The 72,089-nt window shown below is 35.1% G+C and overlaps 3 protein-coding genes across 3 annotated transcripts in view; 1 reads left to right on the forward strand and 2 right to left on the reverse strand.

Annotated features, from left to right (window-relative positions):
- Positions 1–18,679: 18,679 nt before the first annotated feature.
- On the reverse strand, positions 18,680–19,950 carry LOC123659639. Its single transcript, XM_045594842.1, has one exon. It carries the CDS (start codon positions 19,460–19,462, stop codon positions 18,680–18,682), a length of 783 nt encoding a protein of 260 aa, XP_045450798.1. The 5' UTR covers positions 19,463–19,950.
- Positions 19,951–44,938: 24,988 nt separating this feature from the next.
- Positions 44,939–45,989, reverse strand: LOC123666938. Its single transcript, XM_045600954.1, has one exon. The coding sequence runs from the start codon at positions 45,987–45,989 to the stop codon at positions 44,997–44,999; it is 993 nt and encodes a 330-aa protein (XP_045456910.1). The 3' UTR covers positions 44,939–44,996.
- A 23,360-nt stretch (positions 45,990–69,349) lies between these two features.
- Positions 69,350–72,089, forward strand: part of LOC123666956 — a 3,699-nt gene continuing 959 nt past the window's right edge. Inside the window, exon 1 of the mRNA XM_045600972.1 lies at positions 69,350–72,089. This exon is cut by the window's right edge and continues 959 nt beyond it. Within this exon, the coding sequence (XP_045456928.1) occupies positions 69,350–72,089 (2,740 nt within the window).

A 72,089-nucleotide genomic window follows, 5' to 3' on the forward strand; every position in this document is an offset into this window, starting at 1 on the left:
AATTAAAATTTTAATTCGTAAAGATTCGAAGGTGCTTTTGAAGCCTATCCGAATAGAGCTTTAGAGTTATAAGCGGTACTGTAGCTTTTAATATTTTATAAATATGCTGACTCAAGAGCTGTTTAACTGCTCTCTTTGCATTATCGTTAGACGTTTTGAAGTTTTCCAATTTTATGTGAAAATCTCTCAATTTTTTACTCTGTAAGGACTTTCTACAAAGTATTAAAATAACTTTACAGAAATAAAATCAGCCGAATTGGTTTAGCTTTCGAAATTTGCGCTTTAGCATACTCTCAGTGATTTATATTTATTTTATCTATATATATATAAAAATTTCGTGTCACGATGTATGTTCCAGATAAACTTCGATACTGCTGAACCAATTTTTATCAAATTTTGTAAACATCTGTAATTTGGTCCAACTTGGGAGATAGGGTAGTTTTTATCTCAATTTGACCTGGTAGGTGGCGCTGCTATCGGGATGTAAGCAATCAAATTTGGTAGCTAATTTCCGAGCAGGACAACGTCTACCCGGTCCGCTACGACATACTATATCTATATCTTTACAGGATTGATAATGCATGTTTCTAGTATTTTTGCATGTCGTCTGTCTAAAACCTCTTTGAACTAAAAACTTTTTTCTGAACTTAGATTGTTTGAGGACTTTATTCTCTAGCGGTTTTTATTGTACACGAAAAGTAACTTAAAATTACGTCTGAAATAAAACGTGAAAATTATAATATTCAAAATCTAAAAAGACTATGTAACAAAATGAATATTACATCGTGAATAACTCTGAAATAGCATAGACTCTAAAACTCGAAGCAGCAGAAAGATTTTTACGTTTAAAATTTAACTTTTAAAAACATATTTTATAAATGCACGATAGTGTTAAAATTTTCTATCCGGGATTAAATATTCGAGAGGTTAAAATAATGCATATTTAAAGCCGTTCGTTTTATGAGAACACGTGTGTATAAATTATTTAAACTATATATATTGTATTTTTATATTACTTCGATCCATCTCTGTCGCTGGTGAAGCTTTCACCTCACTTTCTTTATACTCACAGTATATTTACTACTAGAATATAAGTATCCTATTATAATTTTGACTTTAGGCTTATTCTGTAATGTTGTTAAATTTTGGATATATATAAGATATCAAAAAAAAACATCAAATCTAATATATAAAATTCTCGTGTCACGGTGTTTGTAGTTAAACTCCTCCAAAACGGCTTGATTCACTAGTTCGCTGATACTAGTCTGGTGTTGTTTGTCGATTCTCTCATTCGGTTCTCGTTCATATAATATCTTTGCATTTAAACAAATATATGTTTCTGGTATGGGCTGGCGTAAAGCTTTTTGTTCCGGTTGCTACAGACAACTCTGTTAGCACCATTAACGGTAGATTAAACTCGAAAGCTTCTTTTATATGGAGAAGAGCCTAGTAATGGGGTGTTTACAACCTGATTCAGTTCACTTTAGTTCATTGGAGCGTACAAATGTTTCAGAACTTTAAAAAAAATTACCATGTCATAAACAGACAAGGAAGAATGGAGGCTGTTTCTTGTCGAGCTCGCTCCATCTTCGACCTCGCCTCTACTCTAGAGCTGCTGGCGTCAAGAGTGAGCCCATAATATAATCAATAAAAAATAAAAAAGAGACACGATTCTTTAAGCAAATTTAGTTACCAACTAAATTTAATTTATTATAAATTTTCGATCTTTCCAAAAAGATACAGAATAAACTATTTTCAGTAAATTTGATATTTTAATTGACTCTAAAAAAAATTAGGTAGGCTCCTTATAAGACGTAGACATCCGCTAAGAACGGATTTTACGAAACTCGACCCCTAAAGGGGTAAAACGGGGGTTGCAAGTTTGTAAGAAAGTCCTATGTTTTTGAAGTAAGATGCTTGATATTTAAAATGTATGCTCTATAAATATATAAATGATGAGAAGGTGTTCAAATAATGTATATTTAGAAATCAACTCCCTTTTTGGGTTAAAATGGGGGATGGTAGGCTGACCCACTAATCACGAAATCTCCGAAACTATAACACCTAGAAACTTGAAATTTGGCAGGTAGGTTTCTTATAGAGCGTAGATATCCACTAAGAACGGATTTTACGAAACTCAACCCCTAAGGGGGTAAAACGGGGGTTGGAAGTTTGTATGAAAGTTCTATGTTTTTGAATATCTATAATCTATAATATATATAAACGCGAAAGGTCATTCATCACGAAATCTCCGAAACTATAACACCTACAAACTTGAAATTTGGCAGGTAGGCTCCTTATAGGAAGTGGACATCCGCTAAGAACGGATTTTACGAAACTCAACCCCTAAGGGGGTAAAACGGGGGTTGGAAGTTTGTATGAGAGTCCCATGTTTTTGACGTAAGAGACTTGAAATTTAAAATGTATGCTCTATAAATATATAAATGATGAGAAGGTGTTCAAATAATGTATATTTAGAAATCAACTCCCTTTTTGGGTTAAAATGAGGGATGGTAGGTTGACCCACTAATCACGAAATTTCCGAAACTATAACACCTAGAAACTTGAAATTTGGCAGATAGGTTTCTTATAGAGCGTAGACATCCACTAAGAACGGATTTTACGAAACTCGACCCCTAAGGGGGTAAAACGGGGGTTGGAAGTTTGTATGAAAGTTCTATGTTTTTGAAGTAAGATGCTTGATATTTAAAATGTATGCTCTATAAATGATGAGAAGGTGTTCAATTAATGTATATTTAGAAATCAACTCCCTTTTTGGGTTAAAACGGGGATGGTAGTTTGACTCATTCACCACGAAATCTCCGAAACTATAACACCTACAAGCTTAAAATTTGGCAGATAGGCTCCTTATAGGGTGTAAACAGCTGCTAAGAATGGATTTTACAAATTTCGACTCCTAAGGGGGTAAAACGGGGGTTGGTGGTTTGTAGAAAAGTTCTATGTTTTTAAAGTAAGAGACTTGAGATTTAAAATGTATGCTCTATAGATGGCGACAAGGTGTCCAAATAATGTATCTGTAGAAATCAACTCCCTTTTGGGGTTAAAACGGGGGATGGTAGGTTCACTCACTCATCACGAAATCTCCGAAACTATAATAGCCACAAACTTGAAGTTTGGCAGGTAGGTTCCTTATAGGGTGTAAACATCTGTTAAGACCGGCTTTTACGAAACTTGACCCTTAAGGGGATAAAACGGGGGTTGGAAGTTTATATGAAAGTCCTATGTTTTTGAGTAAGAGACTTGAAATTTAAAATGTATGCTCTATAGATGGTTAGGAGGTGTCCAAATAATGTATCGTAATCTATATATATAAAAGAGAAAGGTCACTGACTCACTCATCACGAGAACTCAAAAGCCGCTGGGACCATCCGGTTGTTTTTAATCCATCCAGGATGGACAAAGATGAAATTTGGTAGGTACGTAGATTATAGTAAGTAGACGTCCGCTAAGAACGGATTTTGCGATATTCCACCTCTAAGAGGGTTTAATTGGGGATTATAGTTTGTATGAAACATAAACAGCAGCTATAAGTTCGCCTGATAGGTTATTTATACTGCTGCCTGAAAATAAAGCTAAAAATGTGGTGTATAGAGAGGTTTTATAAAAATAACTATTAAATTATACTAAATTGTGCCTTTTAAAAAGTTACTCAGTGTGATAAGCATTTCAAGTGACTGAAATAAAAAAAAGTTTGCGTTAAACATCTTAATAGTAATGCGTATCTTCATAACCACACGAACGTAGTCGCGGGCAACAGTTAGTGTATTATAAAAAAAAGTCCCCAAAAGCGTATGTGGTCGATTCCCTCAAAATCTATTGAACGGATTTTTATGCGGCTTCACCAATGGAGAGAGTGCTTCAAGAGGAAGGTTTACGGAATGACTAAGCCGATTTTGATGAAAGTTTCACTGGAAGTTTGCTGGTAAAACTTTGTGAAACACTGATTTCAACGCGGGCGAAGCCGCGGGCACAGCTACTATTACATATTGTATTCAAAAGCTGGTCCTTTTCATGTTCGCATATTTAAACTTGAACAACACCTGGCGATACTTGTCGTTTGTTTCAGAAAAAAATATATTACTTTAATGTCATGTGTTCGCAAATTCTATTAAAATAAACAAGCAGACAAAATCACTAGGAATTGTCGTATTCGAAATCCTTAAAAATACGAAACAAAGCCCATAGCATCCAAGTGTTATCACAACGAACCATCAAGGAACAAAAGCTCTGTAATTCAATTAAAAGTAACAATTTCGTTTCATACTCACTCGTTTATTTAAACGAATAAACTTTAAGGATAATGCGCTGTTCTTAGCGACGTGACGTGACGTGACGCAATAAAACACGACTTGGTACAACATGATGTGACAAATACTTCTCGTGACGCAAATTAATGTGACAAGACAGGACCGGTACAATGACTGACTAATGTTTGTATGAGGTCACTTCACGATACAAAACGTGGCTTTTTTATACGCCCGATGGGTAAGTGGTCACTGTAGTCTGTGAGCATTTGCAAACCAGGAGACTTGTAAATGCATTTTCGAACTTACCGCTGACCCTCCCCAGTTCTGGCTACCTTACTCACCACAGAAACACAACAGTGCTTTCACTATTTGCCTGTGATTTCCTGTAACTTCCAGGTTGATTTTGATCAAGATATTTCCTACCTTAATATAGTTTTTATAAAAACAAGTGAAACTGGGCAACTTATTTAGTCAATAAAGTTTACAAAAGTGTAATATCAAATCTTTAATTTACTCACGAGGATATCATTTTCATTCAAATAGCAAAAATTAAACATTTACACTACCATATAAATAATTATATCCTAAAGTTTTGTCTCTAAGTATCTGTCAATCGAAAATAGAATATAACACAGGTTAGATAAAGTTCATTTTCGAATACAAGTGATATTGTATTACTAACACTAATTGGTATTGTGCTATTAAGATGCAATCCACAGAACACTGACCACGTTGCGTAAACCGTTTTGCGTTGTACCGTACTAATATTTTCGCATTAAGCAACTGCATGAAATTTTACATTTATTTTTATCTATCTACTAGCTGCCCGTACAGACTTCGTTCTTTATCTATAATCTATAATCTATAATATATATAAACGCGAAAGGTCATTCATCACGAAATCTCCGAAACTATAACACCTACAAACTTGAAATTTGGCAGGTAGGCTCCTTATAAGACGTAGGCATCCGCTAAGAACGGCTTTTCGAAACTCGACCCCTAAGGGGGTGAAATGGGGGTTGCAAGTTTGTATGAACGTCCTATGATTTTGAAGTAAGAGACTTGATATTTAAAATGTATGCTCTATAGATGATAAGAAGGTGGTCAAATAATATATCTTTAGAAATCAACTCCCTTTTGGGGTTGAATCGGGGGATGGTAGGTTGACTCACTCATCACGAAATCTCCGAAACTATAACAGCTACAAATTTGACATTTGGCAGGTTGGTTTCTTATAGGGCGTAGACACCCCCTAAGAACGGATTTTACGAAACTCGACCCCTAAGGGGATAAAACGGGGGTTGGAATTTTGTATGAAAGTCCTATGTTTTTGAAGTAAACGACTTGAAGTTTAAAATGTATGCTCTATAGATGGTGAGGAGGTGTCCAAACAATGTATCTTTAGAAATCAACTCCTTTTTGGGGTTAACACGGGGGATGGTAGATTGACTCATTCATCACGAAATCTCCGAAACTATAACAGCTACAAATTTGGCATTTGATAGGTAGGTTTCTTATAGGGCTTAAACATCTGCTAAGAACAAATTTTACGAAACTCGACCCCTAAGGGGGGGAAAATGGGGGTTGCAAGTTTGTATGAACGTACTATGATTTTGAAGTAAGAGACTTGAAATTTAAAATGTATGCTCCATAGATGGTGAAGAGGTCTCTAAACAATGTATCTTTAGAAATCAACTCCCTTTCGGGGTTAAAACGGGGGATGGTACATTGACTCATTCATCACGAAATCCCCGAAACTATAACAGCTACAAATTTGATATTTGATAGGTAGGTTCATTATAGAGCGTAAACATCCGCTATGAACAAATTTTACGAAACTCGACCCCTAAGGTGATAAAACGGGGGTTGGAAATTTGTATGAAAGTTCTATGTCTTTGAAGTAAGAGACTTGAAATTTAAAATATATGCTCTATAGATGGTGAGGAGGTGTCCAAATAATACATCGTAATCTATATATATAAAAGAGAAAGGTCACTGAGTCACTCATCACGAGAACCTAAAAACAGGTCCATCCATCTAGGATGGATAAAGATGAAATTTGGCAGGGAGGTAGATTATAGTTAGTAGATAATTTATTTTTTTTTTTTTTTTTCACACAATACACACACGGTCGTCTGTTCCTAAAGTAAGCAACTTAATGCTTGTGTTATAGGTTACAGCCGACTGGTATATAGCTACATATTTTTTTTTCGATAAACATACTTATAAATAATACATATATAAATAAATATTTATATTACACCCAGACTCGGGGTGGGAATCGAACCCATAACCCTCGGAGCAGAAAGCAGGGTCACTACAAACTGCGCCAACGGGCTAGTCGAATAATATTAGTAGAGTAGAGAGATTTAGCGATATTCCACCACTAAGGGGGTTTAATTGGGGTTGATAGTTTGTATGAAACATATACAGCAGTTATATAAATTCGTCGATAGGTTATTTATACTGCAGCCTGAAAATAAAACTAAAAATGTGGTGTATAGAGAGGTTTTATAAAAACAAGTATTAAATTATACTAAATTGTGCCTTTTAAAAAGTTACTCAGTGTGATAAGCATTTCAAGTGACTGAAATAAAAAAAAATGCGTTAAACATCTTAATAGTAATGCATATCTTCATAACCACGCGGATGTAGTCGCGGGCAACAGTTAGTGTATTATAAAACAAAGTCCCCAAAAGTGTATGTGATCGATTTCCTCAAAATCTACTGAACGGATTTTCATGCGGTTCAAGAGGAAGGTTTACGGAACGGCTAAGCCGATTATAATGAGAGTTTAACTGGAAGTGTGCCGGGAAAACTTTGTGACACACTGATTTCAACGCGGGCGAAGCCGTGGGCACAGCTAGTATAGATATAAAAATAAAAATGAATGTTGCTAAGTCCATAACTAGAAAATGGCTCGACAAATTCGGCTAATTCATTTTTTGTATGTTCCTTAAGATCCACGGAAGATTGTAATACTACAAAAAAAATACTATTAACTTTTGACAGAATGAAGTCTGTCCAGTCAGTTTGTTATGTAATAAATTTAATTTAACACAGTTTTTTTACTTCAATTTTATTCTAATGATCGAGCATTGTCGAGGATTATTCTAGTGTTTGGATATATTTTTAATTGAGAGTTTATCTCAGAATACTCACAATTTATTTAATACCATAGTAAAACTGTTTCAAATTACCATTAGGAAGTTTTTAACCTTAGATCTGACATTGTCGAATGATTGCAGAATTATGGCCCAGAAAATGTCAATCCGATTTCCAATAAACTTTTTGTGTTAGTCAACCAGTTTTGAAGAGAAAATTATGAATCACCAATTAAACGTTCTACTTCTGAGCGAAGACTTCTCTGTATAGAAAAATATAATTGTAATTGCTCGCAAACGAAAAAAAAAAACTGATTTCATTTATATCGACAGGTAACAACGTAGGTTGACGGAAAAATAGTCAAGAAAATACGCGTATCTTTAAGATTACTCAAAAAGTAGTCATCAAATCTCGATTAAATTTAAATGAAACTATAAAACAAGTATCAGCTTTTGATTAAAGCAAAAATTGTCAAAATAGGTATACTCGGTAAAAGATTATGAGGTATAATACAACGTAAGGCGACGAAAAAATAGTCTCTTAGTAAAACCGGGAGAGATGCCGCAGTGGGATAGATGCCTCGTGTTCTAAAAACCTAACATCCCGAACTCACAAATAAAAATTAATCGCATAAGTAGGAGTCGAAATCACCCTGTACCTCAGATACCCACAGATATTCGTGTGGCAAGGACGCGTTTGGCTCGTGTGTGTAATTTTCTCCGTGTCAAAATTTACAAACACGTCAAAGTTTTAAAGGTTAGTATTTAAGGTTGTATAATTTTATAAATAGTAAGTAATTCCGTTATATTTTTTATCACGTCAATATACTGGGTCATTGAGTCTGCTTATAGTTGTAAATAGATGCTATTTTGTTTATAATTTATTTAAAAAATACGTGGGCATCTATCCCAATCACAAAGGATAGTTGCCCTGATTTTTTGAGGTATAGGTGCCCTTACTCATCTATCCCTTCATTCACCATATACAGAGTAAGTTTATATGTTTAAATTTTTTTTGTGTCTGTTATATTTTTTATGTATTTCCGTATATTTATGTTTGGATGTTTTACTGATTCTAGCAGAGCTATGCCACGAAAATATAAAAGAAAGGAAGGAATGCGAGCTCGAATATATTCTTGGACTATAGAAAACCTACAGTCAGCTTTCAATGAGAAAGTATGATTGTGCAATGTGCATGTTGAGACATGTTGAGATTTATACTTTTGTTGAATAAATGCTTGTAAAATTTATATATATATATATATATATATCATACTCATGTTGAAACTTAAAAATTTATATTTTAGTTAAACAAAAGTTTTAAAAATTTAATAAGGTATAGTAATCTGTGTGATATAAAAATTATGTTCTAATTATAACAATTAAAAGATATAAAAAAAACACAACAAAAAAATGTTTTTCATTACTATGGCCTATGTTTCTTGGAGACAATCGATGTATTAGGAGTAGAACTACCTAATATTTGGTTTGGGTTTTTCGTTTACACGGTTTAAAGGGCATCTATCCTACTCACTATTTTCATGATGGGGCAACTATCCATATAGGTAGGCATCTATCCTCAAAAAAAGGGGTTCACGAAAAGCTAATTTCTGCTTAATCTGCATTGGGTAGGTTAAAAAAGAATACTAATAATTCAAGATAAAGGACCGAGCTAGCTACATTAATAAAAATTATTCGTATAAAAATCATATTTTTAAAATTAGGTGGCTATTTCAAAAAGTGAGGCATCTATCCCGGTTTTACCCTAAATAATAAAAGATCTCAATTAAATTTGAATGGGACCATATGACACGCACCACCTTTCGAATTTTTTTTAATCGAAATTAGTCCAACCAGACAAAACCCTGAGGTAACACTGTGGATTGGCGGCTTATTTCTCTATAATGGGTTACAAATTGCTACCAGGTGCCTACAATATAAGCCGGGCACTCGGACAAGAGTTAAACCCATGTCTATATGTACAAGGTGGTAATTAATTCCCATTAATACACTGGAACAGTCATCGGGGAAAAACCTTAAACATAAAATTTGCAATAATTATCATCAGCGGATTTTACTGAGAATATATGCCTACATTATGTTTAATGTCTTGTGAACCATAAACCTCTTATTTTCCAATAAAGAAATTGAAATACATCAAAGCCTGCAAAATGAGCATAGCTAAATTATAATTATATTTGTTTCTGTATTATTTATACCTAAGATATCCCCTTAGAAAGTGGCAAACTTAACATTAAATGGTATGAAAATCAAATAAAAACAACGCAAATTGAAAAACTGTTAACAAAACTGTTTTAAAAGATCTCCATAAGTGTCTCTGAATGTAACCGAAATGGTCAGACAGAAGTAGTTTAATTCTAATGCGAAGAACGCCGCGAATCAGCGGCGTTAATTAAAACTTTCAGTGGAAATGCTCTCGAACGTTCTCGTGGAATGTTTTCAATTAGATTTTTTTCATAGTCAAGTGCAGCTCCAATTGAATTGAATGTAAAACACTTCGTTGAGAAGAATTAGCTTGAAGTATGTTGATTTCTGAATACTTTCCAGTTTCACGAGATCCGCAAATGGTTAAAGGAGAATGAACAAAGAATGTTGGAATTCTTTGCGCGTCTAATGACCATGTAGTAAAGAAATTAAACCATTAGAGTGTACCAAGCTTAATATTGCCAATCCGCATTGGAGCAGCGTGGTGGATTAAACTTTGATCCTTCTCTTACATGGGGTAAGAGGCCTATGCCCAGTAGCTGCATATTATAAGCTGAGGCGTAAGCTTAATATTGACTAATTCATATATACTAGTCGCCAAGTGGTCGAAATTCGACCATAAGTAATTTAAATTATAAATTTGAACATTATTAAGGTTGTATTTTCAAAGACTATTCTTCTATCATAATGTGGCAGTATGTGAAATATTTTTTGTTTTTATTGATTTAATGTATTGTTTATGCATAATTTAAAAAATATTAGCATTCTGAAATACCTTCCCTATATAAACTATAAGTGTGCGAAATTTCATATTCCTACGTCCGCGCAATTTTCGTAAAAAGGGGTACAAAGTTTTTCCTTCACGTATTAATATACAGATATTTATAGTATACGCGTTGAAACAAAATTTACGTCAAAAAATAAATAATTTACGTGTACATTGACAGAACATCCATGATGTCATAAAATTTAATATCAATTAATTAATAATAAATGGTAGCATGGATAAACCAAAAGTGCTTCAGACGCTATTTAGTAGATTATGAATTATTATTTCTGTGTACAAATTTTCAACAGCACAACCTCCACCGAACATCAGCTACAGGGCGTTTCAAATAAAAAAATTTCTTCTAAATTGGAAACCTTAGAAGTTAATTATACTTTTGTCCTTAATTGTTCATTGATGAACCTTCCGAATCAAATTAGTTATGTACAAAACCGCTTAATTTATTTTTAACTAAATTTGCTGTAAGTTTCTTTAAAATCTACTACTACTTTACGTTCTTACGTACGTTCGTACTTTAAGTTCGCACGTCTATCACCCCCCTTATACTCATTAACTTTTTAAGAATACATTAAAAACTATTGCGGAACAAAACAGAACAAATCGACAATATTTACTCGTATTATGGATTTATGATCAAAGGAAAACGGAAATATAGGAAGGAAATTACTTTCGGTCGATAGGAACGTAATAGAGAGATTTAGTATTCACTTTGAACTAACGTCTATTGTGGTTTCGCTCGCTGTTTCGACGTTTACCACATTAATTCAGATTTTGTAACTTCTTATATAATGAAATGGTTATTTAATATAACAAGTGGTCGCCCAGTTGTCAAAATTCGATAATAATTAATTTAAATTATAAGTTTGAAAATTAAGGTTCTGTTTTCAAAAAATATACTTTTATAATAATAAACAAAAGAGTATGTACGCATATTCGTGTGTGTGTGTCAACTACATGGTAGGGTGTGCAATGTTTTTTTTAAATTGATTTAATGAATATTTTATGCATAATTAAAATAATTGTGTTTGCAGACAAACGAAAAAAAAACCGACTTCAATTACATCGACAAGTAATACACCGTAGATCGACGAAAAAATAGTCAAGTAACTACGCGTTATCAAAGATTACTCAAAAAGTAGTTATCAGATCTCGATAAAATTTAAATGTAACCACATGATGAACATCAGCTTTTCATTAAATTAAAAATTATCAAAATCGAAACACCCAGTAAAAATTTATTGCGGATTTTCGAGAGTTTCCCTCGATTTCTCTGGGATCGCATCATCAGATCCTGGTTTCCTTATCGTGGTACTAAACTAGAGATATCCCCTTTCTAACAAAAAAAGAATTATCCAAATCGGTATATCCAGTAGAAAGTTATGTGGTATAATACAACGTAGGTCGACGAAAAAAGCGTCAAGTAAAAACGCATTATTAGATATAACTCGAAAAGTAGTTGTTAGATCTCAAATAAATTTAAATGGGACCAATTGGCAAACACCACCTTTCGATTAAAATAAAATTTGTCGAAATCGGTTTACCTGGTCAAAAGTTCTGATGTAACATACATAAAAAAAAAATACCTCCTCCTTTTTTGGAAGTCGGTTAAAAAATATTAGCTTTCTGCATTCCTTCTCTATGTAAACTATAAGTGTGCCATTTCATACTCCTTCGTCCGCGCAATTTTCGTAAAAAGGAGTACAAAATTTTTACTTCACGTTTTAATTTACAATCAAATCAAATCAAAATATTTTAATTCAAAATGGCTTCAAAAGTATCTTCGAATTATTGTTTATTAGTGTTAAAAGTGAAGCTACCGTGGATTCGGAGTGTAGATTCTACAAAGAAGAACTGCCAAGAAGCTCTATCCTTCAGCTCATATTGGTCGTAGCGTGATGTTTTATAGCCTATAGCCTTCCTCGATTAATAGACTACCCAAAACCAAATCGAACCAGTAGTTCCTGAGTTTAGCGCGTTTAAAACGTATTGATATATTGATTATTTAGATAATGGTATAAGTAAATATGCATTAAGCGAGACACCAAAAGAAAGTAAGTAAAATTTACATAAATATTGTTGCAAAATTAATTTGAGTTAATTCGCTCACTTTATAATAAATAATAATAATAATATTAATAATACTTTATTTCAGACTAAACTTTAAGTCTATATTTAAAATTTATGTCCATGTTGGGTTAGTACAACAAAAACAAATTTTAAAATGAAACAAACCAAAATTAAATTAAAAAATCAATAAGTAAAAATAAAAATAAATAAAGTAAAATTAAAATCAAAAATCAAAAAATTCAAAAAATTCAAAAATGGTGTTAGTAGACAAAAAACAGAAAATTACACACACGAGAGTGGGCTGTCGAGTCTGTACGCCAAAATTTATAACCTACATCTACACATATAATAAAACTGTAACAGGTCTAATGTAAAGGATGATATTGAAACAATAAAAATGATATTATTTATCTACCTGTCATTCTGTATGATGATCGCCCATCGAGACAAAAGTTCTGGTAAAATTTAAATACGTATGTGCTTGATTTAAATTTAGAATACGAGCTAAGATAATTTTAATTTAATCTATTTTTGATATTGCAGATATACTTTTGGTGTTAAGAATAACTTCGAAATTTGAAATTTACATAACATAAGCTTGCATCCTAAGTTCGTGTAAATACTTTATCTTATAAACTCTATTCTTTAAGTGTTCTGTTATTATATGTACGTATACATATGTATGATGTATGTATACAGGTGTACGTTAAAATAAATAGAATGACTAATAGAAATATATTGGTGTATAACTAAATGCTAGGTGATTGCTTCTATCTATATTATAAATCTGAAGAATTTGAAAAATTTGATGAAACCGCAAGGTACCCACAGCTACTCAAGTGGCACTTAATCTTTTCATTAAACAAAAAAATAAATAGACCCATTTCCGTGGTATAAAACTCAACATCTGTGAGAGTTTTTCATACTCTATAACTATATCTATGTATATATGTATGTAAGTTTGAATCTGTTTATGTATGTTTATATTTTTATGGTATATATATACATATATATGAATTTATTTGCTCATGTATATACTAAGCCACTAACGTTACTTTATATTTGTTCCCTTTTTTTCTTCTTTATCTGAAATTTTCTAATACTCAATTTTGCACACCTACAAACGTCTGCTCTTGTACGTCCTAAGGTTGGCTGGCAGAGAATGCTTTTAGCATTAAGCCCGCCATTTGTACAATCTTTAATGTATTGTGAAATAAAGTATTAATAAATAAATAAATAAATAAATAAATAAATAAATAAATAAATAAATAAATAAATAAATAAATAAATAAATAAATAAATAAATAAATAAATAAATAAATAAATAAATAAAAGTTAAACAAATGAATATTTAAATTTGTTCGGGTGCTTTCCACGCTTATTTTTTTGTTGAGGTCCCTATATTTCGGCGATGTTTCTATAGCCATGATCACGGGAGACAGTCTCGTCACGGTGATGTGTTAAGCACTCGAACGAGTATAAATTTAAATATGAAAAGTGATCGCGTTAGCTTACAACAATAAAACAAAACGAATGTAAAATACATTTTAATAATTAAACTCATCTTCACCAAACGTGACCCAGATTAATGTCACGTTCGTGTAAGTCGCCTGAACAGGGACAAATTCCATTTTGGGATTAAGGGAAATGCACATTGTAGGTACAATTTAAATTCGATTGTTTACAGAGACATACCTCATGTAAAATTTTATAAACACGTCAAACGGTATGAAGATACTATGTTTTAATTCATCATTACAGCCTATACAGTCCACTGCTGAACATAGGCCTCCACAAGTTTACGCCAAAAATAACGTGAACTCATGTGTTTTGCCCATAGTCACCACGCTGGGCAGGCGGGTTGGTGACCGCAGTATTGGCTTTGTCGCACCGAAGACGCTGCTGCCCGTCTCCGGCCTGTGTATTTCAAAGCCAGCAGTTGGATGGTTATCCCGCCATCGGTCGGCTTCTTAAGTTCCAAGATGGTTGTGGAACCTTATTATCCCTTAGTCGCCTCTTACGACACCCACGGGAAGACTAAATTCTTTAGTGCCGTAGCCACACAGCACATGTTTTAATTAATGGCAAAATTTTTAAATTAATACAGATAGGGTAAGCACTTGGCAAAAAAGAGGTAAAACGCTCGAAAGTATTTGTTACAAATATGATATTTTATATTGGTATATAGTAGCAACTGGTAACCAAAGCTATGTCATTTATTCTAAGTTGTTTACTTACCTATATAAATATTTAAAAAAAAAAAACAATTTATTATCTACTTGTCTTGTAGTATTTTGATACTTCTTAAAAAAACGCCCTGTCCTTAGATTACAAATTTAAATAATACTGGTAAGAAAAGGCATAGAAATGCGTCTATCCTTAAAAGTGACAAGTATCCCCTTTTAGTGTCTAAAAAAACAGAATTTACTTCAAACTAATATTTAAAGAATCGGGATATTATAGAAGATCAATGAATGACCTATGTTTTGATATAGATTTGAATACAAAAATAATAAGTAAAAATGTTTAATAACACAGCGTTTATAAAAAGTGGCGTAACTATCCGGCTTTCACACTTTACGTATAGCTATTCTATATAATAATTATTATTTACTAAATATTATCAAAATATTTATTGGTTCAGAGTTATAAAAAAAATCTGAAATGAAAGTAGCGTAAGTTACTCCTTATTACATCAGCTATCTGCCTGTGATGGTCCTGTCAAAATCGGTCCAGCCGTTTCAGATATTAGCGGGAACAAACAGACAGACAGACAAAAATTGTCAAAAATATTATTTCGGTGTATGTACCGTGTATATATAACAGACACTCCAATTTTATTTATTTGTATAGATATCTGAAATTTTCTAAGCTAACACCAAAGTATGTTTCACTTTAACCATCTCATTGGTAATACATACGACCGCTTAACGTCTGCGATCTCCGACCAGTTTATCACTTGACACAGTGTTGAGCTTAAGTGTTTAAGTACATTCGCGGTAGGTGAGAGGAATGAAAGATGCCTGGCCTCGTTGCATACTTGGTATATATATCTCTAGCTGCCGCCCAAGATCTCCACTTAAACACATACTACATGCTTTTTAAACGGTTTTATTTAGCTCACCCCGTTTGTTTTATTTTTTATTTATTATTTATTCTTGGGTCAAATTTAGTAATTCAAATTTCACCCTCTTCCTGTCAACCGATTAATCTGAAATTTTGTATACACTTTGGATTTTGGTGACAATACAATTATGTTTATTCATTATCATTATAAATTCAAGATGGCCGCCGCTACAAAATGGCGGATAATTTATGTTTTATTAATCCCATCAATATGGGTATCAAATGAAAGGGCTCAACAAGCAGAATACAATATACTATAAAAAATTGAAATCCAAGATGGCGGCCGCTACAAAATGGCGGATAACGTAGGTTTTATCAATCCCATCAATATGGGTATCAAATGAAAGGGCTCAACAAGCAGAATACAATATACTATAAAAAATTTAAATACAAGATGGCGGCCGCTACAAAATGGCGGATAACGTAGGTTTTATCGATCCCATCAATATGGGTATCAAATGAAAGTGCTCAACCAGTATAATCAATGTACTATATAAAATTAAAATCCAAGATGGCGGCCTCTACAAAATGGCGGATAACTTAGGTTTTATCAATCCCATCAACATGGGTATCAAATGAAAGGTCTCAACAAGTAGAATACAATTTACTATGCAAAATTGAAATCTAAGCTGGCCGCCGCTACCAAATGTCTGATAACAATTTTTTATCAATCCCACCAATATGGGTATCAAATAAAAGGGCTTGACAAGAAGAATACAGTGCACTATACAACCTCAATATTTAAGATGGGCCTTGCAATAATGAAGCACTAAATGAATTAAACAGAATGCGAAATAAAAACTAAAAACTAGAAAATAAAAATAGGTAAAAAAACTTTTTAAGTTAAACGGTTTTATGTTAAACATACATTGCAATGTTTAAGATAAATGTACTAAAAACCAAAAAATAATAAAATAGATACAGTCGTGGGAATTATAAACACATGCATAGACTAGACTAAAATAAAACCGTGGGGCACGTCAATTGTCTACAAATTATCGACTTAATGTGCGATAGAAGAATCGTTTAATTCGTCGTTAAAATAGGCAGTTGGCCCGCAGACGGTGAGGAAATTACTTACTATTTTCTTGCTCATGGAAATTCCAATAGTTATACACTCCATGTAAATAAAAGAGATGTTTCAACTAGTTTATCGTTGGACATTCACACTGCTGGCTGGCGAGGAATCGTTTCACTGCTCGTAGTTTGTCTTTAATCGACAAAACATATGATAAAAGTACTACTCGCTCACCACTATGAAACCCTAAAACTCGCTTATAATCGAGCTTGCTAGCTTGTTTCCACATTCTAGCCCTACTTATCACACGTCCATCTTTGTCGGTTGAACAACTGCCTAATTATAGTGTAACATTACAAAACAAACATTTTAATCAACGATTGTAGACAATTGACGTGCCCCACGGTTTTATTTTAGTCTAGTCTATGCATGTGTTTATAATTCCCACGACTGTATCTATTTTATTATTTTTTGGTTTTTAGTACATTTATCTTAAACATTGCAATGTATGTTTAACATAAAACCGTTTAACTTAAAAAGTTTTTTTACCTATTTTTATTATCAGTTTCATCAAAATGCATCTTATCATCAAACATTTTATTTTATTTGTTTATTTTGTTTCAGAAATAGTTTATATCTTAATGTTGGTATTACAAAAACAACTTACATCCAATGTTGGTAAATCAATATAAATATATATAGAAGCAAATAAAAATATTAAATAACAAATAAAATCAATAAAAAAGCAATGTAATAGCTTTCTGGACACGACCCTCGTCAGTCAGTATGTATTTTGACATTGATCGAATTTAAAGCTGAATTTAAAATTGGCTCTTTCGTTTGATGTGTGCGGTAAAACTAATGGAAGTTTTAATTTTCTGATTTTACTCATAGGTTTTAAAATCGTCTTATGATAAGTAAATAACAAATAGGTATTCAAAATTTACATATTGACGTAATATGACCCCGGCCGGTCATGTAGGTATTAAATATATTTGAAATAAATCGATTGTGATAGACCTGTACCCGGGGACTCGAACGGTATTACAAGGATTGAGGACTCCTTCTACCACACATAATCATTATGTGTTTGTGTATTTATTTATTTATTTATTTGTTTATTATTTATATAAATTATATTATTAGATTGTAAGATTAACTTTGTTTTGCCTTTTTGATGACCCTACTCTGTTATGTTCTAAAGTCCTCTACCCCAAGGTTGTCTGGAAGAAATCGCTTACCTAGCGATAAGACCGCCTTTGTGCATATTCTTATTTTGTGAGTTTTTTTATTTTTCAAAATACCTATGTACTTTAACTTTTATGCACAATAATAGTATATTTCTTCTTCTTCTGCTTCTATGTTACAAAAGCGCTTATAGAATCAAATACATTGACCTAATTATTTAAAACAATTTGTGTAAAATTTAAATCAGTTAAATAATCGTCTATGGACAGAAACTCAATAGCTCTCGAGGCATGTATAACACCACTTATGCACACTATCTAGCCTTTCTGCCCTGCTTATTCGTTGCTTTACTATAAATAAATAAAATAAAATAAAAATAAAAAGCCTTTTATTCCATGCAAAAAGTAAAATACATACATAGTTTAAGAAAAAAAGAATAAGACAAGAAAAATAATGATGTTATTTACACATATTTCACTTATTTTAGAAAACTGTTTAAATCTAGATATAATATAGAAGTTTGTCTTGCATGAACCCCTCCTCAAGTGAGGGTGAAGGCCTCCTCTAAAGAGCTAAGTTCAATTAAGCGTTCATAAGTTGATAAAGTTCCGACGTTGTAAGTACTATATGACGAGCTGATCTTTCTTCTTTTTCGTTAAGTATTTCTTGGGTTTGTGTCTCTTTTCTTATTATACAAGAGGTCTGAGATGGCTTCTTTAGAGGGTTTTGGTCTTAATCTTCCACGGTGACCAGCCGGATTGGAAGATGGTTTTCGTTGCTTAGTTGAAATTGATTGAATGTTGCATCTTTGAGGGAGGGGGGGGGGGGTATTGGTTGCTATGAATCTAAGTTAATAGTGGTATTGTCGTTGGTTTGTTTATACGCTTTGTTGACGCTATTTGTTTATTAAGTAGCTTAGAATGCTTGGTTTTAGAACTCCTTCTGAGACACTGTTTGATCTGGGTATAGATGGGTTTGACTGTTTTATTTTGTTTTTCTTGTTAGGTCTGGTTGTACTATTAATTACTAGTGCTTGAGAATTGGAATCTGACTCCGGTGAAGTCATCAGTGTTCTTTTGTTGTTTGATTTGAATATAACAAGTTTATCGTATTTTATCGTGACTTTGTTTCCTTTCTCGCGCTCTCTATTTGCTTCTTCCTGTAGTTCTTTCCTTTTTTCTAATATGTACTTAGGGTAATCTTCGTTAAAATAATATTGGGTGTCTTTAAGTAATCTTTTTTGCTTAAGAATGCTGATCTTTGAACCAAGGGTAGAAAAAGTTACAATTACTGGTCGTGGTTTCTCACCTTTTTTCCCCACTCTCTTTATTTCCTGAATATCTCTACAATCCAATTTTAAGGACAGTTTTTCCCTTATGAATTGCAATATATTGTTCTGCAAGTTATGGTAGGATGTCTCGTTCTCTTCAATTCCGAAGAAAATTATGTTTCTTTGTCTTGCTTGTTTTTCCATAAATTGGATTCTTCTTTCTTGTTGTTCAACATTTTCTTTCAAGGTTTGATGTTTTTCTTCCAATATTGTAAATTTCTCTTCTAATTTGTTAGTTATGTTGAGTGTTACTTGTTCTGTCACCTTTTCGCCACTTTTCTGAATTTCTAATTTTTGAACTTTCAATTCTTTTTGAATATTTTGTAAGGCTATCATAATTTCCTCCATAGTGTCTGCTTTGTTTTGGTACTCGTTGCGCCCTCTAGTAGAATCGGATACTATTGTTTCTTATTGTGCGTAAGTCCAAAGTAGTGTGCTTATTTTCTAATAGATGGCGCTGTTTCACAGTTTCTTTTACTATAAAATTGCACTTGTTAAGATGTGAGGTTATGCTTTTCCAAAGAAAGGATATCTTCGCGATTTTTCATTTATTTGCACTCCGGCACCTTCATAGATTAACACTAGTTCAATTTAAGTTCCTGGATTCGCGAGTATAGACTTGAAAAAAAAAATATAGATTGTTGTTTGCTTACACTTCACTTATTTAGGTTGTTTTTTTTTTTATTATTCGTTAACTTAGCACCTTGTCTTCACTATATAGTCATATACACTAGTTTATTGTTACTTGTACGATTTTTCATCACTAAATTCACTTAAAATACATTTTTAAATAACTTTTTATACGGACTATGTTGTTACCGCGTCTCAGTACCGCCTACCCTAGTTGCTTTACTATATCAAACATTAAATGCTACTAGCGAAGCACTATTTTATTTTCATCTCGTCCACGAACAAGCAAGAACCAATCATATTATAACGTCCTAAATTTCAGTTTACAATGCACTAACAAAATTAGCGTAACACGTAGCTTAACTGATCTCTCATCGAGGAACTTTAGATGTTCATGTCTAGCGACACAGTCTCTTTTGAGATGCATGCATTGAATTCCGTTCCCTAATTGGCCTTTTACTACTAAGACGTGATCTATAGGCTATTAACCCAGATTCGGCGGCATTTCACACTTCCAGGGCATGACAAAATCAAAATCAAAAATAGCTTTATTCAAATAGGCTTCAAAAGCACTTCCGAATCGTGATTTTACAATTTAAAATTCGAATTACTTTTAAAAGTCAAGCTACCACCGCACCGATTCGAAACATAGATTCTGCTGAGAAGGACCGGGAAAAAACTCCGCAGTTACTCTTATAAAATAATTGTGTTTGCTCGCAAAACGAAAAAAAAACCGACTTCAATTACATCGACGAGTAGTACAACGTAGATCGACGAAAAAATAGTCAAGTAACTGCGCGTTATCAAAGATTACTCAAAAAGTAGTTATCAGATCTCAATAAAATTTATATGTGACCACATGACAAACATCAGCTTTCGATTAAATTAAAAATTATTAAAATCGGTACACCCAGTAAAAAGTTATTGCGGATTTTCAAGAAGTTCCCTCGATTTATCTGGGATCCCATTATCAGATACTGGTTTACTTATCATGGTACTAAACTAAGGATATTTTCTTTCCAATAAAAAAAGAATTAACAAAATCTGTACACGCAATAAAAAGTTATTGCGGATTTTCAAGAATTTCCATCAATTTCTCTAGGATCCCATCATCAGATCCTGGTTTCCTTATCATGGTACTAAACTTGGGATATCTCCTTTTCAACAAAAAAAGAATTATCAAAATCGGTACATCCAGTAGAAAGTTATGTGGTATAATACAACGTAGGTCGACGAAAAAAGCGTCAAGTAAAAACGCATTATTAGATATAGCTCGAAAAGTAGTTGTTAGATCTCAAATAAATTTAAATGGGACCAATTGGCACACACCACCTTTCGATTAAAAGAAAATTTGTCGAAATCGCTCCACCTAGTCAAAAGTTCTGATGTAACATACATAAAAAAAAAATACAGTCAAATTGGTAACCTTCTCCTTTTTTGGAAGTCGGTTAAAAATGTATAAATTGTGTTTAAATATATATAATTATAATCTATTGGTATCATAACAATCATAAACGGTTCTAAAGTGTATTTTGATATGTATGTTTTCCAGAATCTAGAAAATATTTCTACATCTGATCCACTCTGATGATACAGGCGCTCGACTATATACCAACGTTGTATTACATGTTGATACAAATTTAAATTTGTTTATTTCTTTATTATTTTGTTTATTAATTTGGTGTTCGTTATTCGTGCGTTTTCTTTTTTGTTTGCGAGCAAACATAATTATATGATCAAGTTCAAAAAGTTTCTGAGAAATTTGAACACGAAATGAGATTTGATCAATTGCGTAGCCTTGAAGTTGTTTACAACGGATGACCTTGTTATTGTTTATTTAGAACATCAATGAAAATCAAGACATAACGGAAATATTTACCATAATCCAAAACAATTGCTCGCTATCAACCAAATCTCAATAATATATGATTGAATGACAGTTAAGTGAAGTTACCCTTGACATATTGACAGAATAATAAAGGAAGTTGATTTGTTTTTACCCTGTTTGATAAAACCCTTGCAAGAAATTCCTTGATTCAATTGACAAAACAAGTCAGTATAATAAAACAATTATGTAGTCCGTACATATACTAATAAGTAAAATTAAATACATGTAACTTGAAAAATATTTGTTTAGAAAAATAGTCATCATAGTACAAAAATATTTCAAAATGATATTATCAGTAATGTACATTTGTTCATCCCCGTTATGCTTTCGAGTAGTAAAGAGCTGCCATAGTTCTCAGGGAGGTGCTGTATTGACATCAGCGTTACCTTAAGGTTGTCAACGTGTACAATTATGCGTCTGGTATTTCAAGCGTGCTGTATAGTTACGGCAGTAAAGAATACCTCTTCTCTTCCTGTGGGTTTCGTAAGAGACGAATAAGGGATAACAGTTCCACTTGGAACTTAAAAAGCCGACCGATGGCGAGATAACCATCCAACTGATGGCTTTCAAATACACAGACCGAAGACGGGCAGCGGCGTCTTCGGTGCGACAAAGCTAGCCCTGCGGTCACCAACCCGCCTGACAAGCGTAGTGACTATGGGCAAAACACACGATTTCGTGCCATTTTTGGCGCGAACTTGAGGCCTTTGTCCAGCAGTGGACTGTATTAGGCTGAAGTGATGCGCTTGATTATCGCTTTAGTGGGATAAAAAAGTTCTCATAAATTCTATTCCAAAGAGATCTGTTACGAATAATACGGACAGCTAATATTTTTTTTTAATAAAACGATAAAGATTTCAATTAAAATGCTTCAACTAGCATTATAAATCGAAGCGGTTGATTAAAAGTTTTATTCACTAGAACTAACTTGAAGCAGTGTTTGCAATGGAACGTGTTCATTTAGACTTTTTTTACTGTCAAGTGCAACTTCCTCGGCAATTTAAATCAAAGTATCTGGATGATTTTTTTTTTCATCGAATCTGTTAGACCCAACTTTGCTGTTCGCCAAAAGTTTGCTACATTTTTCCACTTGTAATTAACGTTGAAATATTTCATTTTCTTTTTACACTCATTCGAAATCAGCTAAGCGTTAATTTGATTTGATGTTGGAATTATTAATGATATTTAATAGTCATAGTCAGTTTAGAAATAGTGCAAATGTTTCTCTTGCTCTTATTTATTAGAATTGTTTAATTTAATTCTTTTCTTTTTTTAATTATTTTATGTATTAGAATTTACGGTTATTTACGTATGATATTATGTAGAATGGAGAGGACACGGTCAATTATTCTTACATATTGTGTTGTTATTTTAAGATGAGTACTTTCGTGATATTATATAGGTGGTCATGAGTGATCAAAAGAGCTTTCATAGGGTCGGTGTTACCTCGTTAATTATCTTTTACCAACAACAAGGTTCACACAACTACCATTTTAATTTTGACGTCACAAAAATTTTAAAAATCCTTGACATTTACTTCTGTAAAAGATTTAATGGTATCAAAATTCAAGACAAGTGTGCATTTCATTGAATCAATTGTACCTAAAACACCGACAGTTTGTGGGTTCGATTCCCGCTCGGGATATTTCTATTTGTACAAATATTCCTTTCCGGTTTGGATGTCTGTATTTGTGGGTCTTCCAACCGTACCTAGGAAAATACCTTAAGCCGTCGGTCCTGGTTGTTCTCATAAATACCTGAAAGCGATCTGTTATGAACAAATATCATATAAATAAAATGCAACATATGCAGTATGTTAAGCCTGGAAATTTTACACAAAACTGTTAAGTCAGCGATAAACCCCGTCGCTTCCACTTTTATTATTATTAAAAAGACCGTTCAGTCAGTTCGAGTCCGACTTTGTTTAAGAAAAGTTGTCAATAATTAAATTAATTTGCAGCAGTAAATAAAGTGTTTTTTTTTAAAGGACCAACGGAAAGCCATCCTAACAGATCGTCACTTACAGTAGGAAACATATCTCCCAATCCACAGTGGAGCAGCGTGGTGGATAAAGCTCCAATTCCTCTCCTACATGTAGAAAGAGGCCTTTGACCACCAGTGGGATGTTACAGATGTGTGTTTTGAATTGTATTATTTTAGTTTATATTGTATTATTAAAAAAAATATTTGGTCACTTATATTACTAAACTTATCAACTTATACTTATATTGAAATATTTGTGACTAATCATTAAACCAAAATTGTTTCCTACATTTACTGTATGTATTTTAAGAAAGCAAACAGTTTATCAAATGACTTGTATTTTTTATCTTCACCCTTATTTTGTATTTATTTCAACCTTCCGTGAATCCGAAAAGAACGGTCGTCGTCCCATCGCTTCTACCCTTCGACTTTTCAAGTATACATTTTTACAAATGTAGCCTTTCATTAATTTTATGTCAAATACTTACACAATAATATTGTGTTTGCTCGGAATCGACAAAGAACTGACTTCAATTATATTGACATAACGTAGGTATACAAAAATTAAAAAGAATGTCAGATCTCTTCTTTAGGATTAATGGCTTCCAATAGTGCCAAATGTCCAGATTATTTCGCTAAAATCACGTCGAATTGAGCTCGTCAACCACCACCACTCAAGCAGCAGCTGTCAATAAAAAAAATCTCTAAAATCGGTCTACCCAGTAAAAAAATCTGACACATATAAAAAAGTTAAAAATGGAACACATTTTCGTTCAAAATTATCCTAATCCTAAATTAAACTAAATAATGTTTTTGTTCTTTTAAATTGTAGATAAATTGAGTTTCAGGATTTATCAGGAACGTAGTAATTTAGATTAAGCCACAGTTAAATAGAATCGTTTACCGGCGTGCTGGGTTCACTAACTGTACTTAACTGCGTTTTAACCGATTTCATTAAGTATTTCAATTGTTTATCTTAGGATAAAAAGATTTATTTTTGAAACTTCATTTGTTCCAGTTAGTTAATTTTGAGATGGTTCAGAAAATTATACGATCTTAATTAATATATATATATTTCGTTGTACATATATTGATGGAAAATGCATTTTCGTAATATTTCTTAAGACATACGAGTATTAATTTGACTATCTAATACATAAAATTCTCATGTCGCGGTGTTTGTTACCAAATTCCTCCGAATTAGCTGGACCAATTTCTATGAAATTTTGTGTACATATCGGGTAGATCTGAGAATCCACCAACATCTATTTTTCATACCCCTAAATGATAAGGTTGACCCATGCCTAAATATTTCTTTTACGTTTTTTTTATTTTTATTTTATTTTATTGTGATTTGGTATTGAAAGATACAAAAATCATAAATTTTCACCCTTCTCTAAACAACCCCTATTTTTAATAGCGTTTAGCGGCAAGACAACGTTTGCCGGGTCAGCAATAACTAAGACAAAATTTAAAAATATATAAAAGCCTTCAATAGTTCAAGTATAATGATAATTAACGTATGTCGATATAATATTCTCGTATTTTAAGCATTTCCTATAATATAAAATGACAATGAAACTTTAAATAATCAAAAGGATTTTCAACGCAAAATTAAAATAATACAGAAATGGTTTTTCTTAGGATTCATTTAGTTTTAATTTATACGCCTTTTCTTTAACAAAACTACGTTGGTATTCCATTTAGAATAAAGAGAAATTGTATGTAATCGTCTAATTTTGCGCAACTAATCGTATTTTCTTTTAATTTCTAACTTTAAAATTTAAATACCATTTCTTTTACTTTATTTTTGAAATTATTTATATATTAATACGTGAAGAAAAAACTTTGTATCCCTTTTTACGAAAATTACGCGGACGGAGGAGTATGAAATTTCGCGCACTTATAGTTTATATAGAGAAGGAGTGCAGTATGCTAATATATTTTTAAAATTATGCATAAAAAGTACATTAAATCAATAAAAAAAAATACACTATTGACACGTATTTGACACACACATGCATATTGTACAGTTTTGTTGTTTGTCAGTCTGTAGTCAAATTAAATAATAAAAAAAATGGTTCTTTATTTTCATTACTTTTTGTTTTTTTTTTTTTTTTTTGTTCATAATTATGGTCGAATTTCGACCTCTGGGCGACCACTAGTTTTAGTAAAACCATTTATTTGTTTATTTTAGACTCACCAAGAATAATTACATTTTAAACATTATAATCCATCCATCCATCCCTCTGCCTTTATAAGTCTACTGCTGGACGTAGGCCACCCCTAATGATCGCCATTTCATCGGTCCTCTCTCTAAATCCAGCGACTTCCTGCTGTTTTCTTTATGTAAAATTATCATACGAACTACTCATAACTAAATGCTTTACTTATTTAGGTGAACCACATGCAATAGCATAATCAAAGATAATGTAAAAAAATTAACATACTAGACACTATTACACATAGGTCCACACTCAAAATCGATAACACGAATCACACACAAAAAAGAAAATAAAAATTATTTTTGAAGTAAAACTTCTTCACGCACGCTTGACTCGGGGAGTAAGCTGGTGAATGCGTGACGTGAGCATAACGATAATATAATCGGGCGATGCGAACGGAATTCGATAGGGAGATATAAGTTAGTGAAGATAGAAGGAGAAAGTGTTACTTTTAATGTTATTATATACTTTACTGCACTCAAAAAAATAGATATAAAACATACAATAATAGAAAGGTTTATGGCAAAGGTGGACTTATCTCTGAAAGAGATTTCTTCCAGTCAACCTATGATCATGAGTAAGTGTTTCATATAGCGAGGCAAACAGTGCAAAAAGTATTCATTCAGAGGAAAATAAAAAATAAATAATAAATATAAAAAAAAAACACCAAAGAAAAAATAAATAAATAAAAAGAATAAAATTTATATATATATACAAAAATGTAACATACACTAATACTATACTACTATACTTTTACGTAAATTTTACTTTATTCGTCAGTTAAGTTCAAGTTTTTAAGACTTTTTTATGTTTTCAATACTTTATTAGATAAGTCAAATCTATACTATTATAAAGCTGAAGAGTTTGTTTGTTTATTTGAACGCGCTAATCTCAGCGACTACTGGTCCGATTCGAAAAATTGTTTTAGTGTAAGATAGCCCATTTATCGAGGAAGGCTATAGGCTATATATCATAACACTATGAGCAATAGAAGCGGAGCACCAATGAAGAATGTTCCAAAATCGGGTTTGTTTTTCCTTTTAAAAGCTTCCGCTGCGTGCCCTGCGTAAACAGTAAAAGTTTTGCAAAAAATAATGTATGACAGAATTGTTCTTATTCCACGCGGACGAAATCGCAGTCAAAATCTAGTATTCTCTAAAAATTGATCCCCATATGTACGCAAACTTCCAAACGACCGCATCAAATTGAGTAATTCTTTTTCTTTGTATTGTTTAGTCAGGACAAGGTTAGTACAAAAGAAAATTTATAAATAAAAACACATGGCGATACAAAATTTGCGGTGTCAACTAGTACATTAAAATAAGGTATTATTACTATACTGATAATACCCATGCGAATAATTCGCACTAAACAATTAAAAATTTACCGACCGTCAATCGCGTTGACGTTGTTTCATAATTAAAACCGTATATACATGTATGACGGCTTGAACTATATAATTTTAATTATTAATTAATTTACAAAAACAAAATCAATGACATATTATTTAGTTTTTGATGCCGATACACTAAACTATTATCTATAAAATGAAAAGTAACATCTTAACTTTAGCGTTTTAATATATATGATTATTAATGTAAATTATAATAAAATATAATTGAGTATAAAATAGACGGGATGGATATTTATTTGTATTTGTAGAAATATTTCTTTCCGGTTTGGATGAATGATTGAATGAATTTTGTTGATGATGATTTTTTCCTATTTTTTAACACAGAGCACTGTTAAACTGTTCATTGTTTTTGCTGCATTGTTTATAACATAAATTGTATCTTTTTTCTGTAAATCTATAATATAAAAATGAGTCGCTGAATGTGAACTCGAGAACGGTTGGACCGATTTCGCTAATTCTTTTTTTAAAATATTCCTTGAAGTACGAGGATGGTTCTTAAGGAGAGAAAAATTTAAAAAAAAAATTAAATTTCCTGAAAAAGTCTAAAAACAACACTTTTCTATACTCCCATACAAAAGATTTGTGATAATACTTAAAAGTCAATTTAAACTTTAATACCATACGATAAAGTTTGTGTTAGGCGATACGAAGTTCGCCGGGTCAGCTAGTAGCTAAATAAATAAATAATGTGTGTCCTTGTGGGTCTCCCCGCTGTGCCTCAGAGGGTGTGTTGAGCCATCGATCCAGATTGCTATCATAAATACTTGGCTTAGCGAGCTTAAGCGATGGTTGCTCATCGTAGGGAACATACCCGCCAACCGAATGACCAGCACGGTGAATTATGTTCCAATCTTTCAACGAATTAAGCAAGAGAAAGAGGCTGAATACGATAAACATTGCCAAGAGACACTCTTTAAATATTATTTCCCCAGCTCGTACCAATACTTGAGGCAGCATTTAAACAGTAATTCTAATCGAAATAACTCCATCAGACGCTGCTATTTCAAAAACAATCATATTTCCACTTAAAAACGAATCAAATTCGAACGTAACTAATCCAATGTATTTCCCAAGAGCCGCGAGTGTGAACTTTATTACCATCGACTTAGAACTCGTTCGGACGTGACGTAAAAATGTACAACCAGGACGCAATCTCGACGAAGAGTTAAATTCAATCTTTCGTATTTGAGTCAGGATTAATTTCAGATTGGATTCCAAGTCTAAATATAGAATCAGGTCAAAGCAGGAATCACTAATTGTCGTATACATAAGCATGTGAGCGTTTGGAGCGTAAAAACATGGATTGTTGAGTCACGAGTTATAGTGGTAATTTGTTCTCGTTAGTGATGTTACTGTAACGTATGTTTTACGTGTTTACCTGAAATTGCTCTAGACTTGAATCGCAGACTAAATTTTAGATAAAAAATCTAGAAGTACCATCTTGCACAGTTTAAAATATTGTTTGTTCAGACGGGACATTTGTACATTTAATTGTTCTTGGCTTAATCTAAATTTAAAGAATTGAAAAATAAGTAGTAGATTTTGAATTTTTTTTTAATATATTACATACACATACATCAGCCTATCGCAGTACACAGCTGGACTTAGGCCTCCACAAGTTCGCGCCAAAAATGGCGTGAACTCATGGTCAGGTATTTGTGTGTTTAATTTATATATCTTCTTATAATATAAAAATGAGTCGCTGAATGTGTTGCTAAGCGCAAAACTCGAGAACGGTTGGACCGATTTCGCTAATTCTTTTTTTTAAATATTCCTTGAAGTACGAGGATGGTTCTTACGGAGAGAAAAATTCTAAAAAAAAATTAATAAAATTAAAGAATCGACTGTTAGGCGATACGAAGTTCGCCGGGTCAGCTAGTATGTAAATATTTTTATTCACTAAAGTTTCACTTCCATCGTGGTTTCATTAAACCGCACATTTTTTTTTTGTTTTGTTTATAATATTACTTTTTTCATTATATTTAATTTTCCAAATTATTAATATTCTAATTAATTACGTTCCTGTGTTTTGAGTTTTATTTACTCCTTGGATATTAAATTCATTGCAAATTAAACGATTGTAATACAGGGAGAAGGTTATGAATTATGAATAATGAATATATTTATGAAAGTTTACGAATATAATTGTATGTACGATTTTATTTTTGTGTACCCACACATTAGGAATTCTAAACATTTTTGAATATCATATCAAAAATTGACCGCTCCAGCGGGATTCGAACCCGCGTCTCCGACTGACCGTGTCGGCGCTTTAGCCAATTAAGCTATGGAACGATGTACCCGCTAGAGCGAAATTTTCGATATGATGATTTTTATTTTCGGTTTAAGCGAACCGTGGCGCCGTCTATAGTGAGTTCTTTACAGAGACCCGTAGAATAAAATAGAAAAAAATATCATCTAATATACGTTTGACGACGTAAATTGCAAAGCACTGGCTTGTGGATGTTGTGCTGGCAAACTTTTGTGTTAAGGAGCGCCTAATATTTTCTAATAGCAACACTACAACAGCTCGTATCGTACATTCGTTCCTTATCCGTCGGTGTTATATCAGTTAACATGTAAAGTTGGTTGCAAAAATTTACTATAAAACCCCGCCATATTGTGAACCCTACCCTTTTTCTCTCTTTATTCGACATTCGTCTTGCTTGGACTTTTGCAAATTGTAATTAAATATTGTAATAGATACATTTTTTTAAACAGCAAATCGTCCTTTACGAGACGAAACATTGAAGACAAAACAGTGGACCGTGACAGGACATACAATACAATAGCAAATCATATTAAGAAAGCAAGTTCCGCTTGAAATTCAAAAATAATTATTGTTCGGTTCGCAGAGTTACTATATAAATAAATTTATAAAATAACAGTAGCCTATGTTAATCCTTATTACATCAGCTATCTGCCAGTAATGCGACGTCGATCTCTTGCTGTCGGCTTTGATTGGGGCTATGGTCAATAGTGAAGGGAAATGGATCGCAGTTTCCTCCTTCTACAAATCCATAATGCTACAGAAGTGAGCGAGAACAAGACCCAAACTCGCTCCCGATTCATCGCGGAAGGCGCGGTCGACGACGCAGGACCTACCTGGCCAATCTACCGCCGTAACGCCGGACCAGAGGGTGATAAATCGGGGGATGTATTGTCCACATTGTAAGGTCCTGAGAAGGGAGGCGACCTTTGTGTTGAAGGGAGCCTCTCAGAAGTTACAAATCGCGACGAGTTCTTAAGGCAACCGCTAGCGGTATCGCGGAAGTGCAATCTCGTCCCCATGATTCTGCCCACGCGTGTCAAAGGAACATCCCAGGGGTTTTAGTCGATTTTCCGCGTCGATTAGAGATTTTGATATATTTCATGACTCAGGGACAAGTAAAAAAAAACTTACCGCACATTTCAGCTCATGAATATAATGTTTGATTTGATATTTATACTATTCTCCTTTTATTATATTTCTGCTATATTTTAATAATTTGCTGCAACTGCAAAACGCAGTGCCGGATTTATATTTTTGATGAGTGTAGGCCACTTTTTTTCTACCGCCCCATGTACATATCTTTCTAAAATAATAATTTTCCATGTGTAGTAAAGCGATATTATAGGTTTCGATAGGAATAAGTTTCTTTCTATAGGAATTTATTGAAAGTATAAAAAACCATTAGAAAACCAGTGGACGTGTTTGACTTTTATCCTCTGCAATCAAGAGACCGTCCTCTGAAATCTGCCGCCCCTAGGACGCTACCGCCCCTAGGCCGCGGCCTATACGGCCTATTTATAAATCTAGGACTGCCAAAACTTATATTTAATGTCTTCTAAGCCGAGTGATGTATGTATCGGATGCATATACCGGACTGTGTACATGAACATGATCATTGTAATGTTTAATATGTTATGCTGTTGGTGTGTCAGTAAATAAATAAATAAAAACTACAGACTAATTAAAAAAGTTCTTTTTGGAGACTTGAGTAAGCAATAAATATCGCTCTATTACAATAAAACTTAATAGGTCCTAAGACAAAAGAATATGTAAAGTGTTAATAGGTTATCAACTAAGAAATATGATATAATGATAATTTACTAAGCTCTGACAAGCTAATCTATGACTGTTAATGAAATTATAACTTTTGTCTCACAATATTATCCTGTAAATGAAATAAATTTTCTTATTAACTTGACTAAAAAAAATCATGTTAAATTCTCAAAGGAATGAAGAATAGCCATGGAATGAGTTTTTTCTTCAAAAGGTTACATTAAAACTTGAACGAAACATTCCCTTTCAGAAGTTTCTATTTGAATTTCCTAAACGATGTCCCGTTTTTCGTAAGGCTTAGAAAAATTACGTACCGAGCTTAAGAAACCTTACAGCAATACGTCTGTGTCCGGAAACTATTACAGCTTTAAAAAGAATTTGTAGATTACTTTCGTTTTTATGTTATTTCATTAACATTTAAATACTTAAATGTAACGATTATCTGTGGAAGACTTGATTGGCTGAGTAATTTAGCCTCTGACATTTAACTGACTTGACAGCTTGGAAACGACTTGTACACATGTGACGTTAATGTTCAGTCAGTTTTATATCGTAGCTGATAGGGCGTAACCAAAAGCACGTAGCAAACAACGCGTAGCAGACAGCGCGTAGCAGATCGCGCGTAGCGAAGAGCGCGTAGCGGAGAGCGCGTAGCGGAGAGCGCGTAGCGGAGAGCGCGGAGCTTTATTGAAAATATGCGTAGCGGACTTCCTTTTACATTATGATTCTTACTTTCTTTCTTATTATGATCCTTAAACATTGTGATTGTTATGAATGCCGGTACTTTATACCTATCCAGTGCGTGAATGTTTACGTATACTATAAGTTCATAACAATGGGTTGCAATAATATATCCTCTTGTCAGCTTTCTCGTTTTGTAATTACATTACAAAATCATTCAAAGATTTATTTTATTACAGAAAACTTCACTGCTTTCGTACTAAAACAGAAGTTTTCAATAGTGTTAATTAGGATATCAAATCTTTTTTGAAGTGAAAACTTTTTTACGCACGTTTAGCTTGGGGATTAAGCTGGTAAATGCGTGACGAGGGAGTTATAAAAAGTGTGATCGGGTGAGGCGAGCTGAAGTTAAGAAGAAGATATAAGTTAGTGAAGGTAGTAAGAGATAGAGAGTTACGGTTCGTAAGTTTTACCTCAGTCGTGTGGTCTAAAGCACACTTGTATTTTTTATATAACTAGATCAACAAATAAGCATACGGGTCACCTGATGGTAAGCGATTAACTTAGCTTTTAGATGCCTGCAACACCAGAAGCATTGCAAGCGTGTTGCCGACTCTAACCTCAATCCCTCAAGGAGTTTTAGTCACCTTACTCACCAACAGGAACACAACACTGCTTGAGCGCAGTATTATTTAGCTGTGATCTTCTGTAAGGTCAAGGGATTTCCCCAGTCGGGTTGCTCCATATTTTAAGCAGGATATTTCCTGCTATTGTCTACCTCGGTAAATTAATTAATATAAAGACAAAATATAATATAGTAGCAGAAGAAACACATTTTAACCGACTTCAAAAAAGGAGGAGGTTACTCAATTCGACCGTATATATATATATATATATATATATATATATATATAATGTATGTGCGGGGATAACTTCGTCGTTTATGAACCGATTTTGATAATTATTTTTTTGTTAGAAAGGTGATATCCCAAGTGTAGTAATTGATAAGGAAACCAGGATCTGATGATGCCATCCTAGAGAAATCGAGGGAAACTCTCGAAAATCCGCATAACTTTTTACTGGGTGGTGATTTTGATGATTTTTAATTATTCGCAAGCCGATGTTTATCATGTGGGTACATTTAAATTTCATCGAGATCTGATTACAACTTTTACGACGAGTAATCTTTGATAATGCGTATTTGCTTGACCATTTTTTCGTCTACCTACATTGTATTACTTGTCGATGTAATTACAGTTGATTTTTTTTTCGTTTACCAGCAAACACTATTGTAATAAAAAAATTAAATTCGATCGACCTTCAATAATTCGACGACTTTCTTGAAAAAAAAAATTATTACCCTTTTTTACTAGTTACATTCCTTATTAAACCTACATGCCTTAATTAAAAATATCTTCAAGTCATATCAGTCTCTGTAATATGTAAATATCTTTTATATTTCGTGTATTTTGCTAGCAAGCTATTTAGAGTATTAAAATGATTAGTTAAAGTGCTCTCATCTCCTCTGGCAGAATTCCCAGTGCTGCGGTAGATAATATTTTCTCGACATGTGCTTAGACAAAGCTTTCATAGCACGACCAACTTTGTAAAGTAACGCTACTCTTATAAAGGACATGATTATGAATTTACTTATGATTAACCAGTGGCCGCCCAGTTGTCAAAATTCGACATTAATTAATTTAAATTCTAAGTTTGAAAATTAAGGTTCTGTTGTCAAAAAATATACTTTTATAATAATAAACAAAAGAGTATGTACGCATATACGTGTGTGTGTGTCAACTACAACGTAGGGTGTGTAATGTTTTTTTTTTTTTAATTGATTTAATGTATTTTTATGCATCATTTTAAAAAAATATTAGCATTCTGCATTCCTTCTCTATGTAAACTATACGTGTGCGATTTCATACTCCTTCGTCCGCGCAATTTTCGTAAAAAGTGGTACAAAGTTTTTGCTTCACGTATTAATTTACAATAAAATCAAATCAAATCAAAATATCTTTATTCAAAATGGCTTCAAAAGCATCTTCGAATTATTGTCTTACACATTTTTTTTAATAAGTGTTAAGAATAAAGCTACCGTGGATTCGGAATGTAGATTCTACAAAGAAGAACTGGCAAGAAACTCTGTCCTTCAGCTCATATTGTTCGTAGCGTGATGTTTAATAGCCTTCCTTTTATAGACTTCCTTGATTAATGGACTATCCAACACAAATTGAATTTTTCAGTTCGAATCAGTAGTTTCTGAGATTAGCGCGTTTAAACTAATAAATAAAATTTCAGCTTTATAATATTAGTAAAGATACGAAGGTATTTTAACTGTTAATTACCTAATCGATCCCCGCACATGACAAACATTTGTATTGGCCATACAGGTGTTCGTCGTGGTCTGGATGTTTGTGCAGTCCTTGTGGGTCTCACCACCGTGCCTCGGAGAGCACGTTAAGTCGTCGTTCCCGGTTATTATCATGTACGCCTGATAGCGATCGTTACTCATAGTAGGGAATATATCCGCCAATCCGCATTGGAGCAGCGTGGCGGATTAAGCTCTGATCCTTCTCCTACATGGGGAAAGAGGCCTATCCCCAGCAGTGCGATATTACAGGCTGAAGCGTGATCTGTTTATGTGTGATCTGTGTGGTTATGTGCATTTTGTCCATCTTTGTGCATGTAATATTTCTTGTGTATGAGAGCATCAAATGTGCTAATAAAATAGAGTAATAAATGTACTGTACTTAGCATTAGTACTGAATCTATATATAAAGCTGTGAAGCGCTTATGATAATATAGTTAAAATTCCGAAACGGTTCCGTGTATAAATATAAAGCGCTTTCTATCCGGGCTATCATCGCTGAATTTTCAAGTACTAAAAATAGTTTAAAAATTCAACAGCAAGCACGAGTTAGGTGCTGACGTTTAACGTCGTGAGAACGCCTTCATGTCTCTTCTTGCGAATATTTGAGTATACGTGTAAATTTTTCAATAAGGGAATACGTTTTTTCCTCATAAATATTTATAAGCTTTTTATTGTAACATTAAATATATACTTTGATACAAGATATTTTATTAGTTTTGATATACGATTTGAGACTTATTTTTATTATACAAGACTAACAAAAAAAAGTATGTGTGTCAGCTCCTACGTACGACTGGAGCTTACTCCTTCAGGTCAACTGTCTAAAAAAGTTTTACTAGTCTAAGAAAAAGATTATATTTATATAATATAAATTATGAAGAAGAATTTAAAACACAAATTCTTATGTTTATAAAAAATATTAAAAAAAACATAGAATGAGATTTGATTATTATTCTTATATAAACAGTTTATATATGTGGTTTATTTATGATGTGGAAACCCCACAGTAGTTATTTCGTTTGTTAACCCTGAAAATAATTTAAAATAACTTTAAAAAAAATGTCAAACTTAACTTGTAACTTTTCGCCAGATATAGTAATAAACAGTGAAAGTTCCCTATCACGATCCTAAAAACCCCGCTCCGTCCCGAGTCCCGTAACAAATAGACAATTAAGTCTTAATAAAAAACTTTCTGAATGTAAAATTTATAACCCCGTTGTAACGTTCGGCTCAGAAGGCACTAAAAACCATCACATTCAATAAATTCCGAGCCTTTTACAAAGCTTTTAGCAAATAAAATATAGTTACAAGCGAAAAAACGATATCAATCCTATTGACCCGCCTTAGGATAACCGTCTATTCGATATCTAATGCGATATAATAATATATCGGTACTAGAGTGAATATATTTATTTTAAACTAGCTGTGCTCGCGACTTCGTCCGCGTGGAATTAAAAAAAAAATATTGTTCAGTACCCAGTTACAAAAAAACCAAAATAAAAGTAGCTTAAGTTACTCATTATTACATCAGCTATCTACCAGTAAAAGTCCCGTCAAAATCGGTCCAGTCGTTTTAGAGATTAGCCCGAACAAACAGATAGACAGACAGACAAAATTGTAAAAAATGTCATTTTAGTATATGTAACCTGTATACATCCATATGAATTTAGTAAAAAGCGGTTATTTTAATATTACGAACAGACATTCCAATTTTATTTACTTGTATATATGTAGTTTCTGATATGGGTATTTCTTTAATTGAATCTCTTTTCCTCGAAGATCATGTAAAGCCGCTTGTCTCAGTTGGTATCAGCCCTTATAGCCCAAAGGACTACCCACACTATCCACCAATCAGTATGGACGTAAGGTAGAGAAAACTCCAATCCGATAGAATCAACACAGTGGAACATTTCAGGCTGCTTCAGTTCAATTTTTTGTATTTTCTGTAATTAGCTCGTATTAAATATTTAATAACAAATAAGTACACAGCGCCATCTATGAGTAAAACTCATTTTAATTATTAATATAATTACGAATAAATCAGAAAAATTTATTTGAACAAGCTAAAATTAGGACCTATGTTAGTAATTTAAAAAAAAAGAGTGTGCTTTAAACAACACGAATGCAGTAAGACTTACGAAACGTAACTCTCTTTATATCTTCACTAACTTATATCTCCCTCTCAACTTCTTTTTGCCTAACCCGATCACACTTTTCGTAACGCTCTCGTCATCCATTCACCAGATTATTTCCCAAGTCAAGCATGCGTATATTTTTACTTCAAAAATGATAATAAAATAAATAAATTTGGTCCAAAAAAGCCACACTACTTGCCTGCCTTAACGATGAAAAAAGAAGTTAGAAATCACTATTACTGCCAAGCATTATATTGGAACACAAGCCTGGGCCGACATTGACGTGTGGGTAGAACAGGTTTGTCGCGTCGATTGGAACCTTGCCAATTCCACTGCACTGGAAAAATGCAATCGGGTAAATGTTGCCAATCAATAAAACTGTAATTGGTCTTTTGGATAGTTTAGTTGGAAGCGGAAGTTTTATAAATAGCTCGGAGCGATTCGCGTTAAATAATTTTAATTTATCGCTTAGTTTTTTAATTGACTATTTCAGTTAAAGTTATTTTATATTATACAGGAATAGATTAAAAGCTTACTATTAAAACAATGGATAATTATTAATAATAAAATATTACTATTTTTAAACTTGTTATTTTTGTGATTAGATTTTGTACATTTGGTTGACGAAGGTTTTTAATAATTGTATTTGCTCAAAAACGAAAAAAAAAGACATCAATAACATCGAAAAGTAATATAACGTACGTAGACAAAAAAAAAATCAAAATCAAAATCAAAAATATCTTTATTCAAATAGGCTCCAAGAGCACTTTCGAATCGTCTTTTTACAAATTACAACTTTAAAAATAAATTATTATATTTGTAGAAGTAAAGCTACCACCGATTCGGAACGGTCGAGTAAATGCGTATTATTAAATACAACTCAAAAAGGTACTTCTCGGATTTAGATTAAATTTTAACAGAACCACGTGGCAAGCACCGATTAAAAAAATAATTATCAAAATCGGTACACCCGTAAAAAATGCTTTCAAATCAAGAACCTCAACAGAGGTACGAAGTAAAGAGGTGATATTATTATAAGAAAAAAATAAAAATATATATAATCCACTAGCAGGATTTTGAGGAATGTGATGGACGATATTTTTAACCACCGCCGCTGGGTATTTACAAATATGTAATATTTACGACGGTTTTAATCTATTGATTGTAACTAATAATGAATAAACGATCGCAAAAATTACAATAAAATTACAATACAATAATTACAATAAAATTTCCATACATCTTTAATTTGTTGATTTTAAACACAAAAGTCAAACAATTAAAACACCTCTGCGTTGGCGTGATTAAATTCGTCAAATTAACGTACCAGTGTTATTATTTCCAGTCAAGCAATTGTCTACATCTCATGTGAAGTGAAACAGATGATTTAGATGAATTTCTTTTGAAAATATACTATTTAAAAAGGTGATCAAGTTAAATAAACGGGTTTATAATGAGGACGTTTTATATCAAATATTTACCTCATACTTAAAGTAAGCTTAAAATAATATTTTATATTCTTAACGGCCGGTTTAAGTAATTTTTAAGTAAAAAGTAACTGTTCACAAAAACTTTAATAGAATGACATATATGCTAACGAAAACAAATAATTGAATTGTACACAAACAGAGACACCTAAGTAAACGATGTAGACCTATTACCTTGAAGAGCCTTCCAACCTCTTATCATGGGCCTTCATCGTAATGATCAAAAAGGTCAATAATTCGTAATGAGGAGAATTAAGGAAGACTCATTTAGAAGGTCCAAAAGGCTCGTTACACACCCTCTCCTAATTTTTAAAATAAAAAATTCAAGTATCACTCGCTAACAGTACACACAATTTAATACAAATTTCGTTACTTACATCAAAGGACGTAATTTCGTAACAATGAAGGCCTATTTTTATCTGAAGTGCAAATGAAATACGTAATGTTCCGCCTTTGTCCCTTACAAAGGCGGAACGCCTTCGTAACCTACTTATTTGTAAATTATTTAGCGAATAAGTGATACACTTAGTTAGGGTAAATTTTTGTATACTGTCACAATGATGACAGATAAAACAAATTGCAAATAATAAAGGTTTAGAATTGGATATTTCCTTTCTTCCCGTGGGGTTCGTAAAAGGCGACCGACGGATAAACCTGGCTCAAAATCATCAGGGTTCTGGAGAAGGAATACTTCATTTGAAACCCGGTAAGAGGTCTCCGTCAAGCAGTCATATCATAGCTCTAAAATGAGAGACTCCTGCAGCTGAACTGACTACATACATATCGGCTCGTCGTTCCTGTGGGCCTAGCCAGTGAGGTCGAGAGGGTGGCGTAGAGCTTAGGCAACTCTGCGTTTTCCTGAAGAGTGTCTTAGGCGACACAGTGTCTATTTGACACTGTCTAAATCGTCTACAACAGACGGACTAAGGCCAATGAGATGACAGATAGATCCGTCAGCTGATTGAGTATCCAATTCTGTCACAGATTGTTGTTAGAATAACATCAGACTTTAAATTAAGTAGTGAAGTTGTAAAACGTATTTAAATATTCTTTACGTAACAGTCGGATATCAGTGTCGTGATAAGGGTCATGAACTGAAACTAGAACAATGAAGTTCCGTTTTATGATTGCTAATTTACATTTTAATAATCAAAGGCACTTTGAAAAACTTACTTTAAAAATGTTTTCTGTTATAAAAATAGTGAGTAAGATGATTGTTTTTTGAATAATGCTATCCCTGGACTCATTAGCAAATTTTAAACATTTTAATCAATTGATCCATCCATCCACCCATCCATCCATCCATCCATCCAGCCATCCATCCATCCATCCATCCATCCATCCATCCATCCATCCATCAGCCCTTATAAGTCCACTGCTGGAAGTAAGCCTCTCCTAATGTTCGTCACTCCATTCGGTCCTGTACTCTCTGAATCTAGCGGCTTCCGCTGTTTTCTTTAAGTCGTCAGTTCATCTGGTTGGAGAGCGGCCTGTGATTCTATTGCCGAGACGTGGTCGTCATTCAAGAACATTTCTTCCCCGTTGGTTGTCGGTTCTTCTCACAATATTGCCTGCCCATTGCCACTTTAGCTTGCAAATTTTGACAGCTTTGTCGGTGACCTTTGCTCGTCTACGAATTTTACCGTTTTGGATTCTTTCGTGTATTGAAATACCAAGCATAGCTCTCTATATCGCTTGCTGAGTGACCTTGGGCCGATGGAAAAGGCTAGCGGTAAAATACTACGTCTCAGCGGCGCAGGTCATCACTGGCAACACACACTGCTCAAATATCTTTGATATCAGGCACTGAGGTATATTGAACATAAAATTATAAAAATTGTTAAGAAAGTCAAGCAGATTATGAATCAAATGTATGCCTTATCTCAAAACCAAAAAAGTCTTTACTCATGTTGACTTCGAACTCACTTTGAATCATTAGTTTACAAATTATAATAAATAGTTAATATGATATTACCAGCGATTTGGAACGTAAACTCTCCAGAAAAAAATCTTATCTTTACTTTTTTTTTTAATCTGTCAATAAGTTTAGGTTTCCTGCATGAAATAGAGTGCTACTAAACCTCCACACCTTTGACATAATCTTGAACCAAATAATGCAGGAATAGCCGAGTTCTAGAACTCTTCCTAAAATAAATAGAAAGATAACTTACTCCTCGGGTGGATTGGCAAATAAACGTGTCTCAAAATCTCACCGAACACGTGCTTGCTCACAATGTCCCGTCGAGGAAAATAACGTGAAACTTTAATTAAAGTCAGAGCCGCGGTTTCATTATTTCAACGGAAAACCGCCCGTCGTTTCATTGTACCATAGTTTATTTAGACTTTGTAAACATTTTATAAAGGAGTTACTTTGATATATTTTTAATATTCTGCGTGACACGTGTACGATAAAAAACTGAGCGTTATATGAACGTTATAACGCTGTTTTATTTTTTATTTTATTTTTTGGTCATGTCTATGTTCGGTAAACAAGAAAGAAAGAAAGAAAGAAAGAAAGACATTTATTTGAGACACATACACTGCTTACAGACATACAACAAACACAATGAGAGCACAAATACATTAAAAAAGTAAAAAGAAAAAAAAAAAAGTCAAAATTAAGTAAAAATGTAACTAAAAATTTAAATATTTGATTTAAAATAAGAAAAGTAAAATTTTATCAAATAAAAAAAAGAATTAAAATAAAAAATAAAGCGAAAAGCGTAATAATAAAAAAAAAAGCAACAAATTCATCTACCAAAGTTATTTACACCTGTACAGCAGTGCACCGTCACAAAAAGGATGGCCACTCAGCACTTGTGGAAATACGGGGACCATAGTAAGATCCCTAAATTTCACACGCTGATTTTCAGTAGCCACCTCGGGTACCATGCGAACGACAGCGGCAGCAACCAATAAATAGCATCCAATAATTCAGCAAGACCATACGTAGTAACCAAACAATACCAAATATTATAAAGTACACATATAATAAATATACATCCATACACAGATACACATATAGATACATCATGTACACCCACATACACATTACACATCACACACTAAACATCCCTTTCAGTCATTCTTTTATTTTATTAAAAATAAGTAGGTACCGGTGGTACAGTCGTTTATCATTAATCGGCTCTTACAAGTTCTGTACCTGTTCCTTAATTAGGTATTTTTTGTATATTGTTTTAAAATTGACAATCGATGCCAGCTCCCTTAGTGGCGGTGGGATATCATTCCAGATTTTGGCCGCAGAGTATTTAAAGCATCCCCGGTAAGCGGCGGAGTGATGTCGGGGTATCAGCATCAAATAGGAGGTCGCTCTAGTATTATACTTCTTATTACAATCTTTTGCCCAGTTTAGTTTCGAAAAAAGATATTTAGGAACTTTACTTTTAACTATACCAAACAGCAGTGTAGCGAAATGCAGTTGCCTTCGACCTTCCATTCTCAATAGACCCTTTTCATTGAGATATGGTGTTACATGTGTGCGCGGGGGAATGTCAAAACAAAACCGAGCACATGCATTCTGGACACGTTGTACCATGTTTTTCGTGCGTTTTAATAATCTAGGGCCTATCACAATGTCAGCATAATTCAACTTTGACAAAACTAGCGCCTCGCATAGCCTTACTCGGATTTCAGCCGATACAAAAGGTCTGATCTGATATAAAACCTTCAATCTGTAAAAGCAGTTTCGTACAGTTTTAAGGATTTGCTCTTCGAATCTAAGATGTTGATCCATTATAACGCCCAAATTCCTAGCCTCACTAACCCGTTCTATGTCTACATTGTTTATTTTAATTATAGGTGCTTTACATGTTATCTCTTTAATCTGTTTGGAGGTTCCCAAAATTAAATACTTCGTTTTGTTTGGGTTAAGTACCAAACCGTTACTTTCTGACCATGCATATATATTTCCTAGATCATAATTAAGCTTGTCTACTGCACTTAAAGTGTCGTCTGCTTTAAAAGAAATGTAAACTTGTATGTCGTCGGCATAGGTATGGATACTTGCTGCACTCACATGCTTTTCCAGGTCGGCACAATAAAGTATAAATAATAAAGGACCCAAAATTGATCCTTGCGGAACACCCCTGTTTATAAATCTAGGTCTCGAGTGAACTACAGTTCCATCTTCATCCATTGTCTCCACTACTTGTGTTCTATTCTTTAAGTAATTAGAAAACCACTCGACAGCATCTGAAGAGAGACCATAGTAGTGCAATTTAGAAAGCAGAAGCGGTATATTTATGGTGTCAAATGCACGTGAGTAGTCTAGTAGCACTAGAATGGTTCCCTCCCCTTTATCTTGCGCATTCAATATGTCATCTACTACATCTATAAGCGTTGTTACGGTGCTATGATTTTTACGGAAACCTGATTGTTTTTCTGGGAGAATATTGTTGGCTTCAAGAAATTGTGAAAGCTGTTCATGTACAATTTTTTCCAGAATTTTCGACATACATGGTAGGATGCTTATAGGTCGCAGATCTTTTAACTTTAAGGGGTTATCGGTTTTAGGGATGGGACGAATAATCGCTTTTTTCCATATGGATGGAAATGAATTCGTTTCGATTGATTTATTTATTATATTCGTTATCACGTTTAACATACAGGGGAGGGACATGATCAACATGTCTAAAGAAATTCCATCGCATCCGATAGCATTTGACTTCAGACTCTTTATCGTTCTCAAAACAGTGTCACTATCAACGACAGAAATGCTAAATATATTTGTAAAATTACAATGTGACTGAAAATACGTAATATCAAAAATAGAAGCCACTTGCCTGCCTGGTACATCCAAAAAGTAGCTGTTGAGTTTTTCGGCGTCTCTAAGACTTGATGGCAAAATATGGCTTTTTTTAGTCTTAAATGCTACATAGCGCTTTAGATTTTTCCATAAATATGCGGAATTTTTCAAGTTATTGTTTATAAAAGTTTTGTAGTATACACATTTCTCTCTGTAAATCGCACTTTGAACCGTACGTTTGAGATTTTTATAAAAAACAATATGATTCTCAGATTTAGTCGCCCGCGCCCTCTTGTGAGCCTCGTCTCGTTTCTTCATCATTAACTTTATGTTGTATGTAATCCAAGGATAACCAACGTCTTTAAAATGGCGTAGTTTTAATGGTGATAATATATCAAATACCCTTAGTATCCTGTCATTAAGATCTGATGTCATGTAATCAACACCTTCTGTCGGTTGCGCCTCAGGCCACCCTATGATATTCATTAATTCAGAAAATTCATTATCGTTTATACCTTTTAGTTGCCTAAAGTAAATGCAATTGCTATGTTTTGTATCTTTACGGACACCAACTTCACAGGATAGTATAGCATGATCACTAAGTGAGCACACATAATCCACTCGTACTCCTATTGGCTGTGTATTAGAACATATGAGGTCGATCAGGGTCTCACTATGACTGGTAAAATGTGTAGGGGAATCTACATATTGTTGCATGTTAGTAACTTTCAAAAATTCATATAACATTCGAGTCAGCGAACTGCTTTTACACAAAATATTTATGTTAAAATCACCAAGCAGGAATATGTGGTCGTAACTTGTCAGCGAAGCAAAAGTATCTGTGAGTGCGTCCAAGAAGATACGTGCATTCAACCAAGGTGGCCGATAAGCGGTGCCGACGATGATACGTTTACCTTTAACTCTGGTACTTACCCACATCTGTTCGACGATCGGGTTTTCTGGATGCGATATTACCTCTACAGACATGCCTTTTTTAATATAGTATCCGACCCCACCCCCACGACTTCGGGATGCTGCGACGGGCCGAGGCTTGTGACGTAGACGGTAACCAGGAACTATAGGCGCTCGTCCCTCCTCGCCCTCTTTAAGCCAAGTTTCATTTAATGCCAGTATATCGAGTCGATGACGATCTATTGCCACCACGAGCTCATCATGGCCCGTCCCAAGCGACCCAACATTTAAAAAACCAATCCTAAAATTTTGTGATTGCATCATCACTATTCAAATGAACAAAACTTCCTGTGTTGTAAAAAGCAAGCTTTAAATATATTTAAAAATGTGTAGCTAGGCAATATGCAAATAATACTATACCCATAGCACGTATTTAGTATAATTTTAAATATCTCATTTAATTTATATAATAATTCAAAAAATATTTTGTATAAAAGATACATACTACATAGTATTGTTTCAGTATATGGAATATATAATATGGCTATAACGTAAACAAAATTTACCATAATACGTTTTTAGATTAAATGTAGAAAAACAAAAAATATAAATAATAATATATATTTTATACAACAGATACATATCCAATAGTATTGTTCTATTTTTAATATATGAGTTATGTAAGGTGGGTATAATGTAAACAATATTGTACTCACAGTATTTATTTAGGTTAAACGTTAGCATAACTTTAAGTATAAAAAATATTCTATACAATAGATGCATATTTATTGGTATTATTTTAATTTTAATATACTGGTTATATAATGTGGGTATAATGTTAATAAATTTGTTTTCATATGTAATTAGTTTAATTAGCATAACTTTAAGTATAAAAAATATTTTACACAATAGATGCATATTTATTGGCATTGTTTTAATTTTAATATACTGGTTATATAATGTGGGTATAATGTTAATAAATTTGTTCTCATATGTAATTAGATTAAAAGTGAGCATAACTTTAATATTAAATGGTTCAATATGTGGTTTATATAAGATAGAAAGATTGCTTAAACATGCTACTCTGTAATGATGAGATAGTACACTGCTGCACAGGTGCGCCATGAACAAAGTATAAATACAAACACAATAACAAAACATAAACACTATTGGTTTTAATACAATATTAATTATAAGAAAATCTTGTCTGGAATTTTTATAAATAAGAAAAATGTTGCAGTAATCAATAAAGTTTACAATAACAAAAATTTTTTTAGCATATTTTAAGAGTAATGAAAAAAAGTATGAATATTTAACCGCACTAAAAAAAGAAAAAAGAAGTATCAAATATTGCATGCCCCAAAAATTTTATTGAGGTCACTTATTGCTCTTACACGTCGTATCTCAGTTACATCACTTTTCCGTGTAAAGATACGCCCGTTTCTCGTCCAAACATGTTTCCAGCCTGCTCGTCGGCATTCTTCCCTTGTTTTGAAGAATAGATTTCGGTTTGTAGGTGTGAGCCGCTCGTTGACATACACACTTCTGGGTTCACCTTCTGTGACGCCAGCGGAATCGGTACCCCGGCGCACACGCGCCGCCCGTATCATCGCATCCCGGACGGCGCGCCGCGCCAACCGTACCACTATAGGCCTGGAGCGCGGGTGCTCACTGCTGACGGCGTAAACACGTCTCGACCCTACTCGCTCCGCACTTACAACATCTCGTTCCTCCAGCTCATAGCCGAGTTTTGTGGCCAGAGATAGCACGAGGTGGGTCGGGTTCTCCCCGTTCTTCTCTTCCAACCCTGCTATCTCGATATCATTCTGGAGCCCTTCCTGTTCACGGTCGTTTAGTTCCGCTCGCAACTGTGCCACGAGGTCAGACAGTTGTTGGTCATTAGTTACTGAGGAACGATCTCCGTTTGATGCCTCCAAGACGTTAAGACGTACTTCGATGTCTTCAAATTTTTTTGTTAAGCTACCTACAACTGTGTTTAACCGTGCAAGTTCTTCTTTAAAAGATGACATCGTTTTGGCCACAGATCCAAGTTCAGCTCTTAGGAGCCGCATCTCTTGGGCAAGTGAGCTCACAGTGTTATCAGCAGCCTCCAAGAATATATCAGTGTCGGGTGAAGATGTGAGTGAATTGATCTTATTGTGACTCACCCCTTCCATGGGTCCCGATTTACAACCTTGACACTGCCATTTAAGCGGAATTCTATGATCAGGGCTTAGGTTGACACATAATCGGTGAAATAGGCATGCGCACTTAGTACACTTTGCACCATCTGCTGTGGCTATGAATTTACCACATTGATGACATTTATTCGCCATGATTAGTAAATTTGTGCTTTCTTAAATACCCTAATAAATTTATTTTATATATCTTGCTATTAACTACAGTTTGAACCAGTTCAAATTGTTCTGAATAGTTTTAAAAAGTAACAAGAAATACGTTTATTTTTACATTCACTATTTATTTATGTGGGTATTATGGTTTTTGCACTTACACTAGCACTAGTCAATGTTTTATTTGAATTTTCTACGGTATAACTTGTTATTAACAGTCAATAACACTTGCACTACTTAATCACAATATAATCTCACTGACAAATATACTTTTACAGATAATTTGCGTCTTTATTGTGAATATTCGAATAAAAACTTTAAGAGATCAGCTGTCGCTGTCAGTCGTTGTCAAAGATCATTTATGAAGACAATATCATTTATGAAAAATCCTTTTAATAGCTGTCAGTTATTTCAATGGAAATTAATTTTCTAATCTTGGGTTTTTGTAAAAGTAGTAGCTGATTCCCGCGGTTTTACACGCGCTAATTTGAGAACAAAATAGCCTATACCTTCCTCAATAAATGGGCTATGCGATACAAACCGTGTGGGGCACGGTGGTCGGATCAAGTTACCAACCTCACTGGTATTCAAGTGAGCCCTGAGGAAAGCAGAGGACAGGACGGACGGGAGAAAATTCACAGAGATGACCCAGACCCTGGATCAGAGTGGACACGACCTTCAGCAATTAAGCAAACGACCGAGCAGGATCTCCCTGAATATTTAAGGACTTGATTATGATGAAACAACTTTTTCGGATTTTATCGCGGTTTATTATGTTTTTACGTACCCAACGTTTCGGATACTTTATAGCAAATTATCCGGAAAATAAGTTCATTATATTGAATAAAATTCGCGGAAACATTTGAAAAAGATATGACTCGATTTTTTTTTTTTGATTTTTTTTTTATTTCCTTAATTGCTCACTTGAATTTTTTCAATGTGAACCATATTTTATTGAAAGTCGAACCTCGTTATCAGACTTCATAAAGACTACCTTTACAACGAAAAACCTTTCAAGCAATGGATTTTTATAGCATCATATATAAAACTCATTGAATAGAAAACTCAACTCATCGGCAATATTTTGTCATATTTGAATAGTCTGTATATTAGAGAGCGATGAATACACTATTGTTAGGAAGGTGTCTATTATGTGAAAAATGTTTTGATATTATGCTTATCTATAAATGAAAATAATTTATTTACATTTGAAGGTTCTTTAGTGAATTTGCGTGTTTGCTACAAACAATACGATTAAAAATATTAGGAATTTAGGATAAAGTTATAAAGATTAAGGAAAAAATGGATTGTCTTAATATTAATATGAATGTCAAAGGAGGATAACTAGAAAATTAACGAGAAAATAGACTGCCAAAATTTGACTGGCTAAGTCTTCACAAAGACAAGGAAGTAAAATAATAATTAGTAAAAGTATTGGCATTTCGTACATATAGCGACTTATCCAACTGTGATATAAAATATAATTGTGTTTGCTCGCAAACGAAAAAAAACCGACTTCAATTACATCGACGAGTAATACAACGTAGATCGACGAAAAAATAGTCAAGTAACTACGCTTTATCAAAGATTACTGAAAAAGTAGATATCAGATCTCAATAAAATTTATATGTGACCACATGACAAACATCAACTTTCGATTAAATTAAAAATTATTAAAATCGGTACACCCAGTAAAAAGTTATTGCGGATTTTCGAGAGTTTCCCTCGATTTCTCTAGGATTCCATCATCAGATCCTGGTTTCCTTATCATGGTACTAAACTAGAGATATCTGCTTTCCAACAAAAAAAGAATTATCAAAATCGGTACATCCAGTAGAAAGTTATGCGGTATAATACAACGTGGGTCGACGAAAAAAGCGTCAAGTAAAAACGCATTATTAGATATAACTCAAAAAGTAGTTGTTAGATCTCAAATAAATTTAAATGGAACCAATTGACATACACCACATTTCGATAAAAAAAAAATTGTCGAAATCGGTCCACACGGTCAAAAGTTCTGATGTAACATACATAAAAAAAATACAGTCGAATTGAGAACCTCCTCCTTTTTTGGAAGTCGGTTAATAACCAAAATATTCAGTCAAATTAAGTACATGTTTCTTATTAAATTAGGTCTAAATAAACTTCGTACAATCAAACTATTTCGAGAATTTTGATTCTACATTTTTTTTTAAATTGAAATCAAGTTGAAGTGTCATACAAAATAACCTTTATGTCCACAGATCAATGTTTCGTCATTTATTTCATTTTATAACAAACAAATTAAAACTCGCAAAAACGACACTTCTGCTAAAAGTACCTGATTAGGAAGAAGAAGAAGATATTATGGAGTTAAACACATGATGACTACTGTATGTAATATGATAATACATTAGGACAACATTAATAAAATACCACTTACAGTAAAAAAAAAACAGATTTTTCACAAAATGAATGAACAAATAAATGCATCACGCTCAACGGTACGCACTAGGATTTACTCCTATGTCGGGAATCTGGAAACTCGCACAATACACAAGCACAAACGCCCAGACCACGGTAAACATCTGTGTAGCCAATAAAAATGTATACCATGTGTGGGGCTTGGATCCGCGACTGCCAGCGGAACAGCCATAACCTAGTTCTCTGACCGTTGCGCTAACGCGTCGTCCATTGCAAGAATGTTCCAATTTTTCCGAATCCCAATTAACCGTAACCGAATGATGGACACATTTTAACAGCTATAAGCTTTTATCAAAGTTAAGTAATTTATCATAGCTAACGTTGTTGTACTGAATAATATTGCACTAGGGTCAGTTGGCTTACTTGCCAATCCCGTTAGACTGTTGACCTACCAAAGTCTGGATCAGTACTAATCCATACTGAAGTGATTTATTTAACTTACTGAAGACAGTTGGTACTGGATAAACTTTGGTAACATGTGTAAACTTTGCAAAGAAGTATTGTCACAACGTGCCAGATACATGTCTCTATTTTGTCATCTAACTTTTGACTACATTTTAAGGATATGAGACACTTTGTTATTGTCCATTTTGCTAACTTAATCTTCCTTCAACGATATGTCTTCAGTGATAATGAAGTCGGTCATTTGTTTAAGACGTTGGTTTACAATTCATTTTTTTCTATACATATATTTACAATAGCATATAAGCTTCATTAGCACGTTTTAAAAAAAATGCAACATTTAATTTATAAGAATTTATTTTCATTGCTTCCTAAAATATCATTAAAAAAACAATATTTACGCGTGCAATTGTAAATATAAATGTTAAAAATATATCATTTATATACATTCAGAGATAAGTATGAGGATGATAAGGATTTAAATGTAACATTTATCAAGGATACATCATGGAACCCTCGTTATTTATATACTCATAACCTGTCGTCTGGCTAACGACATTATGTATCGTCTGCAGGCTGTGGAACGAGGTAAATGTTGAAAAATCTCGTTACGACAAGATACGAAATGAGTGTATTAGAGGAAGTCTGGAAGTGGCGTCAGTGATGGATAACTCAAGGAGCATTAGGTACAATAAAGTTTGGGTATATTTTGAAAGCAAGAATGCTCTGCAGATATAAAAAAAATCCTTACTAATTGGCGTATATACATTTTTTGACCAAGGCATATAAAAGCAAAAATTAGTGAATTGTACCAAAGATAAGTCGTTAGTTATCATATCATTATCGAATCTATAAACGATAATATAATAATACTTGTGTCACTTAATAGTAGTTTATGCAACTGTCATATAATGAAGGGTATTAAAACACGAGTGTGAGTTTATGAAACGAGCGCAGCGAGTTTCATAATAGTAACGAGTGTTTTAATACCCGTGTTATATGCAGTTGCATACACTACTTTATCTTCACTAATGCAATTCATCAAACAACAAGAGTAAAAGCTGACAATAGTTTATTTATAATAATTGTTCAAATTTTGGATGGTACAATTCTGAAAGTTAATGTTAATTTTCATATAATTTTCTAGATTTTTCTGGCAAAAGATTGTGAGTTAATTTTGTTGCCAATTCTAGAATATCCGGAGGCGTACAAATATCATCGTCGCTATCCATTTTTAACTTTTAATTTATTAAATTAAATTCACGCGTACATGTATTGTCACAGTGATTTTGCCGCCATTAAAATCTAACCAATGAGAGCGCAGCTGCGCGCATGCGCGCGATGTTATAATGAGATTTTACGATATCGATGTGGATATTATACCATCATGTGAAATTGCTTAAATTGAGTGTTTTGTTGTCTGCGCTATAACAGTAGTAATTATAAGTCAAGTATTGGAAACATAAGTAGAATGTTACAACATTAGTGTAGATAAAAGTTTAAAAATCTGATTAAGTACCAAAGGTAAGTAAGTGAGATCACAATAAATTCCTTTCATCATCATCATCATTTCAGCCTATTACAGTCCACAACTGGAAATAGGCATCCACAAGCTCGCGCCAAAAATGGAGTGAACTCATTTGTTTTGCCCATAGTCATCAGGCAGGGCTGGCTTTGTCGCACCGAAGACGCTATAACCCGTCTTCGGCCTGTGTATTTCAAAACCAGCATTTGGATGGTCATCCCGCTATCGGTCGGTTTTTTAAGTCCCAAGGCAGTAGTGGAACTGTGTTATCTCTTAGTCGCCTCTTACAACACCCACGGGAAGAGAGGGGGTGGCTATATTTTTAATACCGTGACCACACAGCAAAAATTCCTTTAATGTACGAGTAACTTAAATTCCTTTTATGTAAAGTACTGCTTTAAGTGCCTCGAAGAACACGTTAAGCCGTCGGTCCCGGTTGTTATCATATACACCTGATAGCGATCGTTACTCAAAGTAGAGAATATATCCGTCAACCCGCATTGGAGCAGCGTAGTGGATTAGGCTCTGATCATTCTCCTACATTGGAAAAGAGACATATGCCCAACTGTGGGATATTACAGACCGAAGCGACTGCTTTAATTATTGTGAGTTGAAAATTGTGTATACTTACCAAGGCATATACTATCGATTGTCGAGACCCCAGTTTCTACACAGCGCAGTTTTAGGGGCTCGGGCTACATTGCTCGTCAAAAGGACGTAATGCTGATTGCAGTATTGTTTGACGTGGATTTTTTAAAGGTATACTTCTCCAGTCAGACTGATCGATAAGATTCATAGAGATATTATCCGTTGTACGCTATCATGAAGATTTATTAACTTTTTTTTATATTACTAGGTCGGCAAACAAGCGTACGGCTCACCTGATGGTAAGCGATTACCGTAGCTTATAGACACCTGCAACACCAGAAGCATTGCAAGCGCGTTGCCGACCCAATCCCCAATCCCCCCAAGAGCTCTGGTCACCTTACTCACCAACAGGAACACAATACTGCTTGAAAACAGTATTATTTTGCTGTGATCTTCTGTAAGGTCGAGGTACTACCCCAGTCGGGCTGCTCCATATTTTGAGCAGGAAATACCTGTTGTGCCCGACCTCAGTTTCAGGCAGTCACTAATTAGTTATAAGAGTTAAATATAAATTTTCAAATTAATTAAAAATTCAGGTATGATAATAATATAAATTATATTTTAAAAATTATAGTAAAGACAAGCACAATGTTATGGAGCAGCAAACGATATTAATAACATCATTTGACGCGTTCTTTTAAGAAAATTTCTCTCTATACTGAAATTTATCTAGCGTTTATCCACTGCATTCTCGTGAGAGAAAAAAAATTGTGAAAAAAAGTCCCATCTCGTTGTCAGAGGAGATCGTAAGACGTATTATACGCGCGAAAGCGCCGAGGAGTGTCATGTCAAGACGCCTTCAGCTTTAAAAGAAAGTTTTTTATAGAGATCTGGCTCAAACGGCTTTTGAGCGCTCTGACAAATATTTTTATTCAACTTCGCTTTTATATTACACACTAAATTAATTATATTTCCAGTACATAATAAACGTTTCTATCTTATATCCCAAATAATACAGTTTTCATTTTTCCTATTTTCCAAGTTTTTCAAAACTGACATCCTACACAAAATTCATTTACAAACTTTTACACGTTCGCGTTTGTGTCACAGATGTTCATATGTATACCATAATTGAATCTGTCGAGTAGCTTCGTAACTTCCTGCGACAATCTGATAAACACATTCTAAAGTGATTCTAGAGGGTCCTATTTTTATTTCGGATGTAGGCATTCTTTAAGAAAATAATAAAAATTGTTTTGTTATTGACAATCACTACATAGTATAAAACAAAGTCGCTTCCCACTGTTTGTATGCTTAGATCTTTAAAACTACGCAACGGATTTTGATACGGTTTTCTTTAGTAAGTAGAGTGATTCTAGAGGAAGATTTATGTGTATAATAACATAATTTATATTTAGTATGAACATTGTACCCGTGCGAAGCTGGGGCGAGTCGCTAGTACGTAAATAAATTTAACAAAATAAAAAATCAGCTTCACACCAAAGATTTTCATAAAAACATCACCGAACTAAAAAATGACTACCTCGGTATACTACGATGAGCTTTCAAAGCAACCCATCCCATTTTGTTTTTTTTTTATACTATACTGACTAGTGTGAGAACGAGGAATGACGTTATTAGCGTAGTCGAAGATAATTAAATAAGCATTGTTAGGGACAGCTCAAAAACCTTTTATTAGATCTTGTTGAAATTGAAATAACAAGTATCAGCTTACTCCTATAAAAGTAATCATTAAAATCGGTACACCAAAAGAAAACGAGTTTGCTTTGGACCATACGACAGAAGTAAAACTTCTGCACAATAGAACTGCACTGTGTCTTATATACGAAAGTAGCTTGGCTATGACAGAAAATGTGAAAGAAAATGTGTGCTCGCACTTCTCTCTTGCTCCGCGTCTCGCCCGATCACACTTTTCGTAACGCTCCCGTCACATGATAATATGCTGTGTAATTTCTGCAAGGGTCATATAGTCGAAGACAATTAACTCTTTTTTCTAATTATAATGATCTCCTTATTACCGTTGTTTGAGTTTAAGATAAATGGTTTTTAAAATTGTTACTGTTTAAATATTTAAATAAATAATTGTGGTTATATATTTTTTTTCTTATTTCACACCCTACAAAAAATAAAAACCCAGAAAATAATGATCTAGTAATGTGTAGGGATCACATATTTTAACCTTTTCACCGGATACGTAAGCGTTGCCAAGTAAAATATACATAACGATGTATGTGTGCAGTAAATTGTAGGGAAGTGTGTATTTCGACACAGTTAACATGGCTTTTTTATATTATTTTTCGTAATTATGATTACGAAAAAAAAGGATGTATATACTTTGGATATAGATTAACCATTATAAATTTAATTATATTAAGTACTTAATAGACAATATGTAACAAGTAATGTTTACATAAGCAACTCGAAAGAAAACATAGAAACTAATTTGTATGTAAAGGCTAAAAGTACGCCTCGCATTCAGCTTGTAACATGGCTTGGACATAGGCCTGTTTCTCCATGTAGGAGAAAGATAAGGAAAGAAAGAGAGTACTAAAGAGTCATAGATGCACAACTAGTATTAATTACACTTCGATTGACAAACCTTCAACGAAAATGAACGTTAAACAATCATACAGAATCATTAACTGTCAAACCGTGATCACATTTCACCCAAATAGACCAAAATATGTGCAAAGAATTGACAATCCACGGTCCTACTTCTTATTGTTTAATAAATTACATCAACATAATATAACATACAAATAAGTGAATAATCACATAGAAATTTCTGTACAGATAATATTCAAGGGCTTATTGAATTAAATACTCATAAATAATTCTATATAAGAAGCCTTTCCGCACTGCATGCTGTAATACCTCGGAAAGTTTTAAGCTGGCTGGATTAATTGCAGATGACACGTGAATTATAGTTGAACCAGAGTTAATCCGCGGAAACCTTTTGCTCATGTGAAAGTAATTTTAAATTTTAGCATATTTTATTCTGTAATCGACTTTGTAAAAAGTAGTCTTCTTTTTTATTTTGTTCTTCGATTATTTTTTTTTGTGTGTACCTCGTAGCTTTTTCAAATAAGACTTTTTTACGCACGCTTAACTTGGGGAGTTAGCTGGTGAATGCGTGACGACAGCGTCACGAAGTGTGATTGGGCGTTCAGGGGTAGGTATGAGTTAGTGAAAACAGAAAGAGAAAGAGAATAACGTTTCATATACAATACATACAATGTCCTCAAGTATCCTTTTATATTAAAATTTAATGCGATATAACAAAAGTCTATAAAGATTCAAGTTTTTGTAGCTATGTAAAATAATTAAGTAGGTTATACCTACTATATTTTAACATTAAATGTTTTTGACAACTTTTTGTCGCAGCTACATATAATTGTGGATATTATTATTGACATAACGCCTATCAACTAATAAACTTGTCGTTATTAACCATTTTTAAATTTTACTAAAAGAATTACAAAAATTGTGTATCTAGTACAAAGCATAAGACAACGCCACCTATTATGTTTTTGTGGAACTATTAGGTTCGTCATGCTCTCTTAACTCGAGCTTGTTGACGACGATTGTTCCGATATTTAAGTAGTGTGAATAAGTTCTCACAGATGTCGTTAAAAAGTAAAAGTGAAAAATTAAATGATTAATTGGACACGAAGCAAAATGCTTTGAAATATAATTATTATTAATCTTTTAATGGTATTAAGTGTATCGATATAAATATAACATAACATATACGTTATATTATTATAACTTTTTACTGGGTGTACCTATGTATTTCAATGATTTTTCTTTTATTCGACAGATGGCGCTTGTCATATAGTTTTCATATTTTTTTATCTACCTACGTTTTATAACTTTTCGATGTAACTGAAGTTGTTTTTTTTTTTTCATTTTTAACAGAATTTTAGTAATATATAGCGTCGTTAGTCATCTTGAATACTTATTAGTTACATAACGGGATATGATTTATATTTACCTAGAGTTGTCACTCTGTACAGTTTGATTTATTAACTTCTGTGACTTAAAATTTTGTATAGACTTAAAAATATTTAATTGTTTAGTTAGGTTAATTAATTAAAAAAAGAAAGACCGCATTAAAAAAAATTGGGTCGCCAAATGAAGTTTTATTCAATTATTATTTTGTCTCTGATTATCAGTTTATTAAGCAACCAGTGGAGCTATTAAATAGCTTGCAAGCTTAAGATGCAAAATAAAAAGCTATAATTGTGTAAGTGATAATCAATTTTCCCTAAGGTAGGCCACAGCAGGATATATCTCGAATACTGGAGCAGCCCGACTGGAGTAAGTACTTCGATCTTATGAAGATCGCAGGTAAATCATATTGCTTTCAAGCAGTGTTGTCATTTTGTGGTGAGTAAGATGACCAGAGTTCCAGAGGGGGGGAGGATTAGGGATAGGGTCGGCAACGCGCTTTGTTAATAATGTACACAGCAGGCGAGAAATTTACGGGGTTGGGGGGGAGAGAGGGTGAAGAGGAGGGAGGAATGGTGGTACCCCCCGGACAACTATTAACGTGTAAACTCCGTGGTTACGGAGATATCGTGGTTAAAGTTTTGAGGTTAAATTTTTAAATCGAAAAAAATTAACCTACCACCTTTGAGGTTAGAATAACGTTTGGCTCCGGCGCTGCGGGAAGTTCAGTTGTTCCGCCCTTGCGTGCTGTTATAAACAAATATAATATGAATAAAATGCAACATATGCAGTATGTTAAGACTGGAAATTTTACACAAAACTGTTTAGTCAGCGATAAACCCCGTCGCTTCCAATTTCATTATTTTACATTAAAAGACCATTGTATTCAAGACAGTTCGAGTCCGACTTAGCTTAAGAACAGTTGTTGTCAATAAAATAAAATAAATTTAGCAGCAGTAATTAAAGTGTTTTTTTTAAAAAGGACTAACGGAGAGCCATCCTAACAAATTTGGTGTCAGAAGTGGGATCCCAGGAAAATACCGAAGTACTGGGATTAATAGGTGTAGGCGTCGCGAATTCGTTCCACTCGTCTGCACCATTATATTTGTTGGCTCCGTTGTCAAGAAGTCCTAGTGCAGTGGTCGACGATAAGCCTTGGGCATCTCATAAGCCTAAGCCCGCGCTGCTCGTGCTCGTGACCGACGGTAAGCCTCCGCTATTAAGCGTGAGCCCGCATCACCCCCGAACACCTCCTGCTGCCCTGTGGTCGACGGTAAGCCTCCACTTTTCAAGTGTGAGCCCGCATCACAAAACCAATCAACGGACCTTTCATCAAGGTCTCGCTGATAGCTTCAACTGTTCATCACAAGCCACGTGCACCCCAATCTAGAAGAACTCCACTTGACGACAAGCATTCTGTTATACGACTCCCTGAGTCGCCAGCTGCCTGCCGTTTCTCACTGCACTACGTGTGACGCAACTTTCCCGGAATGTTCCCGAGTGCTGCCACCGTATCGCTGTGTGTAATGTGAGTTTCTTATTCAGTTAAAGTTTTTTTTAAAAGCCAATTCTAGTGAAGTGAACTTATTAACTTTTCTAAAAACACATTTTCAAGAAACTTTATTTTTACTCGAACTCATTTTAGATTAAGATTATTGTTTATAAATTTTGTTTTCAATTTATTGTGCATATTTTCTGTTTGATTTCTGTATTCTACGTAGTTCGTTAATACGATTTATTAAATAAAGGTAAACTAATTAATGTCTCTAAAGAAAGAGCAATCCGAAGAAATCGCATATTCTTCCAGTAGTTCCTCTGTTTATAGTTCGGCACCAAAACAAAAAGTTAAAATGACTGACAAAGTTACCCTGTCTGTCCTTACAAAATTTATTAAGCCTTATAACGGGGATCGCGAATTGTTGCCTGCATTTTTAACTAACTGCGAAAATGCGATTTCCTTGGCAACTTCAGAACAACAAAATGTACTTTGTAAATATATTGTCTCACAATTAGAAGGCAAAGCGCAATTAGCATGTTGTTTAAAAAAGTTTAGTAGTTGGGTAGAAATCAAACAATTTTTGAAAACCACTTTTGGAGAGAAAAAGCACTCCACACACTTATTAGTGGACTTACAACAATGCAAACAACAGCCTTCCGAAGATGTAATGCAATTTTCTATACGTATTGAATCATGTTTAACAAGATTACAATCCGACATCCATTACAGCTGCGAAAATGATAAAGAACTTTTAGGCCGAATAGCCGCAATGGAAGATTTAGCTTTGAATACATTCTTATTAGGGTTAAACTCAAAATTTTCTCATATAGTACGGTGTAGAAACCCTAAAACTCTTTCAGAAGCCATTACTCATGCTATCGAAGAAGAAAAATTATATAATTTATCTAAACTTTCAACTCGTTCCGATAATAAACAATGTATAATTTGTAAAAGGAGCGGTCATGTCGCTTCAGAGTGTTATAAAAATAAAAATAAACACTCATCTCCAAATCTTCATCACGTCAACTCATCAAATAAAGCACAAAATAATTTTAATAGTAATCACGATAAATCAAATTCGAATTTTAATACAAATAAGTTTTGTGCTTACTGTAAAAAACGCGGTCATTTAATAGGCGAATGTCGCAAGCTCAAAGCAAAAAATAATAATAGCTCTCGGACCGATCCACGTAATACACTATCAAGTGCATCTGCACCGTATACGAATAACGAGTCGAGCAATAATCGCTCTAATGTGCATCATGTCGATGATAGTTTAAACTAAATAGGGTTTCGGTTCCGTGTCTGTCGAAACCTCATTTTAATAATTTAAATGACACGAAAAAAGCTAATATTACTAAATCCTGTGTTCCTAAATTCTCTTCAACACAGGTTAGCGCGAATAAACAGACTCCTAAGTCTTATATTAAAAAGTCGAATTCAAACTCGACATTTAAAGATAATCCCTCACCTCGCGAAAAATCGAGTTTTTCTTTTAGGGATTGTTCACGTAAGAAAACATTTTCTATTAACTATATTAATAATAAAGTTTCTTTACCTCACGTTTATTTAAAAACAAATTTTAATGAAAAGCCCTTATGTTTTTTAATTGACACTGGTTCTAAAATTTCAATTGTTAAACATTCCAATGCTTGGCTCTGAAATTATAAAACTCAAAGGTTTAAGTGATAACGATTCTTATTGCGAATCTCTCGGGTCAATTAAACTTAGTTTTGAGTATCGCGTTTCGTCGAAAAGAAAAATAATGTTCGACTTTATGTTTCACGCGATTGACGATACGATTAATTTAAATTACGACGGTATTATTGGTAGTGACTTTATCGAACATTTTAAAATAGATATTCAATACTCTACCAACACTCTTAATTTAGAAGGATATGAATTACCTATTTGTTGTAGTAAACCGTCATATGTCATACCCCCGCGGTCAGAAACAGTCATTGAGTGTCCTGTTTCAAATTTATCAGAGATCACCATGAAAGAAGCTTTAATATTAGATCATAAAATTAGTGATGGTGTGTTTTTAGCAAATTGTATAGTGAAATTAAAATCTAACAACAGAGTTAACGTTTCTGTTCTCAACACTACCGAATCAGAAGTAAAAATTGACAATTTTCAAGTTCAGTTAACTCCACTTGAACTCCCTCTATCGAAATTAAATAATATTCAACAAGAATCGATACATAAATTAGATTGCTTAGAAATTAATCGATCTCATAAAGTTCTTGAGCAGATAAGATGTTCTCATTTAAATCCGCAAGAAAAAAAAGCTTTAATGAATTGTCTTTCTAAATATACCGACATATTTTATCTTGATGGTGAATTTTTAACTTATACCGACGTGATTAAGCATTCAATTAATACTGGGGATGCAGCCCCTATTCACGTAAAGTCGTATCGTTTCCCTGAAGTACATAAAGATGAAGTTGAAAAACAGATAAAGAAAATGCTTGACCAAAATATTATTCGCCCTTCAACTTCCCCTTGGAATGCACCTGTATGGGTAGTTCCAAAGAAGCTAGATGCCTCAGGTAAACAAAAATGGCGAATTGTCATTGATTATCGGCGTTTAAATGATGTCACTGTTTCAGAGATTTACCCTCTTCCTCTCATAAATGACATCTTAGACCAGTTAGGTCACTCAAAATATTTTAGCACGCTCGATTTAGCCTCAGGTTTTCATCAATTGTTATTAGACCCAAAAGACACTGAAAAGACAGCATTCAGTGTTACTACTAATAGCATTTCAGGTCAATTTGAATTTACAAGAATGCCATTTGGTCTAAAAAATGCCCCTTCTACCTTTCAGAGGATGATGAATCTTGTCCTCTCAGGATTACAAGGTCTTCACTGTTATATTTACCTTGATGATTGCATTGTATATTCCCATGACCTTGAATCTCATATACAGAAGCTTGAGTCTGTATTCACCAAATTTAGAGAAGCAAATTTAAAATTACAGCCCGACAAATGCGAGTTTCTGCGACGAGAAGTTGCTTACCTAGGGCATGTTATTACAGATAACGGTGTTTCGCCTAATCCCGACAAGGTGAAGGCTATTTCTCAATTCCCAACACCGAAAACCCCCAAAGATATAAAGTCTTTTCTTGGATTAACGGGTTATTATCGTCGTTTTATTGAAAATTTCTCCCACATAACAAAGCCTCTTACATCTCTATTAAAAAAAGACGTTAATTTTCATTGGTCTCATGAACAAGAGCATGCTTTCAATACACTTAAGCAAAAGCTCATCTCAGCTCCCTTATTACAGTACCCAGATTTTACTCAGCCATTTGTAGTTACGACGGACTCTTCAAATTATGCCGTTGGCGCAGTTCTTTCTCAAGGCGATATTGGCAAGGATAAGCCCATTGCATATGCCTCTCGAACTTTAAATAAACAAGAAGGTAACTACTCAACGACTGAGAAGGAGCTTCTCGCTATTCTTTTCGCCGTTAACACATTCCGACCGTATCTCTATGGTTATAAATTTAAAATCGTTACTGATCATCGACCTTTGACATGGCTATTTAACGCGAAAGATCCAGGCGGACGTTTATTAAGATGGCGATTGAAATTAGAGGAATATGAATATGAAATTATTTATAAACCCGGCAGAGTAAATAGCAATGCAGACGCATTATCTCGTTATCCAGTAAATGCTGTAACCACTCGAAGTTCTCAATTAAATTCAACTACTTATGAAGAATACTTTAAAAAGCAATTTACAAAAACTATCTCAAATTGTGATACAAAAATTGAAGAACTTAATCAAAGTTTACATACAGCTAAGCAAAAGTCTATTGCTTGTCCAGTATCTCTAGATTTAGATTACTCAATGCCTCACTGTGAGCAGTTATTATCGATGATTGATAATGTCGAAGAATATCGTGCAGGTGAACGCGAGCCTGACACTGTACAGACGGTGAATTGTAAAAATAATAAGACACTTTACTTTTTATTTACTAAAGTACATCATTTTGACGAAACAAGTTATAAAACTATTTACAATTTATTAGTAAAATTACGAGACGAAATTATTTCTAAAAATGATTATGACAAAGAATTAGCTTTGCCCGATTTTTCTGAACCATTTACTAAATTAAATTACATTAAGATTTATAATATGTTATCATATATTTTCCATAGCACTAATATTAAAATTATTATTTATAAAAATCAAATACTTTATCCGACTCCTGCTGAAATTCCTAATATTCTCAAAGAGAATCACGGGTCGACTATAGCTGGTCACCCAGGTGTTAAACGCATGATGAGTAGAATTAAAGCTTCGTATTATTGGAAAAGTATGCGTTCAGATATTGAACAATTCGTTAAAAATTGCAGGATGTGCCAAATTAATAAACCCTTACGAGCTTCTAATAAAGCACCTATGGTTATAACCTCAACGAGTACAAAACCATTTGAAAGATTAGCCCTTGACATTGTTGGTACTTTACCTGAAGCTGGTCTTCAAAAATTCAAATATATTTTAACACTTCAAGACGATTTAACTAAATTTTCATGTGCTTACCCTATGATAACATGCACAACTGATGAAGTTGCACGCAGTCTCATTCATTTCTTTTCATTATTTGGTTTTCCTAAATTTATATTAACCGATCAAGGTACAACATTTACGTCTGAACTATTTAGACAATTAACTGAAATATTAAAAATTAAAAATCTATTTTCCACTCCTTATCACCCTCAAACGAATGGCGCGCTAGAGCGTAGTCATGCTTCCCTTAAGGAATATTTAAGGTCATTTGTTAACGAAAACCAGGACGACTGGCATTGTTACCTTGCTACAGCGATCCTGTCATATAATACAACTCCGCATTGTACCACTGAATTTACGCCGTTTGAGCTTTTATACGGTTATAAGCCTTCAATTCCTAGTAGTGTTTACGAGTCGAATAATAATACAACTTATCAAGAATATATACGTGCTCTACAGTATAGAATGAAATACTCTCGCGAAAAAGCTATTGAAAATATGCAAAAAAGTAAAGAATCTTCGAAAAAATATTACGATTCAACAGCACGACAAAGAAACTATAAGACTGGTGACTTAGTTTACGTAAAGCACCATCATAGGCTCCGTAAAGCTTTATCCCCTGTGTGGAAAGGCCCTTACAAAATAATAAAAACGAATGGAAAACATAATATAACTCTTTGTATTAATAGAAAACATGTAAAATATCACGTTAATGAAATAAAACCAGCATAATATCTGTTCCAGATGCCTCGCGTGTCCGAGCATTTCCGAAACTATAGAAGTAATACAACATAGTCCAGGAATCTATTTTGATCCGACAGCTATCGCTTATTTTCAAAATGACTATTGGAATATTATCACGCATGTAGACATAGTACCTATTCAACCTTATATGGATAAGATAGAAAAGTCTATCCAAAGCATATCTAACTTTTGCGATAAAGCTCGAAACCTAGTTACTTTTAACATAGATTGTAAAGATATTATTAACCCTTTAGAAATACTAGTTAGTTCTAATAATCTTAAGATTGAATCTCTATCGCATCTTGTTTCGAATAAACGTCAAAAACGCGCCCTTGAATTTGGAGGCGAAATTTTAAAATTTTTCTTTGGCACACTAGATGCTGACGATGCTAGAAAATATGATGAAGCAATTAATACATGTCAACAAAATGAACATCATATTTATACTTTAATGAAAGACAATATTCACGTTGTTCGTTCTACGATTAATAATTTTAATGTGTCTATACAAAAATTGAATGATAACGAAATTAAACTTAATAATCAAATTGAAAAACTTAATTATATATTTTTAGCTAATTCTAAGACTAATAATAATTTAATTAATTTAGAAAAGTTTAACTCTTTGTTTAATGTTATTGAAGGATCATTATTGTCTATTTCTAATATTTTAGATACAATTTTAAATTCAATTTTATTCGCTAAGGCAAATATTTTACACCCATACGTTATAACTCCTATGAAATTATATAATGAGTTATCAAAAAACTTTCAATTAAAAAGAACTTCCGAGTTCCCGGTTTCACTGACGTTGGAAAACATTCATACTATAATCGACTTATCTAAACTAATTGTATATTACTATAATAACAAACTAATATTTATCATACAAGTACCGTTAATAAATCCTATAAAGTTTAACCTGTATAAGAATTTACCGTTACCTACTCCACGCGATATTAAGGATTATTCAACTTATGTTTTAATTCATCCTTCCAAGTTATATGTGGCTGTAACGGATGACAGATTAAATTACGTTTTATTAGATAGTATAAGCGAATGTAAACAGGTTAATAATGATTATATTATATGTCCTTTGTCTTCGATTTTGTCAACAATTAATAATCCTTCATGTGAAACTAAGTTATTAACAGAAGTAACATTGTCACTTCCTGAAATTTGTGATTCTAAGGTTATTTATGGCGATATAAATGTTTGGCAAAAGTTGAATGGTAAAAGATACATTTATGTACAATCTAAACCTAATAAACTAACAATGAAATGTAATAATAATATTACGGATTATATTTTACTAGGAACAGGAATTTTATCTTTAAAAAATAATTGTGTAGCATATTTTCAGACATTGCAATTCTATCCTTCAAATAAGTACAAGACTATTGTACCAAGTCAAATAACTTTAAATTTTGATTTAACTATAGATGATTGTTGCAAATATAATTTTCTTAACGAAAGCTCTCACTCTATAAACCCAATTAGTTTATCTAATATAGATCTAGAATCTTTAAAGTTAGCTTCACACAAATTAGATGACTTAGAAAATGAAATTCGAAACAGCGAAAATCAGTCCCACATTGTGAAATATGGTAATTATTATTCAGGACTGACCTATATAATAATATCAATAATTTGTGTTTATATAATTTATAAAATTTATAAGAAATGTTATAGTGCTTCAAACACCTCATGTTGTATTCAAATTTATAATCAGTGCTATAATGTAAGAAAAAATAAAAGAAATAATAATGTTAACACATCTATAGAACTTACTGAAATTTCAGACGACTCTGAATGTGATAAGAAATCTACAAAGAGTCTCCCAAATATAGAAATTACTAAACATAACACAATTTTCAGAAATATTAATAAATCAAATAGAAATCTCAGCAATTTCTAATTAATATATCCTTTTGGTTATAAAAAAAATGTTTTAATGTAATTCTATTATTTAATTATTTTGTTTTTCTCTTATTTTATATTTTTTATTTGTGGTCTAAACTTTTAACATAATTAATATTATGAATTTTATGAAACTAATGTCATAATTTTAAAAAATGTATTTGATATAATTAAATATTATTAATTAAGTCAATATTATTAATTTTATTGTTAAATGAGTTTTATTTTTTGAAATTTTTAAGATTTTATTCAACAATTTTAAATTTTTTAATCCTTCACTTTATTTAAGAAAAAATAAAGCTCAGTCTAAAGGGGGGAGATGTTATAAACAAATATAATATGAATAAAATGCAACATATGCAGTATGTTAAGACTGGAAATTTTACACAAAACTGTTTAGTCAGCGATAAACCCCGTCGCTTCCAATTTCATTATTTTACATTAAAAGACCATTGTATTCAAGACAGTTCGAGTCCGACTTAGCTTAAGAACAGTTGTTGTCAATAAAATAAAATAAATTTAGCAGCAGTAATTAAAGTGTTTTTTTTAAAAAGGACTAACGGAGAGCCATCCTAACAGTGCGAAAGCACGCTCACTCATGCTCCGTTCCGCACCTCCGGCTTAAAAAAAACACACATTAGTGGTAGGGCAGAACAAGACCACGTGGACAATGGGGTGCTCCGATTCGGTTTTGGGTATTTTTCGAATTTCTATACCTATATTCTAGCACGCAATGTTACTAATTTTATTAGAATATTATGTCTGACGCGTTATTTTGTTTAAAAGTGTCTATTTGTCAGTCGTTAAAGGTCAATTCGTATCGTATGTTGATCTTGCAGCAGAGATCGTTTTTACTAAAATTTGTTCGAAAATAACGTGTGAAAGTCGCGGAACGGAGCAGGAGTGCACTTCCCGCAGCACCGGAACTAAGGTAGAGTCAAAATTTAACCTCCCATAAATTAGTCACCTGTCATGTACATAATACATGTACTTTAATACTTTTGGTGTTGCAGACGTCTGTAAGCTATGGTAATCCCTTACCACCAGGTGACCCGTACACTTACTTGCCGACGTAGTTGTGTATATAAAAAAATGCGTTCTATCACTCGAACGATTGTTGTGTAAAGATGTTTTCCGTAATTGTAGCTACAATTTTTAATGATAGTTTATTGCAAACAATACCTATTTGATAGTTGGCAATCGATCAGCAAACGATCAATTAATGTCGTAATACGGTTACCATTACTGAAAATGGTAACAAAACGTTACCCAATGAATGTAAGATTAATTAACGGCCTATCTAGATTGGCCTTATGAATAATTTATCGAATGTAACTTTGTCCCTGTCCAATGCGTGTATAACAAATGAGACAGCATTATGTTAATCAAATAAGGGAGGCTGAGGCATTCACGAATTACTAAATCGGAATCTATAGGAAAATGCAGAGCTAATTGGCAAGAAAAATGTATTACCATTTGTAGTCCGTGGGCAATCGTTCAAAATAAAAAATACTTGGACGCCAGTAAACCAGTTACTGATACAAATTTTAGATTTTGTTATTATTTGAATTGTGATGTATGATGTATGTTGATTGTTTTGATCATCTAAACGCACGAATGACTAGCTCAACAATTGTTCCAGGAAAATATTAATTTCATATTTAAGTAAGGTGTCGAAATTGCTTTTATGTTACATGTCCCGTCTATATATGTATACATTTTGTTTTTGGATTGTAAAGTTAAAAAAATAGCGAACATTTCGCCTGGCGGTAAATGGTCCTCCATTCATGGGCATCTGTAGTACCAGGAAAATTGCGAGTGAGTTGTCGACCCCAGGAGCTCCTTTTAAATTACTCTCAACAAAAACACAATACTATTTAAGGGCAGTGCTATTTAGCTGTGATCTCATAAGGTTTAGGTTCTTCCCCTATTGGGCTGTTCCAAATGTTGACCAAGATATTTCCTGTTGTGCTCCATCTTAAAAAAAAAAGTATGTCTATATCATCACCACCTTACCAAAAAAGTATGTATATCATCATCATCATCATATCAGCCTATCGCAGTCCACTGCTGGACATAGGCCTCCATAAGTTCGTGCCAAAAATGGCGTGAACTCATGTGCTTTGTCCATAGTCATCACGCTGGGCTGGCGGGTTGGTGACCGCAGGGCTGCCTTTGTCACACCGAAAACGCTGCTGCCCATCTTCGGTCTGTGTATTTCAAAGCTAGCAGTTGAATGGTTATCCCGCCATCGGTCGGCTTTTTAAGTTCCAAGGTGGAGTGGAACTGTATTATCCCTTAGTCGCCTCTTACGACACTCATATCTATATATTTAATAAATAATAAAAATAGATGCTTCTTTATTTTTGTATTTGTAAGGTTTTCATTAGAACGTCCAGTCCCCCGAGAAAGAATCCAGGGTAATAATAATCTCAAATTAATGTTACAGAGCGATGTTACATTAATTAATTGATATTAAAAATAAAGAAGTGTCCCTTTGAAGACTGACATTTAATTATGAATATTAATACGGACATTTCATTTTGTTTTACTTTTCGAATTTTAGATTGATTTATTTGCATATTAAATTAAAACGATTACCTTTTCCAGAGGTTTTTATATTGAAATTTTGCGTTTACAAATTATATATATTTTTTTTTTGCTATATCGATTCTCATATAAGGCGATATAAAAATAAATGTGAGGAGTAAAATCGAACGAATGACCTTGTTTAGGCCAAATCGCGCCTTAGAGCGATTGCCTTAGGGTTTAGTTTAACCGTGGCTCTGTCATTTATTACTTATGATTTTGTAATACCATTTCGCTGCGTTAGCGACGCTTTTTTCTGTATGGGCTTCATCGGTGATATCGCCAGGTGGCACGGCCCCCCGCCGTCGCCGCCGCCCGCGCCGCTTAGCTTCGAACAGTCTCGAATTCGCTCGGCACGGTGTGGCTGTATCGCTTCTTGACGGCGGGCCGGTTCGCTTTGTTAGAACTATTGTTTTGCGCGTGCCTCGTGGTTTATTAACTACTTACTTTTTACTGCTACTTTTTAATTGCTGTGCTTATAAATTAACTGTAAATATTTGTTGTTGTGCTTGTGACTGTAACTGCTTGTGTTTTTCTTATAATTAATTCTGTGACCGGGGTTGTCTACTCGCTGTCGAAGTCTGGGGGCCTGGGGCCTCCCTTTCGGGGACCGTCAGGACACCTACTTACACTCAACGTCACACTACACCACACGACCTACACACTTTCCCTGGCGATCTTCGACCTCAATAGACCCTAGCTGCTCTTCGACGGTGAGTTCAATTTCATTACTATTTTCAACCCTCTTTTTTTTTGTGTATTTGATTGCTCACGCCGCATATCCCGATCGCCATTGGTATTCCGTACCCGACCCTAGGCAGTCCGCCGGGAGGTCGCTGATGGGCCCCGACCTCTGAGGCTCTGCTGGATTGGCTAGGGCCGTAACATTTTGGTAGCAGAGCGTGGTTACCACGCCTTGAGCTGCGTGAGTTTAACTGATAGGGGTTATATTTGTTTAGTGTATTTATATTTTTAGTAGCTTCGGGTAGGTTTAGCCTGTGTGACACATCCCTGTTTATATTTTTTTTTTACTGTTTATATATTTTTTACTGTTATTACTGTAATTATTGCTGTGATTTGTATCTGTATTTTTTATTGTTGTATTGGTTGTTGGAATTTATATCACTGTATTTGTTTATTATATCTGTATGATGCCGTCACACAGGCAACCCAAGGCACCTGCACTGATCATTCAGGAGCAGCTGCGCTGGGCGTCGCATGCCCACACTCTGATAGGGCGCGCCGACCGAGTGCATAATTTGGCGCAGCGGGCGGATCAGGTTAGGGATCGGCTAGCCGTGGTCGAGGACGCATACTCGGAGCTTCTTTCTTCGGACGTGGAAAGCGGAGTCAAGGACTCCGCGACTCAGGATTACGAACAGTTCGTCAACCTCACGGACGAGTTGATTGAGGCAAGGGGCAGGCTGGCGCGTGAGGCTCGTGAGAGCCGGATGGAGGGGCTGGCGATGTTGGAGTCTCCGCGGCGGAAGCCAGCTCAAGCGGAGCTGTTAGGTAGGTTGCCCACCCTAGACTTGCCCAAGTTCTCGGGTACTCTTGGGGAATGGCTGGCCTTCATAGGCCTTTTTGATAGCCTAGTCCACGCCCGAGGGGACTTGTCCCTCGCTCAAAAAATGGCGTACCTACTCTCTTCCCTTGAAGGAGAGGCCCTTGCGGTCGTTGGTCACTTGAGGTTGGCCGACGACTCCTACTTGATCGCAAGAGACCTCCTCGAGAGGAGGTACGCAAATACCCGGCTACTGGCGGACGAATATGCTCGACAACTCCTCAACCTCCCGCTACTTAAGGACAAGGCGAGACTACGTCAGGACATTATCAACCCTGTCGTGGTCGCGTGTAACTCTCTAAGGCGTCTGGAGCTTCCGGTCGACGAAGGGGCCGGGGGATCGTTTTTGTTGCTCCACCTGGTACTGTCCCGCCTACCCCTCGATCTGCGGATCCACTTTGAGGAGAGGTATGGCGGGGACGGAGCCGACCACATTCCGTCCTTTAAAGATCTGCTGCTCTTCCTCGAGCAACAGTGCAGGCAGGTCACAAACGCGGCGGGCGCCGCCGACACCTCCAGGGCACCTGAAAGGCGGAACCCGCCGGGGAGGTCACCGCCGACTCCGCGGAAGCCTACTGGAGCTTCTTCCGGAGGCCGCCGCCCTCTCCCTACGTATACCGGCCTAGTGGCCAGGGAGGCTCCTCCGTGCAACTACTGCCGCGGGTCGGAGCACCGATCCGTGGCTTGCCCGAAGCTGTGGGCTAAGCCCGCAAAGGCGAGGCGGACCATAGCTCGGGAACGCCGCTGGTGCTTTTCCTGTTTGGAGCGGCACCTTCAGAGAGACTGTCCGCACCAGCAGCCCTGTCCGCACTGCTCGGGTCCCCACCATGAGGTCTTATGCCTGGGCCCGATCAGCGCTCCCCCTCGCGTCCCTGCCGACCGCGCCTCCGCCACGGGCGGGGGCGCTCGTCAGCACCTTCCGGCGCATGACGCTCCTCGCTCGCCCACCAACTACAGCCCCCCAGGCCCGAACAAGGGACATTCCCCTGATCAGTTGGGGGGTCACCCTTCCAGGGGCGGGGGGGTCTGCACCCCCCCTCAGCTTGTTGAGAGAGAGTTTGCAGCCACTCAGCGGTCGTCAAGACCGCTGTCTCCCCCCTTAGCTGAGTGGCCACGACTGGAGCGCCACCCTCCCCCCCTTGGTCGGGGTCAGCGGCCTTACCAGGTCCCTAGGACTTCTTACCTGTCCCGGTCCGCGAGGCCGGGGCCCACCGAGTTCCGGGCCTATCCGCTCAGTGCTACCTCGCCGCCGGTAGTCGAGCTGCCGCCTGACTGCCGCTACGAGGACCCCCGGCGCGAGGACTGGCACGATGGAGGCAGCTCCGACTAGGTAGCTGCCGCCCTAGCTCCCACCACGGCCACCTCCACTGAGCCTTTAAGCCGTCAACAGTCCGTCTGTCAAACTGTCCTTTTGCCGACGGCCTCAGTGCAGGTGTACAACCCGAGGGGCGACTGTCTAACAGTTCGCGCCTTATTGGACTCGGGTTCACAACGTTGTGTTGCCTCTACTTGGTTGGTGGGAAGACTAGGGCTCCCCTGGAGCTCTGAATCACGTCGAATGGTAGGCATCGGAGGCGTGGAGCCTCCTGCTCCTAGGGGAAGAGCTGAATTAGTATTTGGTCCTGCTAGCGAACCTCTTCGCATACTAGTTAGGGTAAATGTCCTCGATGACATAGTAGGTTCTCTCCCTACCGTCCCCTTGAATGACAGCGCTGTTCGTTGTGCGTCGGGATTGAAACCGGCAGACCCGCAGTGGTACCAACCGGGCCCTATCGATTTGTTGCTGGGTGCTGACGCGCTGGGACTTATTGCGTTGGGCGAGATACGAGCCCTACAGCCCAATGGGCTGTCGGCCCTGTCCACTGTATTTGGGTACACCTTCTTTGGCCCGGTTCTATGGTCTCCACCTTCTCAAACTGCCGATGCGCTCTCTCTTGTAGGCGTGTCCCTCTCGGACGTAGTCCAGCGGTTCTGGGAAATCGAGGAGCCGCCACACGCGGCTCGAGCCAACCCTCTTGACCGTGAGTGCGAGTTGTTCTATCAGAACAATACCGGCCGTCGTGTCGACGGTCGCTTTGTCACTCGTCTACCTTTTCTCAACCCACGGCCCTCTTTGGGCCAATCTCGTACCCTGGCCGAAAAGAGGCTTCTGTCCATGGAGCGCCGCATGCGGCGCGACCCAGCCTTTCGCGACAAATATGTCGCCTTCATGCGCGAATACCAAGAGCTGGGTCACATGTCCCCTTCCAACTTCGATTGGCGCTCACAGGAGCACTACTTCCTCCCTCACCATGCGGTCTTGCGGACCCCGGAGAGCAAAATTCGCGTGGTATTCGACGGCTCCGCCGCCACGTCCAATGGCGTGTCCCTGAACCAATGTCTCCACTCTGGCCCTAAACTGATAAAGGACATATCCGACATCTTGACCCACTTCCGTCGGCACCAGGTGGTCTTTGTAGCCGACATTCGAATGATGTTCCGCCAATCTGTGGTCCATCGCGATGACCGTCGATACCAGCTCATTTTGTGGCGCGAGAATCCCAGCGACCCGATACGGGTGTTTGAGCTGAACACTACCACTTATGGACTCCGGTCCAGCCCGTATATCGCCATGCGAACCCTACTTGAGCTCGCCGAGAGGGAGCGTCTACACTACGCTCGGGGGGCTTCTATCCTGGAAACTTCTGTCTACATGGACGACATCTGCACTGGAGCCTCATCTGTCGAGGAAGCTCTCGTATTGCGGGACGAATTGATTGCCATCCTGAAGTCCGGCGGTTATGAGTTACGCAAATGGCTATCGAATTCCCCTCATCTTTTGAAAGATCTACCGGGAGAGGATCAACAGGATCCTCATCTTTTTGAGCACCCCGACAATCCTAATTTGCTGACTGTGCTGGGTATCCAGTACCAGCCTGTCCAAGATTCCTTCACGTATCGAGTTGAACTCGATCCCTCTCCTAAAACATGGACCAAGCGTTCCGTACTGTCCACAGTAGCTCGCACCTTCGATCCAAATGGATGGATCACTCCGGTCATTTTCTTGGCCAAATGCTTTCTTCAAAAGCTCTGGCTAGCCGGGCTGGGCTGGGACGAGCCTCTTAATGGTGCTCTCTTGCGAGAGTGGCTCTCTATTGTGTCCTCCCTCCCGGACATCAACCGAGTCTCAATGCCAAGGTGCTTCCTTCCTCCAGGGAGATGCCGGGCTACCCTGCATGGATTCTGCGACGCCTCTGAGAAGGGCTATGCAGCTGTGGTGTACTTGCGGACTGTAAGCTCGTCTGGCCAGACCGCGGTCCATCTCGTACTTGCCAAGAGCAAGGTTGCTCCCATAAGGTCCCGCCTGACGATCCCCAAATTGGAGCTGTCCGGAGCCGCTCTTCTCACGCGACTTCTCAACCACGTCCACTCGTCTCTGAACTCCGTAATCGACATTACGGACGTCTATGCTTGGTCGGACAGTGAGATCGTACTTTGTTGGCTCAGAGCTTCCCCTCACAACCTGGAAGTTTTTGTCGCGAATCGCGTGTCGCAAATCCAGAACTCAGAGACGTCTCTAAACTGGAGACATGTACCGGGGGAATTAAACCCGGCAGACTGCGCTTCTCGCGGCTGCGAAGCCCCCTCTTTGATCGACCACCCGCTGTGGTGGGAACCCAATTGGTTGACTGAGTCTCCTTCAGTCTGGCCCCAAAATAAATTATCTGAACCACTTGAATTGCCTGGCCTACGAGCTCGAGTAGGAGTGGCCAAGGATAAGCCCACTCAGGATTTCTCCCTGCTAGAGCGCTACAGCTCCCTCGATAAACTTTTAGGAGTGACTGCTTGGATGCGTCGATTCGTCCGCAATTCGAGAGACCCATCCACCCGAATCTCTGATTCGGTTTTGTCCCCTGGCGAGCGTCACGAAGCCTTAATGTATTGGACCCGTATGGTTCAATCCGAGCACTTTGAGCCCGTTATTGAAACTCTAAGGCGGGGCTCCGTTGTCAAGGGCGCCTTGGGCCGTCTGAACCCCTTTCTGGACGACGCCGGGATGTTGCGCGTGGGTGGACGTCTGAGAAATTCCCAATTGCCCTACGGGGCTCGACATCCGTTATTGCTCCCTAAAGATGGCCCTTTTGTTCGGTTGTTGGTCACTTACCATCACCTTAAGAATGCTCACGCTGGCTGCAATGCCCTTTCAGCCATTTTGCAGCGGGAGTTTTGGATTTTGGCAGGCCGACGCACCATCCGGAGCGTCATCTTTAAATGTATCCCGTGCTACAAACTGAAGGCCGCCATTTCTCACCCTATGA

Source organism: Melitaea cinxia, chromosome 2 (assembly GCF_905220565.1).
Source record: "Melitaea cinxia chromosome 2, ilMelCinx1.1, whole genome shotgun sequence".
Lineage (NCBI taxonomy): Eukaryota > Metazoa > Arthropoda > Insecta > Lepidoptera > Nymphalidae > Melitaea > Melitaea cinxia.

Excerpts from the sequence above, each read along its gene's own strand:
- LOC123666938 (XM_045600954.1), bottom strand. The coding sequence starts at position 45,989 with ATGGCGAATAAATGTCATCAATGTGGTAAATTCATAGCCACAGCAGAT.
- LOC123659639 (XM_045594842.1), bottom strand. The coding sequence starts at position 19,462 with ATGGAGGAAATTATGATAGCCTTACAAAATATTCAAAAAGAATTGAAA.